The sequence below is a fragment of the Bidens hawaiensis genome, unplaced genomic scaffold, assembly GCF_021521415.1.
Source record: "Bidens hawaiensis isolate Kalapana, Puna unplaced genomic scaffold, B.hawaiensis_p1.1 tig00009828_1, whole genome shotgun sequence".
Classification (NCBI taxonomy): domain Eukaryota; kingdom Viridiplantae; phylum Streptophyta; class Magnoliopsida; order Asterales; family Asteraceae; genus Bidens; species Bidens hawaiensis.
In genome coordinates this window covers 820,060-892,148 of record NW_027491736.1, presented here as the reverse complement: position 1 = coordinate 892,148, position 72,089 = coordinate 820,060, and the positions used below count along the sequence as shown (strand labels likewise).

Sequence of the window (72,089 nt, the reverse complement as noted above, 5' to 3'; positions counted from 1 at the left end):
CAGGAGAGCGCGCCATCGGCGTAGTGTTGTTGGTGGATCGCAAGGGAATCCAAACACCAATCTATTATGTGAGTCGGGTGCTGACAGATCCTGAGACGCGCTACTCCATCATGGAAAAGTTAGTTTTGTCACTAACACACGCGTCGCGCAAGCTTCATAGATATTTCAATGGTCATCCTATTGAAGTTCTGACTGGTTACAACATCCAGCAAGTCTTGCGGCGTCCCGCGCTCTCAGGAAGGCTGACAAAATGGGCGCTGGAATTAGGAGAGCACACGATCGCCTATAAGCCCCGTCCGGCAATAAAGAGACAAGTCTTAGCTGATTTCATCGCAGAAATCCCTGAAGGAAAAATTGAAGAGGCTCAGCGCGAGGTAGACCCTCCGCGAGCCAATAATGAAGAAAATGTTTGGAGATTATTCACTGATGGAGCTTCAAACAATGAAGGGTCTGGCGCAGGCCTCAAGCTGGTGGATCCAGAAAGTCATGAGTATACTTACGCAATCAGGTTGGATTTCATGAGCACCAACAATGAAGCTGAGTATGAAGCCCTGCTGGCTGGTCTGCGCATCGCGCACAAGTTCGGGGTTAAAAAGCTAGAGGCCCATGTTGATTCATACTTGGTAGCAGCACAGGTCAATGGCCTTTATGATGCCAAGGAGAACACCATGCCTCTGTATTTAGAGCAGGCGAAAAAGCTCATCGAGCAATTTGACTTCTTCAGAATCATACATATTCCGCGCAGTGAAAACAAGTCTGCTGACGCGCTGAGTAAGATGGCATCAACAAGTTTCGATCACTTTGGCAAAGATGTCAGGGTAGAAGTAATGAGCAACCCGTCGGTGGGAGCGAAGTCTGTCCTTGTAATTCATACAACCCCTTCATCATGGATAACTCCAATAATGGAATTCTTGAAGGAGGGAAATGTACCGGACGATCGCACACAGGCGAGGAAGATAAGACAGAAGTCGCAAAACTATGAACTGCTTGATGGTACATTATATCGACGCTCTTATCTTGGACCGCTCATGAAATGCTTAGATGCTGAGGAAGCAAGCTATGTGATCAGAGAGATACACGAAGGAATCTGTGGAATACATGCTGGCCCGCGCATGGTGGTTGCCAAGGCAATGAGCACAGGTTACTATTGGCCAGGCATGTAGTTGGACGCGTTAAAAGAGATCCAAAAATGCAAAGCGTGTCAGAGCTATGCGCCAAACACCATGAAGCCAAAGAACAACTTGATTCCGGTGACCTCCGCATGGCCTTTCCACAAATGGGTAATCGATATTGTGGGTCCCCTACCGCAAGCGCAAGGGCGAGTAAAATTTTTGGTAGTGGCAGTAGACTATTTCACAAAATGGGTTGAAGCCAAGTCACTAGCAAAAATCACAGCCGAGGCGATGAAGCAATTTATTTGGAGCCACATCATATGCCGTTTTGGCCTGCCCATGGAAATTGTGAGCGACAACGGCAAACAATTCACTGACAGGAAGATATCCAGCTGGCTCAAGGAATTGCGCATCAACCAAATCTTCACTTCAGTATACCACCCTCAGGGGAATGGCCAAGTGGAGCGCGCGAACCAAAGCTTGCTAAATGGGCTGAAGAAAAGGTTGGAGGGAGAATCCTATTCATGGGTCGAGGAGCTACCTAATGTCCTGTGGGCGCACAGGACATTAAGCAAAACCAGCAATGGCGAATCCCCGTTCAGCCTAACCTATGGAACGGAGGCTATGATTCCAGCAGAAATTGGATGCCCATCCCATAGAGTGCTCATGATGAGTAAGATTGATAACGAGCGCGAAAGAAGGTTGGATCTCAACTTACTTGAAGGGCGCAGAGAAGCGGCTATCATCAGTGAAGCCAAATACAAGAAAAAACTAGAAAAGTATTACAATCAGCGCGTGAAAGAATGCCACTTCAAAAAGAATGATTTTGTCCTTCGAAACAATGAAGCTAGCCGCGCGATACCCCCGGGAAAGATGTCCCCCAATTGGGAGGGACCTTATCAAGTCTCGGAAGAATTGGGAAAAGGCGCATACGCTTTAAAAGATTTGAATGGAAAGAAGATCCCGCGCGCATGGAACGCAGCACAGCTTAGAAAATGTTTCATGTAAAAATTGTCAAGTTTGTAATCAAGGCTTTTTAAGCCATTATGAATAATGATACGCGCTATCTTCTCTTAATGTGTGTTCTATTACCTTTTGCATACATGTTTCACACTTACCTTTATTAATTTTGAGCAATATGACAACATGGTATTGACATCAAAACAAAAATAAAACGAAGTAAAACATACATGCGCGAGCTTCAAGCTCAAACGCGTTAACGAGTTTTAACTCTAAAACGTCAGGGCCTTAGCCCAATAATATGAGCCTTAGCTCAGGGCCTTAGCCCAATAATACGAGCCTTAGCTCAAATCACTCACAAGATCCATCCTACATGCTGCGCAGCTAGACCATAAAATTACCTAAGCACAACTAAGGCAAAGCACATGCCAAAACATAGTTGTTAAGGTCTCAGGTCGAGGTCGCGCATGGAATTGTAATGGATATCAGAGTAACACAGACTGACACGTAAAGGCTAAAAAACTCATAATTCCCTATAATAAATGCGCGATAACGTCGCGCAAAAGAGGAATAATGAAACGCCAAGGCACGTGTCAACATAGTCAGGATATTGCAAATCACTTAAAATATGACAAGGATTAAGTAAAATAATTTCCTTACAACCTTGTTCTTATTTCAACGTGCAAGCATATCTTATATTCAACAAGCAAACATGCAATATAAAGAGATGAATAGGGAATGCGCTGTGGCATCTGCCCAATCCGACCCGACCCAGGTACCCGTTTTCGAATCCGATTCTTTTTATGATTTAAAACTTGATTATTAACCTTTGTAAATTTAACATTAAATAAATTATATATATATATATTTTTTTATATTACTTACTAATAATAATAATTCCTTTCCGCCGTCCCGCCTATTTCTCTTTCTTGTCGCCGTCCCGCCTCTTTCTCTTTCTTGTCGCCGTCCCGCCTCTTTTTCTCTCTTGTCGTCATCTCGCTCTTTCTCTTTCTTGTCGCCGTCCCGCCTCTTTTTCTCTCTTGTCGTCATCTCGCCCTTTCTCTTTCTTGTCGCCGTCCCGCCCCTCTGCTTAACCCTTACGCCTTGAACCCCTTTTTCTCTTAACTCTTTGCTTGTCCTTTGGTTCTTCCCGCCTAAGGATGTCTGCGCAGCCCCACGCGCCAGACTCCTTACAAGGAAGCCTGCGCGAAGACCAGCTGTTCCTGCGATACGCGAGGCGAACTCTTCCCGCAGCGCGCTAAGAATGGTAGTTCTTCCCGCGGCGCGCTAAGAATTGTAGTTCTTCCCGCGACGCGCTAAGGATTGTAGTTCTTCCCGCGGCGAGCTAAGGATTGTAGTTCTTCCCGCGGCGCGCTAAGGATTGTTCTCTGTCTGCCTTCGCCCTCGCGCGCACCCGAGTCTTCTCGCGCTAGACCTTAAGTCTTTTCTTCAGTTTATGTCAGCCTGTATGCTTTTGAAATATCTTATCTTTGGTATGAGCACTGTAGGTCAGTTCCGACATCTGTCCGAAAAGCCACTTTCGGCGCAGCATGCGCACCAATCCTATTGGTTGACAGAAAAAGTGACTGACATAATCTTTTGAAATCTTCTTTTGCATGTCTTGAACAGTGTTTTATCTGACACCTCCCATGCTTTGACCTGTAACCTGTCAGCTTTTCCCCATCCCCTGCAGCTGCCGGCATATCTTTTGATATCTTTTGCTTTTGTTTTCTTGTGCTTTTTAATATCTTTTGCTTGATTTGATAAGATCTTTTCCCCCTTTCAAGGGATTGTGTTCCCTTGGGTTTTCCTATAAATTAAGCTAATTTCTTAACACTACACACACTACACTTAAACACTCCCTAAAATCTCTCTCCCTTTGCTCTCTGCCCTAGTTTCTCTGCAGCGCCACCACTCTCTTGCCTCCGTCTTCTCTTCTGTTCTGCCCAGATCTCGGTAAATATAAATATATATATTTTGTTTTAATTTGTTTAACTAACAAAAATCGATACTTACTGCATATATTTAAGACATAAAAACCAATCGTTAAACCAATAACCTCTTATTTATAGGTTAACTTTCGCTTGTTTAAAAGTTGGTTCTTGCATTATCTTTCAACGCACCGTTTACAAGTGAGTAATCTCGTACCTAATCCCCTTTTATTTTTAACGTTTTGGGATGTTCATGTGTTCGTACAACTTGAGTCTTAAACTTGTTTATGAAATTATGTGCGCAAAACCCCATGTGTTATGGACGTTTACTTGGCTGTTTATTTGTATGTGTGAATCATTAACCGCTTTGTTCGGCCTATTCCGAAGTTTTCATGGATCCATTAGATGAACACGGGAGACCTATCGTTTACGGTTTTCTTGTTTTGTTTACACATGCACGTATTTATTCGTTTTTGTGCTCGATTGGGAGCACAGATTGAACTATGAGCTATGATCTATTTAGGCTTGATCACAATCTGATTACACCCTATGTTAAACCCCAGTTATGCATATGTTGCGCGCAGTGTTTATTATTATGTATTTATATCTATTAAACTTGAGTTCTCACCGACACGCAAGTGTTGACGTTTTATTTTAACACATGTTCAGGTTTGCTGTAGCTGCTTTTGGGAATCTCAAGGACACGTAGGATGTTTTCTTTTTCTTTGGACCTAGATTAAAATGTAACAAGACAAATTATGTTATTTGAATATTTTAAGTTATGATATGATTTATGTTACTTTACGATTTGTGTTCTGCGCGTGCGCAATGAAAATGTATTTATTAAATATTGACACCCAAATAGTGTCACGAGTAATGAAACAATACGTGGCGCCCCGATGTATAATCCGCCATCGGTCGGGGTGTTACAGATTGGTATCAGAGCTCCGTGACTTTAGGATAGGTGGTTAGACGTAACGACCTAGAATACCTAAGAGTCCCTTCTCGCGCATGAGAAATATCTCATGTTTGCGAGCTAAATGTTATTTACTCGATAATTATAAAATATGCTTGCGCATACGCAGCACATGATTTCGTGTTTCATCCGCGATCTTTCGATTTTCATTGTTAAATTTCAATTTATTTCTTTACTTACATATTCGTTTGTTGTGGGGATTGAAAATCCGAGAAGTCATGGTGGTACATGAATAGTTGATTTTCAATTACCATTAACTTTATGTTCAAAAATTGGAGATTTGAAAAGTCATGGTGATACATGAATTGTCAACCTCCAATGTTCATTTACTCGTATATTTTAAAATTGGAGATCTGAAAAGTCATGGTGATACATGAATTGTCAACCTTCAATATTCATTTACTCGATATTTTAAATTGAGAATTCGGAAAGTCATGGTGATGCATGAATTGTCGATTTTCAATTTGAATTCATTACCTGTATTAAGTTTGCATTTAAATTCATACTTTACTTCAAAATTTGATAGCATTTAACTCCGCGAAACAAGCTTTACGACGATATACTTTGCGCTAAAACGATTTTCCATACCAAGATATTAACAAAAACTAAAATTTTTATAGAATGCCTCCGCTATCAGCTCGTTATCAGAGGAGAGAGGCCGCGCGCAGACGTAGGCAGCAACGTTCCCAGGAAATGGCCACCGCAATAGCCCAAGCCTTAAACCAAAATAATACCAACCCCTCCGGATACAATATTAAATCCTTTAATGCGGGTAACCCTCCGAAATTCACAGGGCTTGAGGGAGCCACCGTAATGCTCCAATGGCTCGAGAAAATTGAGAACACCTTCCTCCATACCCAATGCCCTCCAGACCGACGAACCTTATACGCCTCAAGTGTCTTAGAATCAAGGGCGCTTACATGGTGGAACGGAGTAGCTCATGCGCGTGGCGCAGAGGCTTCTTCTAGCATGCTCTGGGAGGAATTCAAGGAACTTTTGACTAGAGAATTCTGCCCTCCCAACGAAATAAAGCGCCTTGAGGAGGAATTTTGGAACTTGAAGCAGTACAGTGGTGAAGCGCGCGAGTACGCTACGCGCTTCCACGAACTAAGTTTGCTTGTCCCGCACCTAGTTACCCCTTCCCGCCGAGCCATCGAGAAGTTTCTTGGGGGTCTCCCCATGGAAATTCAAGATTCTGTATGGGCCAGGAACCCAGCAACCCTCTCTGACGCCATCGAGTTGGCCGCTGTGCTCAGCGACAACCATGTCAAGGCAGGAACACTGTTCCTGCGGGGAGCCGAGAAGACCAAACTCACCAAGACTGTCCCAGAACCAACAGAAACCAAGCCAGAACCCTCAAACCGTAACAACCTCAAGCGTAGGCGCAGACCCAATCATCAAACCTACGCGCTTACCAACCCGCTCGTTGTCCAGCAACCCGCCTACCAACCTTCAGTATACGCTCCTAACCCACTGTCAACCTACCCCACACCCCCTGTATTCCATAACTATGCCTTAACCAATCCCGCACTCCCTGCCCCGTCAACTAAGAAACCTTACACAGGAAACCAACCCTTTTGCCCAACCTGTAGACTTCACCATCCAACTCAAGTCCCGTGTCGACAATGTAACCGATGTGGCCGTACTGGTCACACTGCTGAGAACTGTAGAATCCTTCCCGCCAACCCAATCGCGCAAACACCACCAACTTACACGCTAAACCCACAATCATCCTACCATAATCCACGACCCAGGTCGTGCTATAACTGCGGTGACCCCAGTCATTTCCGAAACGCGTGCCCGAGACTTCAAGTACAAATTACGCAAGCTAATCCGGTTAACCAAATTTCAAACCAAGTGACGCGCGGACGAGCTTTTAATATAACCGCGCACCAAGCGCAAGCGAATAATGACGTGGTTAATGGTACATTTTTACTTAACGGACAATATGCATCTATACTTTTTGATACTGGCGCCGATAGGAGTTTTATTTCTCGCGCATTTGAACAAAAACTTTCGCGACCGCGAGTAAACTTAAACGAAAACTTTTCAGTTGAATTGGCTAATGGTGAAACTATTTTAATAAACTCCGTGATCAAAGATTGCACGCTTAACCTTAATTAACACGATTTTCTAATCGACCTCATTCCCATGCCTCTTGGAAGTTTTGATGTGATTATTGGAATGGACTGGCTCTCGCAAAATCGCGCCGAAGTAATCTGCGCCAAGAAGTTGATTCGCATTCCTCGGAAAAATGGTCAAGATCTTCATATCTACGGCGAGAAACCATCTAACGGTCTTAAACTTATGTCATGCTCTGAAGCCCGAAGACTTTTGCGGAAGAAATGTGTCGCGTTCTTAGCTCATGTGGTCAAACCCGACGAAGGAAAGAAGAAACTTTCTGAAATCCCCATCGTGCGTGACTTTCCTGAAGTCTTTCCCGATGATCTTTCTGGTTTACCTCCCGCTCGGGAAGTCGAGTTTCGTGTTGATCTTGTCCCTGGTGCTTCCCCCGTAGCCAAATCTCCTTATCGACTTGCACCCGCTGAAATGCAAGAATTAGCAAGTCAACTTCAAGAGTTGACCGATAAAGGATTCATTCGCCCTAGCTCTTCGCCATGGGGTGCTCCGGTGTTGTTCGTTAAAAAGAAAGACGGTTCGTTTCGCATGTGTATCGATTACCGCGAGCTGAACAAGCTCACTATTAAGAACCGGTATCCCTTACCGCGTATTGACGACCTCTTTGATCAACTCCAAGGTGCCTCTTGTTTCTCCAAAATCGATCTCCGTTCGGGCTATCATCAGTTGCGTATCCGCGAAGAGGATATTCCCAAGACTGCCTTTCGAACCCGCTACGGTCATTTTGAATTCTTGGTCATGCCCTTCGGTTTAACCAACGCCCCCGCTGTTTTCATGGATCTAATGAACCGGGTGTGTAGGCCTTTCTTGGACCAATTCGTGATCGTGTTTATCGATGATGTTCTGGTATATTCCAAAACCAAGACCAAGCATGAACAACATCTTCTGATGGTGTTGCAAACGCTTCGAACCGAACAACTTTATGCCAAACTCTCCAAGTGTGAGTTTTGGTCGGACGAAGTACAGTTTCTTGGTCATGTTGTAAACAAGATGGGTATTCATGTCGACCCATCCAAAATTGAAGCAATCAAGAACTGGATTACACCGACCACTCCTACCGAAATCCGTTCCTTTTTGGGCTTAGCTGGTTACTACCGGCGATTCATTTCGAACTTCTCAAAAATCGCCTTGCCTTTAACAGCATTAACGCACAAAGGCAAACCGTATATTTGGGGCTCGAAGCAAGAAGAAGCCTTTCAAACGCTCAAGCGAATGTTGTGCGAAGCTCCTGTTCTAACGTTACCTGAGGGTACTGACGACTTTGTCGTTTATTGTGATGCCTCTAACCAAGGTCTCGGTTGTGTACTTATGCAACGAGGCAAGGTTATCGCTTACGCGTCTAGGCAACTCAAAATTCATGAAAAGAATTATACGACTCACGACCTCGAACTTGGTGCAGTTGTATTTGCCTTAAAAATCTGGAGACACTACCTTTATGGTACTAAGTGCATCATTTACACCGACCATAAAAGCCTTCAGCACATTTTTGATCAAAAGGAACTTAACATGAGACAACGCCGATGGAACGAACTCATCATCGATTACGATTGTGAGATCCGATATCACCCTGGAAAGGCTAATGTGGTAGCCGATGCGCTCAGCCGCAAACCCAGACAACTCAATTGTATCTTGCCGCGCACGCAGCTTCATTTCGCGCCGATCCAAAGCAATTTGGAATCGCGCATTCGCGACGCGCAGCGCGCATCGATCAGCAAAGGCAACCTACGCGCCGAGTTAGCGTGTGGTGCGGAAGCACATCTAGTCCCTAACCTGAATGGAATTCTCTGTTATCTCAATCGCATCTGGATCCCCAATGATGAGAATCTTCGCTCTGTCATACTGTGTGAAGCACACAAAACTCGATATTCCGTTCATCCTGGTGCTGACAAAATGTGCAAAGATTTGCGCCTTTCTTATTGGTGGCCTGGTATGAAAAAGGATATTGCTGTGTTCGTAGCTAAAAGCCTAACTTGTTCTAAGGTAAAAGCTGAACATCAACGCCCATCTGGTTTGCTCGAACAACCTGAAATTCCTACGTGGAAATGGGAAAGTATAGCAATGGACTTTATCACCAAGTTACCATTGACCGCAAGCAAACATGATAGCATTTGGGTAATAGTGGATCGATTGACCAAGTCTGCCCACTTTCTGCCCATTCGTGAAACCTACCGTGTTGAACAACTTGCGCATCTTTATGTCAAAGAAATTGTTTGCCGTCATGGTACTCCCTTGAGCATCATATCCGATCGCGATGGCCGTTTTATATTTCGCTTTTGGAAATCTCTCCAATCTGCGTTAGGAACTCGTTTGGACATGAGTACTGCATATCATCCTCAGACTGACGGACAGTCTGAGCGAACCATCCAAACCCTTGAGGATATGCTTCGATCTTGTGTTCTTGATTTTGGAGGTAATTGGGATTCACACCTACCTCTGATCGAGTTCTCTTATAATAACAGCTATCATTACAGCATCGGTATGGCCCCATTTGAAGCACTTTACGGTCGAAAGTGCCGCTCACCGATTTGTTGGAGCGAAGTGGGTGAAGTTCAAATCACAGGACCCGAACTAGTTCAAGAGACAACCGATAAAATCGCCAAGATCCGTGATCATCTGCTGACTGCCAGAAGCCGACAAAAGAGTTACGCAGATCGCAGGCGGAAGCCTCTCGAATTTCTAGTTGGTGATCTTGTTCTCCTCAAAGTGTCGCCCTGGAAGGGTGTTGTCCGCTTTGGGAAGAAAGGTAAGCTTGCACCTCGTTATGTTGGTCCGTTCAAGATTCTTGCGAGGGTGGGAAAAGTTGCCTACAAACTGGACCTGCCGCCCGCGCTCAGCAATGTGCATCCAACTTTCCATGTATCCAATCTCAAGAAATGTTTAGCTGACGAGAACCTCCACATACCACTTGATGAAGTTCAAGTTGATGAGTCTATGCATTTCGTTGAGAAACCTGTTGAGATTATGGATCGCGAGGTAAAGCAAACCAAGCGCAGTCGCATCCCTATTGTCAAAGTTCGTTGGCAGTCCAAGCGCGGAGCCGAGTTCACTTGGGAAAGGGAAGATCATATGAAGATCAAGAACCCGCACCTTTTCTCTGCGCAACCTACTTCGAGATAAATTTCGGGACGAAATTTCTTAAAGTAGGGGAGACTGTGGCATCTGCCCAATCCGACCCGACCCAGGTACCCGTTTTCGAATCCGATTCTTTTTATGATTTAAAACTTGATTATTAACCTTTGTAAATTTAACATTAAATAAATTATATATATATATATTTTTATATTACTTACTAATAATAATAATTCCTTTCCGCCGTCCCGCCTCTTTCTCTTTCTTGTCGCCGTCCCGCCTCTTTCTCTTTCTTGTCGCCGTCCCGCCTCTTTTTCTCTCTTGTCGTCATCTCGCTCTTTCTCTTTCTTGTCGCCGTCCCGCCTCTTTTTCTCTCTTGTCGTCATCTCGCCCATTCTCTTTCTTGTCGCCGTCCAGCCCCTCTGCTTAACCCTTACGCCTTGAACCCCTTTTTCTCTTAACTCTTTGCTTGTCCTTTGGTTCTTCCCGCCTAAGGATGTCTGCGCAGCCCCACGCGCCAGACTCCTTACAAGGAAGCCTGCGCGAAGACCAGCTGTTCCTGCGATACGCGAGGCGAACTCTTCCCGCAGCGCGCTAAGAATGGTAGTTCTTCCCGCGGCGCGCTAAGAATGGTAGTTCTTCCCGCGGCGCGCTAAGAATTGTAGTTCTTCCCGCGACGCGCTAAGGATTGTAGTTCTTCCCGCGGCGAGCTAAGGATTGTAGTTCTTCCCGCGGCGCGCTAAGGATTGTTCTCTGTCTGCCTTCGCCCTCGCGTGCACCCGAGTCTTCTCGCGCTAGACCTTAAGTCTTTTCTTCAGTTTATGTCAGCCTGTATGCTTTTGAAATATCTTATCTTTGGTATGAGCACTGTAGGTCAGTTCCGACATCTGTCCGAAAAGCCACTTTCGGCGCAGCATGCGCACCAATCCTATTGGTTGACAGAAAAAGTGACTGACATAATCTTTTGAAATCTTCTTTTGCATGTCTTGAACAGTGTTTTATCTGACACCTCCCATGCTTTGACCTGTAACCTGTCAGCTTTTCCCCATCCCTTGCAGCTGCCGGCATATCTTTTGATATCTTTTGCTTTTGTTTTCTTGTGCTTTTTAATATCTTTTGCTTGATTTGATAAGATCTTTTCCCCCTTTCAAGGGATTGAGTTCCCTTGGGTTTTCCTATAAATTAAGCTAATTTCTTAACACTACACACACTACACTTAAACACTCCCTAAAATCTCTCTCCCTTTGCTCTCTGCCCTAGTTTCTCTGCAGCGCCACCACTCTCTTGCCTCCGTCTTCTCTTCTGTTCTGCCCAGATCTCGGTAAATATAAATATATATATTTTGTTTTAATTTGTTTAACTAACAAAAATCGATACTTACTGCATATATTTAAGACATAAAAACCAATCGTTAAACCAATAACCTCTTATTTATAGGTTAACTTTCGCTTGTTTAAAAGTTGGTTCTTGCATTATCTTTCAACGCACCGTTTACAAGTGAGTAATCTCGTACCTAATCCCCTTTTATTTTTAACGTTTTGGGATGTTCATGTGTTCGTACAACTTGAGTCTTAAACTTGTTTATGAAATTATGTGCGCAAAACCCCATGTGTTATGGACGTTTACTTGGCTGTTTATTTGTATGTGTGAATCATTAACCGCTTTGTTCGGCCTATTCCGAAGTTTTCATGGATCCATTAGATGAACACGGGAGACCTATCGTTTACGGTTTTTTTGTTTTGTTTACACATGCACGTATTTATTCGTTTTTGTGCTCGATTGGGAGCACGGATTGAACTATGAGCTATGATCTATTTAGGCTTGATCACAATCTGATTACACCCTATGTTAAACCCCAGTTATGCACATGTTGCGCGCAGTGTTTATTATTATGTATTTATATCTATTAAACTTGATTTCTCACCGACACGCAAGTGTTGACGTTTTATTTTAACACATGTTCAGGTTTGCTGTAGCTGCTTTTGGGAATCTCAAGGACACGTAGGATGTTTTCTTTTTCTTTGGACCTAGATTAAAATGTAACAAGACAAATTATGTTATTTGAATATTTTAAGTTATGATATGATTTATGTTACTTTACGATTTGTGTTCTGCGCGTGCGCAATGAAAATGTATTTATTAAATATTGACACCCAAATAGTGTCACGAGTAATGAAACAATAAGTGGCGCCCCGATGTATAATCCGCCATCGGTCGGGGTGTTACATGCGCATGATGCGAATAAGGGAAAAACAAAATTTCATTCCAAAACATAGAAGGTTACAAATTTACAAAATGATGAGATACAAACTGCAAATAAAAAAAACATGAAGGGCTTCTCAAGTCTCTATGTCGACGTCAGCCTCTTCATCGCCCTCATCATTACCTCCCTCAGCATCTGGCGCAGCCCGCTCCTCGTCATCTCCAAACTTGCCATAGTCAAGCTGTTCATCTTGAATGGAGTCTTCTATCACAATAGTGTCAGGAGCGGGTCCTTTGGCCACGCTAGAGCCGCTAGCAGAGGCAGCATTGCCCACGCCATCATCGCCGCCACCAGCCCCTTCACACTCGTCAAGTAATTTCTTCAGAGCACCGAGATCGGGCTGATCAGCAAGCAAGGCTATCTGCAAAGCATAAGGAAAAGTGTGAGTACAAAAGGACTAGAAAAATAAGTCAAGGTAAACTCATTAAGGTTAAAATACCTGCTCAAGGATGGGAGTGGGAGTATTCAAATACTTCTCCCCCACCTCGGCCATGTCCGCGCAGACAACGTCGAGCTGATAAGGGTAGTCGGATGGGTTCTTCTTCAGCATGCTATATTCACAGCCATCCTTAAACCCTTCAGCTCGACCCACCAAGCGCGAGGCAGCGTTGCAATCCATCACAAGGGTCTGAAACTCGTCTGAGTATTTCATCGCATAAGCGCAACGAGTCATACCCTGTGAGACTAGCCATTGGCGATCCTGCGCGAGGGAAGAAACAGACGTCTCAAGAGCAGGAATCTGAGAGTTTAACAACTCAACAGTTTCCTTGGTCTGTTTCAGCTCCTCTCTGTCGGACGCTGCTGCCGCCAAGGCCTCTTTCCTTTCTGCTCGCGCAGCATCGAGCGCTTCTTGGCTAGACGCTGCCGTCGCCAGGGCTTCATCCTTCTTTGCCCGCGCGGCCTCAAGCTCCTTCTTCAGGCTCGCAACCTCACTCTCTAATGAAGATTTGTCAGTGATAGACTGCACAAGTGATTGGTCACGCGCCTCTGCATCCAGCTCCAAGTCGCGCACTCGCCGCGCATACTTGGCCGCGTCCGCCTCTGCTGCCTGCAGCTTCTCCCGCGCAGCCTGCAGCTCATGCCCGCGCTTCACGAAGGCAGCGTTGGCACTTGCTCGGTTCTCGCTGAGTTCTGCTTGGAGTTTCTCAGCTCTCTCTCGAGCGTCAGAAAGATTCCAAGCAGATACCTTAGCCTCTTGCTTGGCCTCCGCAAGAGCATCACGCACCTTTACATAATCATAGCGAAGCTCTTGGGAGGCAGCAAAGAACGCTGACCCAGCGAAAAGATGGTCGTTGAGCAAGTCCACGCGGGCGCACTCCTCCTGAAACCTCCTTTCAGCTGGAGGCACGGAGTGAGCCCAGAAGTCTTCACACACCCCCATGGACTGAAATGAGCTATCCTCAGTAATATTCCATCTCGGGCGGTATATGTGATCGGCTTCCTGCAAACACAAAGCAACATTCTAGTCATCTAAACACTAATACGGAAGTCCACGCAGCGGCGCAAAATGAACTTATACCTGCGGGGAGCAAGCAGAAAAGTCAGCGCCAACCCCATGAGAAGAATGCGCCACGAAATCTCATGGCGCTACAGGGCTTGCGCGGCCGCCATCGGAGTCTTCAAAATGGACCTCCTCATCTTCCTCTGTAACAGGCCTTTTCTCCTGCGACCTGGAAAAATCAAAACCAGTCTCGCGAGGAGGGCTGCGCGCAGGAGGAGGTGAGGGAGGTCTCGACGCCGCGAGATCAGCGCGTAAAACAGCCTCCTGCTCCTTAGTAATCCCAATGAGGGGAGATTCAGTGCTTGCAGGAGCAGGAGCAGAGCCAACGGCGCTGCCGGCGCCAGCAGTGCCGCCAGCAGCTTGTGTGCCAGCTATAATGCTTATGAAAAAACCAACAAAGAGAAATGATTCAAGACTTGATCTAAAAAGAAAAAAGTCAGAAAATAAAAGCGCAATATATACCTTGGCGCACCGCCGTCCGCGAGTTAAACATCGCCATGAAGTCCATTTTCCCCCTTTTTGAGGGCAAAACAGGGGACTTCAAAGCAACTTTCGGCGCAGCCTCGGTACCTTGTTGCGCCTGAGGTTGATCCACCAAGGTCGCCGGCTCTACAAACATTTAAGTGAGCAAAGATTCATTAATAACTCTATCGGAATCACGCTCATAAAACCATAAAGTATAAACAAAGTATACCTGTTGAAGAGGAAACAGCAGGCGCAACGCCGCTTCCCTTTTCCGCCGCGCGAAGAGAGGAGGTGGCGGCACCATACCTCGTGTGGACAGGAGGACTGCCCACACCTTGAGGCAAAGAAGACAAGGAAACCTTGGAGGTAAACCCCTTGGTTTTCTTAAGTCCCTTCGCCTGAGTAGGAGGATCCTGAGCAACAGGGGCATCATTTTTCTTCTGTTTTTTACTGGCCCCAGCGCCAGTTTTCCCTTTAGCTTTACGCTTGAGTTGTGGCACCTCAGCTTCCTCCTCCACCTCTTCTTTCGCGAGCTCCAGCTCATAGTTCTCAAGCGCACCTACAATACGTTCAACAGAAATGTTAACCAAATTTGGTATTCTAAAGGCATAAGCATAAGTACAAAGGCCTACCAGGCGCATCGCTGTCAAAGCAAAATCCCAAATCAACAGGGATGAACATATCAGCGAAGCGATCGGGGAAGCCAACTTCCCCAGCGCCCAGCGCGACAGAGCCACCCTCCATATGCTCATCATAGGCGGCGTGCACGTACTCCTTGCTTACTGCATAAAACAAGACATGATATCAGCAAAACGAATTATATTCACGCAGAAATAATGCAATGAGCTAATAACTCACATAATCCATCAACTTGGATAACAGGCTCAGTCGCGCTGTCGGCCCACCTCCTGCTCATGCCAACCCCCACCAGCGTTTCCTCGCAAATATTCTTGGCGGGGGATGGTTCAGCAGTCAACTTATTAACCCATGCGCCAGTTGGGTTCTTAAAAACATTCACATCCGCGGGCGCAGAAGTGATCGCGCGCATGGTCATGCGGATGGGAATCACACCAGCCTTAATATAGAAAAATTTCTCAGACCAGTCATGAAGGCTCTTGAAAGAAACAGTGCAGCACTTGACCTTCTGACTGCGAGGAACGAATGAGAACCAAGAATCTTGGATTTTTGGCTTATAAAAAAATTGAAAGCGCCGAGGGGTTGGCTCCTCGCCTGAGCTTTGCACATGAACTCAAAATGAGTCATGCGCACAAGTCCAAAAGGATGGACTTGGGATATGTGAATCCCATAAAATTGAAGCAGCGCACCCATAAACCTTGTCATCGGGAGACGAAGGTTGCAGTGAGTGAAAAAATGGCAATATAAGGAGATATAGCCGGTGGGCGGATCTGCCGCCGTTTGCCCGGCCGCCGGAAGCATACAGCCATACTCAGGGAGAAAACCCTGAGAGGCGATGAGACTGTCAAAATCAGACTGTCTCAATTTACAGGGAATCTCATCCCACCTCTTTACTGTCTTGCCCTTCCCCACCTCCTCCGACGAGGCCTCAGCAGCCCGTTTTCCCTTGCCGGTCTTCTTCAAAGTTGACATGACTAATGATTTTACACGGCGTCTGCTTGGGGAGATTGTGGTGTCTGGGTTATCAGACATACAACTGTAAAATCAAACAGAGGTTACTTCAAGAACGGAAATCGGAATAAAAATGGAAAGGAAAGCTCTGAAATAACAATGAAGATGAAGAATAACAACTCAAAAGGCTTGCTTTTATAGGCCCAGGAGAGAGAGAAACAGGTACTGGTCAGAGTTCACGCGCCCCCACTCGCAGGTGCAGGCCAACGCGAGTGCGACACGTGTTCCTGACACTGTGTGAGGGGACATAAAGGGAACGAAACAAGTACTGATCAGAGTTCACGCGCCCCCACTCGCAGGTGCAGGCCAACGCGAGCGCGACACGTGTTCCTGACACTGTGTGAGGGGACATGAAAGGCAACTGTAGCACCTCGAGCACACGAAAAGTCTGACACGTCTCCATCTCTGACGCATGTCAGCACCAACCAACCACGTACATGGACGATTCATTTCAACCACAAGGATAGAATTTCACGCAACGATGAGAAATAAAAAGGAAAAGACAAAACCCTATTAAAAGAGAACTATTACGTCTAATATCTATCTTACCTCGCTCGCGCGAGACAAGACACATTAGACTGAGGGGGCTTGAAGAGGTATGTACCCGCCTTAACATCGAGCGGGGCGGGTCAACCCACAAGATATAGACAAGAGGCTTGAAATCAAGATATCATGAAGGCACAAAGCCAAAACCTATGCGCACGGCGCATATCATATATGCTCACGCATCACATATGCTCACGCGTATCACATGCTCGCGCACCATATATGCTCACGCATATCACATCTGCGCGTGGTGCATATCGCATGCTCACGCATATCACATCTGCGCGTGGCGCATATTACATATGCTTGCGCATATCACATCTGCGCATGAAACATCTGCGCGTGAGAATAAAGAGAAGACTTTGCGCATCCTCAGGATAGGCGCATATCACACGTGCACATAATCAACCTCGTCCTTATCCAAATCAGGATAAGGACAACCTTGATTGTGCTCGTCAGCAAACCTTCCAGAAGGTATCCTTTAAGGAATAAGAATATGCTGATGTTGACAGCTGCCAATGAAAGGTGGACAACTCAGCAAAACCCATGTGCTACCACGTGATTGCACATGGGTCAGGTAAAATGCCTGGGTCAGAGAATAATCAATGAAAAAGCACCAGGTGTCCTAAGGACACGTGGCGCAAAGCAATAGGAGGAGGCCAAAAAGGCCCTAATGGGATCTGAGCCCAATCATTGGAAACCCTAACACTATAAATACCACACCACCTCCACAAGGGGAGGTAAGCAAGAAAATACATTCCAATTCCTTACTCTCAGATTATTATTATCTTCTCCTACAATCTCTTATTCTCACACCGGAGGGTTACCCCAAAGAGGACCCCTCTGTCCCTTTCTGAGGGGTAAGTTCACGGTGCTGCTCGTTTTGTAGGTGGAAGAACTCATACTCCGGAGAACCATCGGTGAAATAGCATACTCATACCCGATGAAAGTTGATCGTCTACCAGTGAGCCGATCCACGTTTCTTCACCGCCCATTCCTACGTTAAGGGTTTTTCTTTTTTCTTTACTTTTTTTTTTCTAATTCCACGGGTTATTAATATTTGATGTGTAATGAAACTAATTAATGAAAAAAAAATAATATTACAAACATTCCTCAATTCCAGCAAAACCTTTTTCACATTTAGGGTTCATCATCGCTCTGGATTCATATTCAATGGAGAGTTTTTAATGAACAATCGACTCCGTATCGGTTCAATTCATCTAAGGATTCACAATATGGAATGTATGTTATTTAATTTGCAATTTTATGTTTCCTAATTCACCAATTAGCTAGCCCTGATTGAAAAGGTTTGGGTTTTGTTATTAGTATTATTTTAATGAATTGGGCTATAATTGTGTGTATGTCTGGAGTAATTGGTTTGTGGGTTTAATTCAATTTGATGTTTACAGTTTTGACTTTATATTATTGACATTATTAATACACTTTGCACATGTTAAGTTTTGGTTACATTGAGTTTTAAAAGGCAAGTTGGAAACCACAGAATTACATATTGATTGGCTGATTGTAGATCCAACATTAGCTAAATTTGTCTTTTGATTGCACATATTAATTCTAGAGTAGTAGTGAAGAAACACCAGTCGAACCCCGACCGATTACTGGTAACCTAGGGGTTGGAGAGCTGTTTCCCACGAGGGGTTAGACCCTTGGAAGATGGTTCTTCTGATAACCTGCAAAACAGACACCGTGAGCTCGTCACTGAGAAGGGGGGGGTTCCTCCTTGTGACCACCCTCCGGCGTGAGAATCAGACTAGATTGCTCTTTAAATATAAAAGTATATTAAGAGATTGCTAGAGCAGATATCAGGTATATATGATGATAATATGATAAGATGAGATGGTCATACCATTTGGGGTATTTATAGCCGAAGGTAGGTTTCCAAGGGGTTTAGCCGGCCCAACACGCTACCAACTGTAACCTATGCACGTGCCCTGCCTGTGAGTGGTGGATAGGTAGCGGCTGACACAGAGCAGGCGTGTCGTGCACTCTTCCTCTTCTGCCAACAACAGGCTAGGAACGTGGTATGGCAGGAGTTGGTGGGTAGGCGGCGGCTATTGGTCACAGTGCTGTGGCGTGCTGTCTGCCATGCTGCTGTCAGTGAGCTGTCGCATTCTTGGTCAGATCTTTTGTCTGTACCTCGTCAGGTATCACACAAAAGATCCTCCATCATACGGACTGGCTCATTTAGGCGGGAGTTTTCCCCCTCCCGCCTTTGCTCATTCCTTCAGGTGACACTGGGGAGAGTTAAGTGCCTAGTGCGTGTAGCCATGCTGCGCGGGTGGCCTTCACTCATGGCTTGTATCCGAGGCTGCGGGAACAGGCGGAGTCCTTCACCATGGGAGGCATTTCCTGCGGGACCAGCTTGCATACTGCGCGTAAGGACGTCACTTCTCTGAGCATGGTTGGTCCTGCGGATCCAGTTGGTCTCTGCGCAGACGTCCCTGTTTAAGGTGAGTCTTGCGGGTCCAACTGGGCTCTGCTGGGACCTACCTCTTCAAGTCCCCCCAGTCCAATGTTCTTCTCATGCGTGTTTAATAAAGTGAGGTGAACTTTTGGACTTAAAAGGGGTTTTGAAAAGGGTTTTGTAAGGTTTTCCATGGGAAGTCCTTGTCACTTGCAGAAATGCCCGAGTTTCCTGCTTGGTCTTTGGGTATGATGCGGGTAGGTCTGTAACCTCCTCGCAAGTCAGGAGCATTGAGTCCCAGTTGTGTGGATTCTCCATGAGGTTTTGGTAGTTTTGAACATAGTGATCAATTATGTTAAAACCACCAATTCCATCCTGGAGCTTTAAACAACGTAGTTCTCGACGTTCCCGCTATGCGGGGATGTTATTTCCTTTTCCGCAAGCATTGCCCAGAAGATCCTTCTTGGTTTCAATTCCCCGCGGAGCGCTAGGTATGTGAAGGGTTTTGCCTTAACACTGTACCTGCGCTCGTCTTACGGTTACTTTACTTCCAAGGTATTCCTGGCGTCAATTCCCTGCGGGTGCTAGGTATGTGAAGGGTTTTGCTTTTACACTGTACCCGCACCTGTCTTATAGTTACTTGGTTGCCGAGGTACTTGGCTTCAATTCCCTGCGGGTGCTAGGTATGTGAAGGGTTTTGCCTTAACACTGTACCCGCATCCGTCTTATGGTTACTTGTTCGCCAAGGTTTTCTTGGCTTCAATTCCCTGCGGGTGCTAGGTATGTGAAGGGTTTTGCCTTTACACTGTACCCGCATCCGTCTTATGGTTACTTGTTCGCCAAGGTTTTCTTGGCTTCAATTCCCTGCGGGTGCTAGGTATGTGAAGGGTTTTGCCTTAACACTGTACCCGCATCCGTCTTATGGTTACTTGTTTGCCAAGGTAAGGGGGTATTTTCCCGCTTCTTTTTAAATTTTGAATTTTGAAATTCGAAAGGTTGGTGGAAAGATAGGAACAGTCCAAACCTCTGAAACGTCGCGCGACGGTTTCTTCTGACTGTCAGGACGTGCAGGAAGTTATGGTGACGTGACATTATATGGTCGTTCCAGACGCTTTTTCAGGCGCGTGGGCGCGATTTTTCGGGCGCGTGGCCGCGAAATTACTGGCACACGTCCTGTCAACAGCTGTTGCCAGTCTGCTTTTTGCCACGTGTCATAGTTTCATTGCACCTTCGATTTCTCTCTCCTTCGCATTAAATTCACCGCATTAATTGCGATTAGTATATAAAGGGGGAGAGGGTTATTTGCAATTCACACTTTTCACTTTCATCTCTTCTTCTCAAGTAATTTCCGGTGAATTTTTCTGTTCAGTAAAGCATTACCCTGAAATCTCTTTTCATCTTTCTTCCACTATGCCTTCTCATGATGCTGATGACCAGAAGACTGCTGGCGAATGCCAGTGCTCTCTTCCTGTCGATCTGTACCAGTATATCGTCAGGAAGTTCATGCTCGAGTCTCTCGAGCCTGAGTTTCCTGAACCCCACCATACTGTGTACGATGCCCCTAGTGGCAAGATCGGGGTTTATGCTGCATTCTTTGTCTACGGAAACCTTAGGTTTCCGTTGACAAAGTTTGTGTACCGTGTTCTGGAGAGGCACGGTGTGCACCTGACAGAGGTGCACCCCATGGCCATTGCCAAGGTCCGGCACTTTGAGTGGGTGTGCCGGATACTGGGCCTTGAGCCCCTCGTTGACCGTCTGATGACCTTCTACACTTGGAGGTGCATCCAGGGGTGGTACACTCTTACAACCCGTATCAAGGGTTTAAAGATTTGTACCACCGAGCGGAGTCTTCGCTCGTGGAGAAGAGAGTTCTTCTTCATATCCGCTCGCGCCATCCCCATCGCCATGAAGTTCAAGAATGGCCAGGCGCTTCCGAACCTTCCCGCCCTCAACTACGAGGAGGCGGAATGGTTCTCGAAGATATCCCGGGTCCATTCCCCGGTTTTCCGTTTTCCGGAGTCGGCGATGGTGATGCTGGGGATGAGCCGGGTGTGGAAGGCGGCGAATGCGGATAAGGTTCCGATCGTCCTTGAATATGGTTCGAACTCTGTCCCTTATGGTACGTCTTGTTTCATTTTGCTGACTTCGATTTTTTCTAACTTTCTTGTTGATTTCAGAGGGGAACGATCTTCAGTCGCTCCTGAACCCGCGGGAGGAAGATGGTCCCGCGCGGATGGGTACTCGTGCTCTGGACGAGAACGAGTTGCCCATCTTAGAGCAGACCGCGGGTCGGTTCGTGGAGGTTTACCCGCCAGGCCAAGAGATCCTGAGCCACCGACGGCCAGGTAAGCCTATCTTCTACCCTGAACCTCTCAATGCTGTGCCTGCTGCTGGAGTTGACATTTCTTCTTCTGAGGAATCCGCAGAAGGTCCTCCACTGGTGCGGAAGAAAAAGGCTGCCGTCGGGAAAGGCAAGGAGAAGGTGGCATCTACGGCCGACCCGGTAGTCCTATCTGACTCGGAGTCAGATAGTGCAGAGGTGGCGGGGGAGCCCGGTGGTGAGGAGACCACCGCTCCGGAGGCTGTAGCGACGACGACGGTTACTGGTGTCAAGAGGCCGGCTCCATCGGGTTCGCCCCCGCTCGTCCGTACGTTCAAGCTCAAGAAACCCCGTAAGTGCCCCCATAATTCTTGTCTAGATTTGTTGTTTCAAATAAATTTAACACTTTTGCTTGTGCAGGTGTGGATGTTGACGCATTCCAGGGTGGAGTTGGAGCAAGTATTCCTCCGCCAATGAGGGAAGGCTCGGTCAGCCTTCCCGAGGCGTCGACCCAGGCGTCTGCGCCTGCTTCCGTTGGTTCCAGCCTTCCCAAGGCTGTTCCAGCTGAGAAGGTGTCTCCGCCGGCCGTGAGTGCAATTTTTACAGCATCTTTCACGGAGCCGGCGGTTACTGTTGCTGAGGAGGCGACGCCAACAATGGCTACCACAGCGGCTGCCACTATACCTGCGCCACCGGCACCGACGGCCGGACCATCAGGTACGCGCCGGGCTTCCCGCCGATCTATGCCACCTTCCCGTCTGCCTGACCTGTTGGATGGATTTCCTTTAGGTTCAGGTGATGGGTTTTGCGGCTATCGGCCTGTTATTGACCCTACAGGTACGTAGGGTTCTTTTTCCTTTGTATATTTTTGTCATCTTTTCCTAACTGCCTTTGTTTCTTTTGCAGTGTCGGATTCCAATGAAGTGTATGTTCCAAGATGGAACATACGCCGAGGAACAACCCTTCGCACCCCTGTGGAGTGCGTGGATTGGGCTCGCCACGCTGCTCCTCATGGTGCGTTGGGGGAAGCCATGGCTAGCTACCAGGAGGGTAGGCTAACCAATGAGCTTCGGGTTCTCCAGGCCCGGACGCAGCCCCGCGTCGAGCTGCTTTGTCGTGAAAACGACAAGTTAAAAGCAGCTCGCGCCAAAGATGTATCTGAAGCGCGGGCTCTTCGGGAGGAGAACCGGCAGTTGGCCGCTGCCGCAGCCGAGAAGGAGAAGGCATTCAAGGCCCTCGAGGTTGAAGTCCAGGCGCGACTCGAGGCCCGCTCCAAGGCTGCCCAAGCTGTGAATGAACAGCTTCGGCTGGCCAAGGAGACTGCGCGAAACTCAACTGAGAGGGCTGCCAAGGCTGAAGCTGTTGCTGAGCCGCTTCGCGAAGAGAATGAGCAGCTTAAATGCAAATTAAAGGCTCTTCAGCATGCTCATGACGCCTTGGCAATGGAAGATGCCAAGAAGCTGCAGGAGATCCTTGACCAGAGGGGGGTGCTTGACCGCACTGAAAGGAAACTCAAAAGCGTCGAAGAGGCTGCCGCCAAGGAAGTTCAACTTGCCAACCTTGATAAGAGCGGAGCCGAACGTGCTTACAAAGAAAGTCAAGCTACCCTCCAATGGCTGCTTCGAGAAGCGTTGCCTCAGGTATCTTTAACTTTTTCTTTACGCTTTCTGCTCGTAATTAGAAAATGTTCTAACTTGTATTCTCTTGTAGGTTGTGCGTCGGGTCCTTTCGGAGACCTCTTATGACGATGCGATGAGCACAGCCCTCAACGCTTCTCATGAGGATGGGGAGAAGACTGGCTTCCTGCTTGGTCTAGGGTTTGCTGAGAGAGGCTTTCCGCCCTCCAACTTCCCTTTATTCAATGTTAATACTGAAGCTGCTTATGACCAAGCTGTGAACCAGTACGCTGCCTTCCCGCATCCAGTGGTGGAGAAGGTGAACGAAGCTGCTGCTGCTGATGATGGGCTAAACATCCTTAAGGCTTTCCTTGGGCAGCCGCGCTCTGACGGTGCTGGTCCAAGCGGAGGTGGCCCTGAAGCCTGATCCTGAAGATCCCTTCCCACTGCTAGGATAAACTTAGCTTTGTATAGATTTCTTTTAGGCGGGTAGTTACCCGGCCACTGTTGTAATATATCATTGAAATATACGATTGTTATTCCTTTCATTGGATTCTTTGCTTTATAAACTTATGACTTGCATACTTAGTTTAAAATAGCAATTTTCCAAGTGTTTAGAATAAGAACCTTCGAACGTGGTTGATAGTGGGTTAAAGTTTCGCTTCCTCCTTCGTGATTGTGCGGGTAGAACCGTCACTTGCACTTGGTAGGATGGCTAAACTTTAACTTTTATCTAACCTGCGTGTAGGTTTTTCTTACTTTTTGAGGATAAGTTAACCTTTGAACGTGGTTGATAATAGGTGTGAAGTTTTGCTTCCTCTTTCGTGATAGCGCGGGTAGAACCGTCACTTGCACTTGGTAGGATGGCAAAACTTTTACCCATACCTGACCTGCGTGTAGGTTTTTCTTACCTTTTTAAGAATTTTGTTTTGAACCGTTCGACGCGCGGCTGTCGATAGGTTAGTGTTCATCTTCCTTTCATGATTCGTGCGGATAGACCGGCACTTTCATTTAATGGAATAATTGAACTCCTTCAACTGACCTGCGTGAAGGTTTGCCACGTTATTGGGTTCGTGCGGGTAAGACCGCCCTCCCATGCAACGACTTCACGTAATGTGAATGCCGTCACCAGTGTTGGATAGTTTTAACCGTTCGACGCGCGGTTGTTGATAGGTTAGTGTTCATCTTCCTTTCATGATTCGTGCGGATAGACCGGCACTTTCATTTAATGGAATAATTGAACTCCTTCAACTGACCTGCGTGAAGGTTTGCCTGTTGAGGATAAGTTAACCTTTGAACGTGGCTGATAATAGGTGTGAAGTTTTGCTTCCTCTTTCGTGATTGTGCGGGTAGACCCGTCACTTGCACTTAGTAGGATGGCATAACTTTACCCATATCTGACCTGCGTATAGGTTTACCTTTTCCTCTAAAGAACTTTGAACTGTCCCACGCGCGGTTGTTGATAGGTTGGTGCAGTTCCCTCGAATGATTCATGCGGATAGGCCAGCACTTTCATACGGTAACTTTTTTCTCCTTCAACTGACCTGCGTGAAGGTTTATCATGCTTTTTGGGTTCGTGCGGGTAGGACCGCCTTCCCATGCAATGACGTTTTTTGTAATTATGCGGTGAAAACCGGCATATTAGTGTGTACAAAAGTATAAATGTAAATCATCAGCTTCGACGTTTGAAAGAGAATCATTTCCATTAGAAGTGGCTCTTGGCCTTTTCTGTACAAATTGGAATTGATTACATGCAAACTGTGTAATTGAACTCCCTTCCATGTTGGGACAGGAGTGCCATCGAGCCGACACGCACCTGTTTCGGGATCTCGTTCTTTATGCAGCATGTAGTCTCCATATTGAAGCTGATTTTTTATTCATGTTTACCCCAGCCATGGTTCCACACGCACCTGCCTGCTTAGCTTTTATTTCGCCACGAGGTGTGCGAGCGTCCCATCTCTGACGAATGTTTCGACCATGTCTTTTACGTCTATGCATTCTTCAGTGTTGTGGCCTTTTGTTCTGTGATAGTCACAGTACTTGCTCCGATCAGCATCGTGACGATGTCGGATTACTGGAGGCTTTGGCCATGGGAGCTCTTCAGTAGCAAATATGTCAGTGACGCTTTTGGTAAGTGGCGTCCATCTGGAGTTCCGGTGCAGCTTTACATTATCCCTTTCACCCAATCGATGCTGTAAGCCGGATGAGGTGTCAAAGTTTACCCTTGACTGCCAAATGCCTTGCTTCCGTTTTTTGTTCAATCGGGCGGTGAGGATGTTGTCCTCTCTCGTCCTCTGGGTGTACAGGTTTGTGCTCTGCGGAAGGTCTCTACCCAGTTGCTTCTCCGTTTCCGCATAGCGTTTAGCTGCTGTCATGATGCCATCCCATGTGGATGGCATTCCATCTTTACCCGTTAGGGTGCGGATAAGCTCTGGGTCCTGCGCGCCCTGGATGAAGGCTGCGCGAACAAGATCCTCGCTGATATTGCCCAAACTTAACTTCTTTGAGTTGAAGCGAGTGATGAAGTTTGGTAGAGATTCATCTTCTTCCCGTATGCATTTGAGGATTGTCCATTGCTCCTCGGTATACTTTCGCTGCTGGCTGAAGTGTTGGCTAAACTTCTGCTGGAAGTCTGCCCAGTCGTAAATGTGGTTAACCGGTAAACGATCAAACCAAACCCTAGCAGCCCCCACCAGCGTCATTTGAAACATGTAACACCACGTGGGTTCCGTCCAGTTGCTGACGGTTGCCCCTGCTATGAACCTGTTCAAATGGTCGTCTGGGTCGGACATACCATCATAAGTGCCTATGTTGGGCATTTGTTTGGCACTTTTTGGGGCAATTGCTTCCGCAATGTCCCTTGCAAATTTGGACGTTCCCGCATTTGCAACGTTCGGTCTGTACGTTTTGGAGAAGTCTCGTGGACTTCCACCTGTGCTTTTTGGTTTGAAGGCTTGTCCAAAATGCCTTCTCGGTTGGGAATCCGTTTCCTTACGCTTCCCTTTTGCCCTATGGCGAGGGTTCGCGTCGGAGTCGGATTCCTCCGAGTCATTGTCCAAGTATTCTTCGAATTCGTCGGCCTGTTGGACGGAACGCAAGCGTTCGTCCAACTCAGCTTGGAATTCCTTTTGTCGTGCCTCCGCCCATGCCTTAACTTCCTCGAGAGTTTGGCGGGGGAGTCTTGTTCGTTTTTTAAACTGGGTATCGGTGAATCCCAGTGGGCGATTATTTACTGCACTTGCCCCAGCTTGGGTAACTGGGGTAGTGTTCGTAAAATTTACTTCACTTGCCCCGGCTTGGGTAACCGGGGTAGTGTTTGTAAAAACTGTGTTGCCGGTATTCCCTCCAGTAGCTGGGGTTGTGGTTACCGGAGTCTCTTTAACCATCTTTCTAGAAGTTTGAAAAAACTGGAGAAAAATGAAGTTCTAGCTTTATGCACGGATGGCGCCAATGAAGAAACACCAGTCGAACCCCGACCGATTACTGGTAACCTAGGGGTTGGAGAGCTGTTTCCCACGAGGGGTTAGACCCTTGGAAGATGGTTCTTCTGATAACCTGCAAAACAGACACCGTGAGCTCGTCACTGAGAAGGGGGGGGTTCCTCCTTGTGACCACCCTCCGGCGTGAGAATCAGACTAGATTGCTCTTTAAATATAAAAGTATATTAAGAGATTGCTAGAGCAGATATCAGGTATATATGATGATAATATGATAAGATGAGATGGTCATACCATTTGGGGTATTTATAGCCGAAGGTAGGTTTCCAAGGGGTTTAGCCGGCCCAACACGCTACCAACTGTAACCTATGCACGTGCCCTGCCTGTGAGTGGTGGATAGGTAGCGGCTGACACAGAGCAGGCGTGTCGTGCACTCTTCCTCTTCTGCCAACAACAGGCTAGGCACGTGGTATGGCAGGAGTTGGTGGGTAGGCGGCGGCTATTGGTCACAGTGCTGTGGCGTGCTGTCTGCCATGCTGCTGTCAGTGAGCTGTCGCATTCTTGGTCAGATCTTTTGTCTGTACCTCGTCAGGTATCACACAAAAGATCCTCCATCATACGGACTGGCTCATTTAGGCGGGAGTTTTCCCCCTCCCGCCTTTGCTCATTCCTTCAGGTGACACTGGGGAGAGTTAAGTGCCTAGTGCGTGTAGCCATGCTGCGCGGGTGGCCTTCACTCATGGCTTGTATCCGAGGCTGCGGGAACAGGCGGAGTCCTTCACCATGGGAGGCATTTCCTGCGGGACCAGCTTGCATACTGCGCGTAAGGACGTCACTTCTCTGAGCATGGTTGGTCCTGCGGATCCAGTTGGTCTCTGCGCAGACGTCCCTGTTTAAGGTGAGTCTTGCGGGTCCAACTGGGCTCTGCTGGGACCTACCTCTTCAAGTAGTAATTACATATGTTTCTTTATATGCTGGCAAACATATAGTTAGTATTGTAAGCTTTTGTGATTAACCTGTTGACAAAACAAAATATAAATAAACAAAAATGAATGACAATAAATGGACGTTCATGAACATAAATGAACAAACCAAGTGTGTATTCATGCTCTTTCGTTTAGTTTATAAACGAATTTCCCGCCTATTGATTGGGGACGTTTGCTTCGTTTACAACCTTATTGATCGGGGACTCGGTTTGTAAGGTTTTACTTGATCCAACATCTTCTCAGCCGGTACTCATAAGTCATATTTGTCTCTATGGTTATACCATTTTTATATTTTTTTAGAGTTATATAATATATCATTAGTATTTAATGAACGGGGCATGGAAATTAGAACAGACACATATGTCGATCAATAAGGTATTTATTCAAGTTACTGTTTTTTTAACTTAATTTTTAGCAATACTTGGCTTTAAACTTATGTCGCCAATTTTGACTTGTACATTGAACTGAATTCTCATGACAGAATTAAGACATGCATTGTTTGAAACATTCAGTGTCATTATATATTGAATGATTTCACCATTTGCAGATTTAAAAAAAATCTGCATTAACAATTTTAATAAAGATGACCAAACTTTTAACGAAAAGTATCTGCTTTGACTTATAGTCACCAGATTTTAGATTTTGATCTTCGACATCTTAAATCACATTGATTTTATTCCAAAAATACCCTTATGCGGGAAATTAAAATGAATATGCAAGTTTGACTAATTGATAGTCAGACTATTGAATCCTAATTTGGACTTTGGTACCCTTATTTTTTAATATTTGTAACATCCAAACCAATTCAATAGCCTTCAGATGAACTTAATGCTAAGTTAGTTTAGTAACTCTTTTCTTTATATTTATATCAGCAAATGCTTTTGAATTAGGCACAAGCAGTTAATGAACAACGAGTTCATTCAAACAAACATGATACCGAAAAACACATGACCAAAATTTGTTGACCTTGGCCCATTTAAAAGTAGGACATTTTTCATAATATTTTAATTTCTGGATACAAGTACAATATTATTGTGTAATTTTGTGTTTGTAAGTTAATGTTTCAGATTCATTTAAGATATGTTGCTAACAAAATTTATATGTTTTATCTTTTTTAATCTTACAATTATGCTTGTTGTGATTGGATGGTGTGAGTTGACGTAACATGAAGAAATATCCATTGAGGATCCTTGTGTTTTAAATGGTCTACAATTCAACGTATGCTAATTGTTGCAAAGGTACACTAAAAAAAACCATTAGTTCATTAGATTAGTTGTTTTAAAGCCCTGACCCAATTTGGTCATTCAAATGCAAGTGATGCTTTAATATGACTTTTAGACAAAAATGATCCATTTTGACCTATTACCCAATCGAGCCATTTTACGCCTTTGCAAAAGCCTGAAAATAGGGAGGAGATGGAGACATCATGCAGTTATCATTTTGTATTTTTGATGATTTAGTCTTTTTGTTACTTTCTTCTTTAAATTGACATGTTATAACCCGAACCAAGATGACCTTTAATTGGCCCATTCTGACCCGGTATGGCCTGTTAGCCGATCCAACTGTTTAAGTTACTTTCTTTGCTTATCTTCATTTGTATTTACCTAGCCACCATTGCTATGCAATTCATTATTATATCTTTTATATTTGAGTATTCACTTTCTGATCTTTTAGCACATTTGGTTAAGATTAAATACTTTTCTATTAGGGTTAACATCAACAACATTCTCATCACTTGATATCTTGATAAGACGTTTGAGCATGATTTTCAGGTAATGCAGGATCCTCAGGTGTTTAGGTCTTTTGTGAGTTTGGGTACCAAATACTAAATAGTAAGCATCATAGTTCAAGAGATAACTCACTGAATGCTAATTTTTTGAAAGTTGAGTTGTAAAATACTGTGACATTAGAGATGATTTGGTTCGCTCATTGTTAATCAGGTAACTTTTACATGGTTGTTCAACTGTAAGCTTTCTTGTGATTGTTTTATGTGTTATATATGCCACTATTTTTCAAAGTGGAAGTGATGATCTAAGCGTATCTTATTAGTCTTATATCATTTTTTAACTATATATCTGTACCAAATAGGACCTTTATCTTTTTTTATTTCATATAATTTAACCCGTTTAATAATTTTACCTGTTTAATAGATGAGTATCTAAGTTGTTGAACATCTTTTTTTACTTTTTGTACGTGGTATGATTTATCCAACCCGTGTACCACACGGGTATCTAACCTAATGCTTTTATAAGGTAAACGATACCGACACCGAGTTCGGGAAGTGAAAATAAATAATCGATGACCGAAAGGATTAATGAATTATTGATTTTATTAAATAACATTAGTCCGGATAATAATAAAAGTTTTAAATGGGCTGGGTTTTCGGGTCCGAAATTTAATGAATGTTATAGCGATCACTTTATTATAATCGTTTGAATGCAAATAAAAAAGGTTTAATAACCAAAAATAAATTATATATTATTGAAGATAAAGCTGTAACAATAACATGGTATGTTTGGGTGTTGTATGCAATATAACTTGTACAAAATCCTCTCAAATGCCCCATTGACACGTCAATTAAAGATTTGGATAAAAAGTGGAGTCAAAAGAAAAAATAACTATAACAAATTAGCATAAAAGTTATACTTAAATCTTTTGTTTGACACATGCATCTTAATCTCGTTATTGCATGCATCTCAAGTCTTAAGCCTCAAATGAAACTATAAAAGTAAAACAAACAAAAGGCAGATATATAAACTACATAGTAATTACTTGAACGAATAATTGTTTCTACTTTCTAGTAGTTATTGACTCATTTGGACATCAACAAAAAGTCATTTTTTATTTTTGATTTTGTGAAACTAATATATATTTTTTCTAGTCTAAAATATCTATATATTTATGCATATAAAGTTTAATATCTAGTTTAGAGAGTTTCATTGTTTCAATACGCTACTTTTTCCTATATTATTATGTGTCTCAATTTTATTCTTAAATGGTTTTATTTATACTTTTTGAAGGGAAAAGTTAAAATATAAAGGGAGACAAAAATGATAAAGGTGAGAAGGATTTGTTGCCCACACATAAAAACCCTAAAAAAAATTCCAAAAAATTAATTAAAAAATCATAACTCAAAATATAAATAAAAAATTAAAAAAACAAAAATAATCCGTTGTCATTCTCGTTCCAAAAAAAATGAAAAGACACAATGCATAGACAAAAGACACAATAACGAAAATAAACAAAAGACACAATTATAACTAAAAAAAAGACACAATAAATCGCAAAATATAGCACAATACCGAACAAAATATAACACAATGTTGACTAATATAACACAATATCAAGAAAAAAAGACACAACGTCAAGGAAAAAAGACACAATCAATGACGAAAATAAACACAAAACACAATGATAAACAAAAATATACAATGGTCTTTTTCACTCAGCGTTGTGTCTTTTTCGAGTTTTTTATAAGAACGAGAAAGACGGTGGAAACATTTTTGTGTTTTACTTTTTTTTTTATTAAATTTTGAATTATGATTTTTTATTTATTTTTAATTTTTTTTGAAGGGTTTTTTTTGTGTGGCTATAAATCCTTCTCATTCTTCTCATTTTTGTCTCCCTTCGTAGAATAACTTGACATTTTTTTGAAAACGTTAATAAATTGAAACAATTAATAAAAGTAAAAAAATGTTTTTGTAATGAAGTATAATATATAGGTTGATTGAGAAAAAAAATTATAAAGACGTATAGGGAGTTGACTTAAATAAAAAAGTAAATATAATGAGTTGATTATATATAGATTATATATATATAGAGAGAGAGGATCAAGAGAAAACTCAACTTTAGAGAGAAAACTAAAAACTCCTAAAGAATTATTTTTAATTAAAAATAAAAAAATATTTTCAAAATTCTGTTTTTAGCCATTATTCTTATATTTTCTTATATTTCACTCGAAAAATATAAAAAAAATAAAAAAAGCCGCTGTAATGCACATACGTATTACTGTGCGATACCGTTGTATTACACATGTGTATTACTATGTATTTTTGAGTTTAATAGTGTTTTATTGCATGTATTCAATATTTGTGTATTGTATATGTGTAGTAGTGTTGTATTATATGGAAAAAAAATAATAATAAAATAAAAGTCGATGTGGTGCACATGTGCGTTAATGTTGTATTACACATTACGTACTAATGTGTATTCGATGTGTGTATTAGTCTTATATTACATATATACAATAGTGTGTATCAAATATGTGCAATAGTGTTGTATTCTATGCAATACAAACACTTTTGCATATATGCAAAGCACACTATTACACATGCGGACTATACCGACGAGGTTACCGACAAGTTTTTTTTTGAACTAATAACAACATATAAGAATAATGGAAAAAAAAGAAACTTCAAAAAAAAAATTTAAAAGTTAAAAATAGTTTTTTAGAAGTTTTTAAGTTTTCTCTTTAAGAGAAGTTTTCACTAGAACCCACCCCTATATGTATATGGGTGAGTTAAAATAGAAAGAGATGGCTTTCTAGGAATACTAGAAATAAATCATAGCCATTAGATTATGTTAATCAATGGTTGAAATTTAAAATTACCAAAAACCAACATATAGTTTCCTAAAATTACTCTTTCACCATTATAACCGACATAGTTTCCTATAATTATTCTTTTACCATAGATTTTAATGTCAAATGTCAAAAATTTATTGGTTCTTACCATTCTTAGGAAACTTTTTTATTCTTATTTGAACCCTTTTCTATATATATATAGGGGAGGGATATTTTGAGAATTTTGTTGAGTTTTAAGAACTTAAGAACTCAATTCTTGACCACACATTTAATTAAATGGATTAGATTATATGGCCGAGATTAAATCTGATTAAAAACTTAAAGTATAAGAGAATAAAGATGTAAGCGATTACACTAATTTTTACGTCCGTTACACATATGTAAAACGTCGACTCGGTGCGTAAAAAATTTTGTAATTTTTTTACGTATATGTAACCTACATATATTACACATGTGTAAAATAAATTTAAAAAAATTGTTACATTGAGTTCTTTCGAGTTCTTAAAACTCAAAGTGTTTCTTAAAATCTCCCTTATATATATACATATATATAGGGTAAGGATCCTAAGAGAACCATTGGCAAATTGAGAACTTTGAGAACCATTTTGGACCACTAAAAAAACTCTCTAAAAAAGTATTAAAAAAAATTATAAAACAAACAAAACCGAAAATTTTAAAAAAGTAAAAAAACCAAAATTCTTATATTTCATTCCGGTTTCATTAAAAAAAACCGAAATTTTTTTTTCTTTTTAATTCGTATTATACCTATACACATATGTATGCTTTCATTTAATCTCTAGTTACGTATTATACACGTATGTACATTATCATTTACCTTAAATTATACATATATGTATAGGAAAAAACATGTGTGTACATATTATATATATATGTATAATAAAAAAAACTGATTTTTTTTCTTTTTAATTCGTATTATACCTATACACATGTGTATACTTTCATTTAATCTCTAGTTATGTAACGTACACATATGTACATTATCATTTACCTTAAATTATACATATGTGTATAGGAAAAAAACATGTGTGTACATATTATACATATATGTATATGTATAATTTAGCTAAACCGATAATTTTTTTTTACGTTTTTTTAGAAACCGGGATGATAAATAAGAACTTTGGTTTTTTTACTTTTTTTATTTTTGTGTTTTTTTTTGTTTTATGATTTTTTTTTATTTTTGGGTATTTTTGTGGTCCAAAATGGTTCTCATAGTTCTCAATTCCCAAAAAGTTCTCACATGATTCTGATCATATATATATATATATGATTAGGATCATGCGAGAACTTTTGGGGAATTGAGAACTATGAAAATCATTTTAGATCATAAAAAACCCAAAAATAAAAAAAAAACACAAAAATAAGAAAAGTAAAAAAACCAAAATTCTTATTTATCATCCCGGTTTTTTACAAAAAAACCAAAAAAGAATTTCTCGGTTTAGCTAAATTATACATATATGTACACATGTGTTTTTTTATACACATATGTATAATTTAAGGTTAATGGTAATGTACATATGTGTACATTACGTAAAATAGAGATTAAATGAAAAGTATAGGTATAATACGAATAAAAAAAATTGTTTTTTTAAGAAACCGGAATGAAATATAAGAAATTTTGGTTTTTTTTTAAGCCTTTTGTGTTTTTTTTTGTTTTATAATTTTTTAAATATTTTTAGAGATTTTTTAGTGGTCCAAAATGGTTCTCAAAGTTCTCAATTTGCCAAGGGTTCTCTTAGGATCTTTATCATATATATATATGGGAGATTTCAAATGAGAACCCCTTTGAGTTTTAAGAACTCGAAAGAACTCAGTGTAACGATTTTTCTTCGAATTTTTTTACACATACGTAATATATGTAGGTTACATACACGTAAAAAAATTACATAATTTTTTACGCACCGAGTCGACTTTTTACACATGTGTAACGAACATAAAAGTTAGTGTAATCACTTACATCTTTATTCTCTCTCCTACTTTGACTTTTTTGTCAGATTTAATCTTAACCATATATTTCAATCCATTTAATTAAATGTGTGGCCATAATGAAGTTTTTAAGTTCTTAAAACTCAACATGGTTCTCAAAAGATCTATCCCAAATATATATATACTAGATTTTATCCCCCGTATTACGGGGGTTGTTTTACATTATTCGTTTTTAATATTTATATATGTATATTTGGATTTTAATTTTATTTATTGTAAGAAGGTTAATAATTAATATACTTAAGGTTTGATGACAAAATTGTTTCACAAATAAATGATATGTTATAATCCGGTTTAAAAGCTATCTGGGTTTGGTGATACTCATTACCCGTTTATTTTCTTCATTGTAAAATTGTTTCATAATTATAAATAATAACTTTTTAAATAAAATAGGATATTAATTTTTATTATATCCCTATTTTGTAGGATTTTCATATCAAATATTTTATGAGATTAATTTTTAATATAATGAAATGTTATAACCCGTTTAAAAGCTATCTGGGTTTGGTGAGACCTTTATCTGTGAATTCGGGTCAAATGCGTGAGAACCTTTATCTACAAATAAAACAATCTGATGGCTTGAGAGAATGGTTGTTTTATATTTTTCGTTTTTTAATATTTATTTTTTGGATTTTAGTTTTCTTTATTGTAAGAAATTTAATAATATACTTAAGGTTTGATAATGAAAGGGTTTCATAAAAAAATGATATGTTATAACCCGTTTAAAAGCTATCTGGATTTGGTGACCCATGACCCGCTTATGTTTTTTACTATAGAATTGTTTATTAATTATAAATAATATCCTTTTCTTTGATTGGATATTAAATTTTAGTATAACTTTATTTTATAGGATTTTCATATTAAATAATTGGTAAGATTAATTTTTAATTTAATGAGATGTTATAACCCGTTTAAGAGCTATCTGGTTTTGGTAAGACCCGTACCCATAAATTTGGGTTAAATCAATGAGAGACATCCATTTAAAAATCAAGCAATCTGGTGGCTTCCATAAAAAGGGGGAGCGACCACATCACTACAAATAGGATTTTAGGGGTTTCGTTTTTATATATATATATATATATATAGAGAGAGAGAGAGAGAGAAAAAAAAAAATGGTTAAGACAAAAATACATAGTTTTGTAGGAAGTGTAGGAAGGACATAAAATTTAGAGTTAGGAAACTATGTGAGTAGTGATGGCAATGGATCGGGTTTAGGTATTCCCAAACCCATACCCGGTTATAAAAGTCCATCCCAAACCCGTCGGGTTTTAATCGGGTAATTATCTGTCGGGTTTCGGGTTTCCAATTGGGTTTTGACAAAATACTCGTCGGGTATACCCGGCTCAAAACCCGTTGGGTTTCTGCCGGGGTTTTGACAAAATATAACTAATTGATTACAAATATGGTTACCATAAAGATAAAATATCTCAAATAATTGACATAAACAAGTTTCGACAAATAATATATTTTGAATATAGTATATGTATAATATAATAAGCTATATCGGGTACATCGGGTATATAATCAGGTAAATGGGTCTATGTTATCGGGTAATCGGGTCGGGTAATCGGGTATATTAGAAATCCCAAACCCGCAAAAAATTTCAAACTATTCCCAAACCCCTCCCAAACCCTAACGGGTCAGGTATTACCCGTTCCATTTATGTCGGATTTCGGGTTTTCCCATCGGGTTCGGGTTTCATTGTCATCCCTATATGTGAGCCTATTTAGGGAATTATGTAGCCTACTTAGATTCTAAAAAACTATTTGGTATTTTAGAAACTACTAATCTCAACCACTATATCCTAAATCCAAGGGCCTATATCTATTCTTACTCTTCCTATAAAACTATCTCTTTTTACTATAACTCACCCCTATATGTACACACACACACATATAGGGTAAGGTTAAAATAAAAACCTATTTGAGTTGTGAAAACTATAGAAACCCATTCTCAACCACATATTTTTAATTAAAGTTTAAATCTTGTGGTCCATAATTAAAGTGAATAAAAAATATATATATAATTTTTTCTCTCTCCTGAAAACATATATAAAAATTAGTAAAAAAATGTTAAAAAATAGCAACACATTTTTTTTTAGTTTTCGATGTTTTGTATTAAATATTACAACATATATTACGTGTGTAAAAAAACGAAAAAAAAAACGATGTTACATAGGGTTTTCACAACTCACGTGGGTTTTCATTCTATACTTCCCCTATATATATATATACAGAGGATGGATCATGAGAGAAGTGAATTACAACGAGAAGTGTGAGAAATGAATCTAGACCATTGATTGTGTTTAATCAATGGTCAACAACAGAAATGGCATTATCGTAAATAAAGACACATTTATGACATATTTTTAACTAAAAAGGACATACATGTCTTTTGTGGTGTTGTCCTAATAAAACAGGCATTAACGTATTCGGCGATTATTTTTTCTAGCATAATCAATGCTCATAAGATGATTAAACTAGTTTAATGCATATACATGATACACAGAAATATACACCAACTTGTCTCAAGTGATTACACGACATTAGTTTTACCTACACTACATTATATATTTCTACACTACACTAGTTATGACAACACAACATTTGAAAGTATCCCTACACTACGTTAAATATGTCCAAAATACATTAATTATGACTACATAACATTTGAAAGTGTGCCTACACTACACTACATTAGTTTGCCCACACAACACTACATATATCTACACCACATTAGTTATGACTATACGACACTTGAAAGTGTGCCTACACTACATTAGTTTTGCATACACTACATTTGAAAGCGAGCCTACATTATATCAGTTTTGCCTACACTACATATGATATGTCTACACCACATTAGTTATGACTATATAACACTTGAAAGTGTGCCTAACTTATATTAGTTTTGCCTACAATAAATTTTATATATCTACACAACATTAGTTATGACTACACAACATTTGAAAGTAAGCCTACATTACATTAGTTTTTCCAAGACTATATATGATATGTCTACACTACATTAGTTATGACTATACAAAATTTGAAAGTGTGCATACACTAGATTATGCAACTTCACTACATTACATAAGATAAGCCTACATTACATTAGTTGATAAAAAAAAAACAAAAAAAAAAACTTCACATTAGATATCAAATAAAAAAATTAATTAGCTATGTGTTAGAATAAAATGATTTTAGATCAAATGGATTTTAATTGTTCAAATTTTAGATGAAAATAATAATAATAACATATCATTTGTTAGTAACTTAATATTAATTAAATCATTAATGAGTATGAGTTACAAAATAAAACATTTAATATTTTACTAACATACCATTTTATTTAAATAATAAGAAATTAAAAAAGAAATCATCTGATTGGTTATAATCTTTTCTCTTACTTCTCGTACTAAGAAACACTTCTGAAATGAATCAAATCCTACACACACACACACACACACACACACACATAGGGGTAGGTTAGAATAAAAACCCACTTGAGTTGTGAAAACTCTAGAAACTCATTCTCAACCACATGTTTTTAATTAAAGATTAAATCTTGTGGTACACAATTAAAGTTAATAAAAAATGTTAAAGTTAATTTACATTTTCTCTCTCATGAAAACATAAATAAAAATTAGTAAAAAAATAGCAAAACATTTTTTTTATGTTTTCGATGTTTTGTATTAAATGTAACAACATATATTACATGTAACAAAAAAAAAACGATGTTACATAGGGTTTTCACGGATTTTTACAACTCAAGTGGGTTTTCATTTTATACTTTGCCTACACATATATAGCTGCTTATTTAGAAAGATAAATAAAGCCAAACCAATTTAATTATAATGAGTATCGACTAACCACATGTAGGTGTAATCATATATGCAATTTATTAAAACACAAAAACCACCCCCGTATAGTTAGTTTTAAAACATAAGTTAAAAAACAAATATCTAGATTGAAGAGTAATGGGACCAACTAATCAAGCAAGTTTTTAATTAATATAATAATAACAATAAACACATGAATTTATAGAGTATAGGGTTTTAGTTAAATAAATTTATAAAGTACAGGTAATAATAATAAAAGTTAAATAAATTTATAAAGTTTATGTTTAAAAATAAAAAATCAAACATAATCATAATGGTTATTTTGCATTTTTATTTATACTTTAAGTAAAGAAAACTAATAAAGTATATTATACCATTAAGAGTTGTACATATAGCATAGGAAGATATTCCATAGTAATGGACAAAATAAATTAAAACAATTAGAAAGATGAATGAATGGTTCCACCACATACATTTAAACTTTTTTTTCAAAATAGTTCCACCAAATTTACTAATTTTGAGTTTTATGAAAATTTAGATCGTAAATTCGTTCTCTATAGTTTTCATTAAACTAAAAAAATAAAATTCAATTGACATAACAAGCTCGGTTATATATACTATTTAAATTAAATTTGAAAACCTAATTTAAATTTAAATAATTAGTAAAGAAATAAATTTCTTGTTGACATAGTCATTGAGTTGATTTATTTATTAAGTAATTTATTCTTTATAAACCAAATTACAGAATCAACTTGATAAACAAGAGACCAACCCATCATATACTTGATGGTTGGTCCAAACAAAAATACGGGTCAATATAATGATATGTTGTTTATCTAAAGTGATGTATGCTTTTAGATAAAAACTTTTATGTGGAAAATATTTGTTGTTATGAAAAGAACTATTTAAATTGAAATAAATATTTCACATTTCACAACGGCCCACTTTTACATGGATGTCAATGTTGTACTACTTGGTATCAATGCATTATCGGGTTTATCTACAACCACTGCCATTTTATCTTCGTAAAGTTCACGCACGTCATAACTCGTAACAAACCCATCAAAATATTCTACCAACTTTTTTTTTTCCAATATCTTTCAAATAATTGGGAAAATTATGAAAATTAGCATTTATGAAAACAAATTTCAAGTTTTATGTGTTATTTGCATGAAATTCTAGAAATAGATATTATAAACTAGTAGTTTATGAAACCAATTAAAACTTGTCACATGCCTTTAAATCTAACCGTAACTAGCATGTTCCCTAATCAGTTACTCGTCACGTCTAAATAAGTTTCATGCATCGTAATCAATGCCCGCAAGTAACTCATAAGTCCTTTAGTCGCGACGACTAGTTTATCCGGTTTACATTCCTTACACGAGTAGTTTATCAGTAGTTAACTCGTCGCGACTAGTTTAGCCTTACAATCTACTCGTCGCGACTAAAGTACTTATTAATTACTTGTGGGCGTTGATTACGAGACATTGACCTTATTTAGTCGTGACGAGTAAATGATTAGTGAACGTGCTCATTACGGTTAGTTTAAGAGCATATGGCAAGCTCTAATTGGTTCTACAACTACTCGTCACGACTAATTTATGATACATATTTCTGAAATTTCTTGTAAATGGTACCAAAAACTTGAAATTTGTTTTCATAAATGTTTATTTTGGGAATTTTCCCATTTTTTAATATCTTAAACTAATTTTATAGCAAACATAAATAACACTTAGTGCCGGTTATGTTCCAAAATATCTATCATTTTTAATAAACTGAAAATTAGTGATTACATCGAAATAGAATTCAAAACATGTAGGTCAAAATGTTCATGGTTGGTTTTGGGTCAAGTCGATGCTTCTTGATTTTTATTTATGTTTCCTAAAACTTTAAGGGTGAGAGAGGTGGTTTACTCAGGCCATCCGAGTAGTCTATTGGGTAGTCCGAGTGCACCACCCCAAAAGTACTCGAACAGACTTTTAAACCCAAATTAATCAATATCTTCGGCCTCACAAACTCAAATTTCAACCTGATTATCAAACTCAAGCTGGTTGCGGCGTTGTTCCCGTATAAACCTGATGGCTTACTCATCATGATCATTTTTTTGTTGTGTTACGTCTTAGTTTTAGCAAACGAGAGAAGTATGCATCTTAGAATAACATTTATCCCTTATGTTTGTGCTTTTACCTTTCATCAAAATATATATTTTGAAATGGTCCATGTGTACCAACAAATCCCTTTTTGGAACCATGTTATTGCATTTTTTAAAGAACGATCATAATTCACCATGCTTGCATTGGTATAAGAAGACAAGAATGACTTGCAAGCAAAAGGAGAAAAACCATGCTCGCCATTTGGATGGGAACTTCGTTAGGATGGCATTCCGATGCACATGGCATTAGTCCTCGGAATCTCGTAAATACACGACAAGATGCGTTTTTCTCACCTCAAATGTCTTAATATTTCTTGTCATAGAAACTAAAGACATTCTTTACATTTTCATACCATTAGACTAAAAACTCTTTCAATATGTAACTATGAATTATTATCCTTTAACCGATCTATCATGTTTTTAAACTTATAAATTAACAATTAACTCATGACTATTAAAATATTTATTTTAGAATTTAAATTATAGTTTACCCGTAGGACATAGGAATAAACAATCTAGTATATGATGAATAATATAAAATAAAGATATATTTAAATAAATAAACATTACCACTTGCAAGTGGACACATATATCAAAACCAACGGCGTATAAATATTAAATAATATTCCTAATATTTAGGCACCTTTTGCTAAATACAAGCACGAGTGGGCTATTCAACACGAGATATATGTTCCTGTTTATCATCTCTTTTTATTAACCAACTATCGTCTCATTTCTCGGTCATGGTCACAAGAATAACACAAGTTTACTACTAATAGGTGGGCCCCACCGCTATCATACATCCCACACCGTCCGATCATCCCAACTTGATGACTCAATGGGCCCCTCCCCAAATAAAGGGCCACAATCTTGTGGTGTAGAAGTAGTTAAAGGGTGAAAATGAGCCAAACTACTCAAGATCGGATTTATAAAAGTCTTAAATGAGTCGAGTCTTTTTAAGTAAGTCGAACCTGAACCTTAAGTAAAGCATATTTGATTATCGAGCTCGAGCCTTTTATTAGAAGATCGTTTAGGATCATCGAGTTTTAACCTTTTAAATTGTTTGGATTTTTCATATATTAGATTCACATTACATACCCGACCTGAGCTGAGCTTATGGCTCGTCTAAGGCACTACACATAAGCTAGAGCTGAATTTAGGCTTTGGGGGCAAATAAGAAAACGGCATGTGGCATGGAAGGAGTTTGCAGCACCAACCATGCCTTTTAGTTCTATGTATAATTAATGAGCCAAGCCCGAGCCAAACTCAAGCATGAAAAAATACTCACGGGCCAAACTCGAGCATTAGAAAAAGAGCTCGAAATGCCAAGCTTGAGCTCATGTACTGATGTAAGTCAAAACAAGCCAAGCTTAAACTCAACCAGGCTCATTAATCGTTAAAATACTATAAACAGTCGGTTATCACACAAGGAAAGTCCTTGGCCTCCATTCTCATTAATGCGTACAATATATAATTACTAGGAAATATCTAATTTCGAAGATATCTCACTAAGTAAATACAAGATATTACTAAATCACAGTTCTACCGATAATTGTCGACTTTCTTGTTTTTAAACTACTGCACTTTCAAATTTGGAGTGTTCGTTGCCTCCCTTTAGCCAGCCATATTGTCTTAACCGGCCCACACTAGGAAACCATATCGCCAGCTACCATTTGACAGTCGTGTCGCCAGTCACAAAAACAGAACTCTATGGCGTAATACACGATTGGATGAAAACCTACTCTATTTATTATTATTATTATTTTTATTATTATTATTATTATTATTAATTTCCATGCTAAGCCGAAGTACACTGTCGGTTGGAGATTCCAAGCCGATGAGCCAACATAAAGTTAGCCGGCTTGTGTGGGATCGACTAAAAGCTGTACTTATCATAGTCAAAATAACTTATCAATCTGAAATGCCCAGTATGAGATGATAAGTAGCGCCACTTATCACCTCCTCCATCTATAAAATAAACCATTTCTGCAACATTGTAGAGAGAGAAACTGAGAAGAGAGAGAACAGAGATACATATACATACATACACATATATATATATTTATATATATGCTAAGTTAAAGGTAAAATTCTCTCTGTTTTGTTTCTTGATCTTGTTAAGGTGAGTATTCTTTAAAGCTTTGTTCTTGAAGATTTTTTTTTTCTTCAAAGATCTTTAGTTGTTTAAAACTCCTATATTTTTATCTTGATCCACCCCACAAGTTTAAATTTTACTTTGTTTTTGTAATTATTAAAAAGATTAGAGCTTTTCTTTTTTATTGTTATTAAAACAGTTTTTGGGAAAAAAAAGGTTTAATTTTTGGTTAATTTGAACTTTAAAGAATAGGGTTTCCAAGGATCTGGTTTTTGGTTTGTGGGTTTTGGGAAATTTTCCTTTTTTAATTTTTTATTTTTTATACTTTATGTAAAGTCTTTGAATTTTGTGTCTAACCAAGAAATAATCAGTTAACTAACATGGGTATTATAAATATTATTATAATATAAAAATTATTGACACCATTATTTCAAAATTGTTTAGATGAAATTAGTGCTAGCTACTTTAACCTTTTAATTCACATTTTATTTGATTATTTACATGGGAATTGTTTAAAAATACATACTTTATGGGTATTTACATAGGCTTGAACAAGAATCAGGGTTTTTCTTTAACATGAAGTATTTTGAGGATGAGGTGCATAATGGGAATTGGGATGAGGTTGAGAAGTATCTTTCCGGTTTCACTAAAGTGGACGATAATTGGTATTCGATGAAGATATTTTTTGAAATTAGGAAGCAAAAGTATCTTGAAGCATTGGATAAGTAAGCCCTTTAAATTTTCAAATTAATAATTTAAATATATATTATTTGATTATTGAAATTTGTTTGATAGGCATGATAGGTCTAAAGCTGTTGAGATTCTTGTTAAAGATCTTAAAGTGTTTGCATCATTTAATGAAGACTTGTTCAAGGAGATAACTCAGTTATTAACTTTGGAGAATTTTAGGTACAATGCAAATGTTCATATTTTGTAACAATATGTAATTTGTTGTTAAACGATTCGTTTATAACGTTAATACTTTATGCCATTTTGTTTACATTTAGGGAGAATGAGTTCATTCTCCAAATATGGAGATACTAAATCGGCTCGAGCAATAATGTTGGTTGAACTCAAGAAGCTAATCGAAGCGAATCCCTTGTTTCGTGACAAGTTGCAGTTTCCAAATCTTAAGAATTCAAGATTAAGGACACTCATAAACCAAAGGTAAACGTTAAACCGTTAGCATTTGATCTGCATTTTGTTTTATACATCTTACAATGGTAGTTTATTTGTATGATTGTATAACGCAGCTTGAATTGGCAACACCAACTTTGTAAAAATCCTAGGCCAAATCCGGATATCAAAACATTATTTGTTGACCATTCGTGCGGTCAACAGAATGGGGCACATGCTCCATCGCCTGCAAACAGTCCGCTGCTTGGATCTTTACCAAAAGCTGGAGGCTTTCCTCCTTTGGGTGCACACGGGGTCTGTAATCTGTATTTTCGCATTATATTTCACCATGTTTTATTATTTTTATAAATATATTTAACTCTTGTTATTCATATATTCAGCCGTTTCAACCGACACCGGTTCCAGTGCCAGCTCCACTTGCTGGATGGATGTCTAACCCGCCAGCTGTATCGCATTCAACGGTTTCTGGTAGTGCAATTGGTCTTGGTAGTCCCTCTATTTCAGGTAATGCAAATGATTATTTAAAGTATTTTCTCATTGACCCGTTTAACACCTTTTGTTGACCAGTTGACCCGTTTGCAGCTGCTTTGAAGCATCCAAGAACTCCAACAAATCCCTCTTTGGATTATCCGTCTGCAGCAGATTCTGATCATATGAGCAAAAGAACACGGCCCGTGGGCATAACTGATGAGGTTTGCTTGATTTGACTCGATTTGATACAATTTGTTACAATATCATTTTTCTATATTAAAGTTGACTTTCTTGATGAAAACAGGTCAACCTGCCAGTTAACGTGCTACCTGTGTCATTCCCAGGGCATTCCAGTCATACTCAAGCTTTTAATCCACCTGATGATTTGCCAAAAATCGTGGCACGAACGTTAAACCAGGGCTCGTCTCCTATGAGCATGGACTTTCATCCTATTCAACAAACTTTACTCTTAGGTAAGAAATCATATGTGTGGTCTTTTTGTAACATTTTTCAAAGTTTGGATATTGACTTTTTTTTCTTTTTTTTGGTATAAATCAGTTGGAACAAATGTGGGAGATGTGGGATTATGGGAAGTTGGTTCACGTGAAAAATTGGTTCTAAAAAATTTCAAAGTTTGGAATCTTAGTGCATGTTCAATGCCTCTTCAGGTATATTAAGATATTCAATTAGATTTATGTGACACATTGACACTTATTAAAAGTTTGAATCTTTTTACATGAATGCAGGCTGCTCTAGTAAAAGATCCTGGCGTCTCGGTGAACCCGAGTAATCTGGAGTCCAGATGGCACACTGTTTGGTAAGCCAAGATAACATAACATATGATAAATAATCAAATCTTTAAATTTGTTATAATATGAACAGGAGTTGCATATTCAAGACACATTGTGCAAATATATTCATATCATGGAGCTGATGATGTGAGACAAAGTGTAGAGGTACACCTAGTGTCTTTCTAGTGAATGCTAAAATTCATATACATGTATAAAATACTAAAATGTGCAAAATGACACCTGTTTTTATTTTGTTTTGTTTGTTTGAAGATTGATGCGCATGTTGGTGGAGTAAATGATAGCATTCTCTCATCCAAACAAGCAACTTTGTGTGATAACTTGTGGAGATGACAAAACAATCAAGGTTTGTTGCTTTAAAACATCTTTTTGATCAATTTATAACCGATATTTAATTGTGATAATCAAGATTTTCTTGATTCTGATGATAGGTTTGGGATGCAACGACTGGAGTAAAAAAGTACACTTTTGAAGGCCATGAAGCACCTGTTTATTCTGTATGCCCTCACTATAAAGAGAATATTCAGGTAACTTAATCATCAATAGTTTAATCATGTAATTCAGATTTGTCTACCATAGGTTCTAAAATTTAAACTTTTTTTTTTTCAGTTTATATTTTCAACGGCTCTTGATGGAAAGATAAAAGCTTGGTTATACGATAACATGGGATCACGTGTCGATTATGAGGCACCCGGTCGTTGGTGCACAACAATGGCATACAGTGCTGATGGAACAAGGTTTGACTTTTAAAGATTTGACCTTTTTACTTTGTTTTTTGAGTTTTTGGGATTATTTCAGGCTTTTCTCATGCGGTACAAGCAAAGATGGGGAGTCACACATTGTAGAATGGAATGAAAGTGAAGGGGCGGTAAAAAGAACGTATATTGGTTTCCGTAAACGTTCTTTAGGCGTTGTACAATTTGACACAACAAAAAACCGATATTTAGCAGCTGGTGATGATTTTTGTATTAAATATTGGGATATGGATAATGTTCAGCTTTTGACAAGTGTTGATGCTGATGGAGGTCTTCCGGTAACACCTTCGTTTCATACCAAAACATATACAAACCGGTTTGATTAACACACTAATGACCAAATCTAATATTATTCTTAATTAGGCAAGCCCGCGAATCCGGTTTAACAAAGACAGTGCTCTTTTGGCTGTTTCTGCTAATGATAATGGTATCAAGATTCTTGCAAATTCTGATGGGCTTCGGTTACTTAGAACTTTTGAGAATCTTTCATTTGATGGTTCAGCTTCAAGAACTCCTGAAGCGGCAAAGGTAGTTGCTTTTAATATTATTTAGTGCAAGCTCATATTTTTCTCGATGTTTGTTATATAAATACATATCTTATCTTGTTAAATTAAATTGCAGCCTACGATAAACGTGTTAACTGCTGCAGCTGCCGGTAGTGCTGCATTAACAGAACGGGTTGCATCTGTTGGGTCCATCTCTGCAACGGTTTGACTTTGACTAGATATTCATGCTTCTTAGTGTGACTGTTGAGTGTAAATTTAGTAATTAAAGTAATGTGAATGTAGAATGGAGATGCTAGAAGCATGCCAGATGTGAAACCTAGGATTGTGGAAGAATCTAATGACAAATCAAAGATTTGGAAATTATCTGAGATTAATGAAGCTTCTCAATGTCGGTCATTGAGGCTACCTGAGAACATGAGAGTAACAAAGGTATATTTAATTTTTAATACGATTTTTTTATAGAGTGAAAATTAATGGGAGATTTGTGGAACATACAGATATCAAGATTGATATATACAAATTCAGGAAGTGCTATTTTAGCATTAGCATCGAATGCTATTCATTTTCTGTGGAAATGGCAGCGTAATGAGCGGAATGCAAGTGGAAAGGTGAATACTATTTAATGATTTGAAGGTTTTTAAGCCAAGATTTTAGTGAAGTAAATTTCAGAATGTGAGATATATACTACAGGCAACAGCTGGTGTTTCACCACAATTATGGCAGCCTTCAAGTGGGATTTTGATGACTAATGATGTGGCGGAAACTAACCCTGAAGAATCGGTTGCATGCTTTGCTTTGTCTAAAAACGATTCGTATGTTATGTCTGCATCAGGAGGAAAGATTTCTTTGTTTAATATGATGACATTCAAGGTGATATTTTCTTCTAATCTTATCATTTGACTTTTCAAGTCAAACAGACCATATGTTTTTTGTTGAGTAGACTTCTGAGGTCAAACCTCTTTGACTAACTGAGTGAAGTTACGGACAACTGCAGACAATGACAACATTCATGCCACCGCCACCTGCAGCAACATTTCTTGCTTTCCATCCTCAAGATAACAATATTATAGCAATTGGCATGGATGACTCAACGATCCAGATTTATAACGTTCGGGTCGATGAGGTATATTCTAACTTTATAAAGAAAATAAATAACCTTTATTTTAGCATGTTTTATGTTGAATTTTCGTCTCAACTATTCGATTTATATTACAAACACCATCTTGTTGTGAAGGTTAAAAGCAAGCTTAAAGGCCACTCCAAAAGAATAACCGGTCTCGCCTTTTCTCATGTGCTAAATGTTCTAGTCTCATCTGGTGCTGATGCTCAGGTTAGTAAAAATCACTAAAAATCGTTCTTTTTGAATCTTTATAAAACCCCACTTGGAATTTTTCTTTAAAGATTCTTCAAATTTACTTAAAGTAATGGAATTTATGTTAATAACTTATATCTGTGTATGAAGTTCTAAATTTCTGATAATGGGCAGTAAAGATCATGAAAATTTTGTTCTTTTTTAATCTTTATAGAGTCCCACTTGGAATTTTTCTTTAAAGATTCTTCAAATTCATGTAAAGTAATGGTTTTTTATGTCAAATACTTAGATTTGTGTATGAAGTTCTAAACTTCTGATGGATGGTTAGTAACGATCAAGAAAGATTCATTCTTTTTGAATCTTTATAGAACCAAACTTAGAATTTTTCTTTAAAGATTCTTCAAATTCATTTAGAGTAATGATTTTTATGTTAAAAACTTAGATTTGTGTATGAACTATTAAGTTTTAAACTTCCGATGAATGGCTAGTAACGATCAAGAAAGATTCATTCTTTTTGAATCTTTATAGAACCCAACTTAGAATTTTTCTTTAAAGTTTCTTCAAATTCATGTAAAGTAATGGTTTTTATATTAAAAACTTAGATTTGTATATGAAGTTCTAAACTTTGGATGGATGGTTATTAAAGATGATGAAAGATTCTTTCTTTTTTAATCTTTATAGAATCCCACTTACAATTTTCATTAAAGATTCTTCAAACTTATGTAAATTTATGATCTTTATGTTTTTATTACCTAGATTTGTGTATGGAGTTCTGATGGATGGGAAAAACAAAAGGCCCGCTATGTTCAACTCCCACCAGGGAGAACACCATCACCACAATCCGACACTCGTGTCCAGTTTCATCAAGATCAGATCCATTTTCTTCTTGTTCACGAGACTCAACTCGCCATCTATGAAACAACGAAACTCGAATGTGTTAAGCAGGTAATATTTTTATTCATGTTCTTTACAACATATGATAAAAGTGTTGATACCGTATTTGTTAATTAATCTTTATTTTTCAGTGGATTCAACGTGAAAACTCCGCCCCGATATCACATGCAACCTTTTCATGCAATAGTCAGCTCATATATGCAAGTTTCTTAGATGCAACCATCGGTGTGTTCACTGCTTCTCACCTCCGCCTTCGATGCAGGATTAACCCCTCTGCATATCTCACAAGGTAAAATAACCAAGACATAACTTTCGGTTAAAGAATTCTTGTTTTCTGATCTTTAACAAAAACTCATGTCGTGTCAGTAACCTTAACGTGCACCCGATGGTGATTGCTGCTCATCCACAAGAACCGAATCAATTTGCTGTAGGGCTTTCTGATGGAATTGTTCATGTTTTGGAGCCACTTGAATCTGATAGCAAATGGGGCGTGCCACCACCGGCTGACAATGGGTCCACAAGCACAGTACCGGCTACACTGCCACCTGCTGGTTCAGGGCCAGAACAACCCGCCCAGAAGTGATCCGGTTGGTTCCATTTGACTAAATGTGCAGTTCCAAATTAGTAGCTATGTTCCTGCTTCTAGTGCTACTTTTATTATTGCAGTTTTTTTTTTATTAAGACGATGACTTTATCTAACTTGTTATGTAAGACGACGTGAAGGGTAAAATCGTAAATGCCAATAGTCTGAAGTTATTTCTAATTCTAAGTTTTATAAAATGAAACCAAAAACTTGTTCTATTAATGATTCTGAAGTTGTGACTGCATAACAATATTCATTAAATATAGAACTAATTCGAAGTACAAGATTCATTTATCATACTCTATGCATAACACGTTCGGCACTATGCGTTCAGCAGAACCAGGATCCGCCACTGAACTTGCTCCTAAACCACCTCTGATGAACACCGACGGATTCCGATCATCATACAAAACTTGACATAATCCATCTAACCTCCCACCTTCCTGTTTCTTAAAATCAAGACTCGATGACGAAATTAAAAACCAAAAAGTAAAAGAATTTGTATATCCATTACCTTACAGAAGGAGTGGTTTTCAGAGTGAAGAGAGAAGTGAGCGAGTTTCAGTTGTCGATAAACCTCATTTAACATCGTCATCCGTTCCGCTCTTTCTTTAAACATTTCTTGTTTCATCAAGTTTGTTTCTTCTTCAAGATGTTTTAATCTTTTCTTAAGCTGCAAAACTTCATGAAACTGTTTTTTGCATTCAAGCTTCAACTTTACTTCATTTGCACACATCATTCCTGAATTCACTTCAAAATCTTAAACTGTCTTCCAAGTATTTAAAGTTTAACCGAGTCCATTGAAGTGGCGGTTGGTAAACCGCAATGATTATGGTTTCAGAAAATTGCAGAAGGTTCACATGAGTTGGCAAGGGGAATTTTTCTTTGATTCGCATGCGAGTGGCTGTCGAAACCGGCAGCCATCTAGAACGATTTTACAAAGTTTTCAGGCAAACTTTGGCTGCATTAAGAGGGACCAAAGTTTAAATTTGGAGCATAAAGACAGAAACATAGGGATGTGTATACATCAAATTCAGTTCAAAAACAAACAACATAACCAAATTGTTTCTTAGGTAAGGTGTGTTGTGTGCATGCAACCGAAAAAAAACCGAAATGGAACGGTTTTAAAAATTCATAAACTGGAGTTTCGGTTTCTGGCTCGGTTTTAGCCCACAACCGACTCAAACGGAACCGTGCACACCTCTATTCTTAGGTACGAGAAAATCGACAAACTTCTTTGAAATACAGCAGCTCATTTGATAAGATCTATTGCACTTACTTGGATTGATAAAGGTGTGAAACTTACGTTTGGACATGTTTGCTTTAGTATTAAAAGCTGACATGCAAATCACAATGGCTCCATCTTAGTTCTTAAGCTATCTCTGTCAGGCATATCATTAAACATCTTACAGGCGTCCGAAAATATTAAAACCTTGAAGCTTTACTCTCTCATTTTGATTGATAAACACTTTGTTATTGCAACGAGAAAACTGACTCAAAAAGCCTGTATTTATAGTTAGCTCTAAACAAACTTACCAACCTGACCAACTCATCAACTAGATCTTTCCATATTCACCGACTTGTGAATACAATCCAGAATTACAATCATTATGTTTGTTCACATATTTATTAAATTTGTTTTAGTTACTAGTGATACTAGCATCTACCATCAAGCTATCAAATTTTATAACCAAGAATTGACTCATGAATGCATAAAAACGCATTCATCTTCTTTGCTGATGTTCATTCATTTACGTTCGTTTGGAATATTAACAAACGGGCATAAATGACCACAAAAAATGCTCCTATCCTTAAGAAACGAACAAGAACAAGAAAACCCGCTCGTTTAGGGCATCGTATTTGTTCATTTGTCCAGTTTATGTTAAATAAATTACAAACAGGACTTGTTCATGTTCGTTTGGTTCTATCACCAGATTTGGTAAACTTGTCCTGTCTAATAAGAGCTAAATACATTGAAATAAATCAATAATCATACATGATTTATTCATCCTATGTTTTACATAATAACTAGGTAAAAGCCAAATATTATTGTAAAGGCAAAAACCTCTGGCTTATGATTTCATTATTAGCCAAATACAAAACCTCTTGCATAAGAGGAACTATGACAAATTGACATCAACAACCTCAGCCTCAGCCATCAGCCTCTGGCATTATGTCACCAAAAAAACACTCAAACTTAACCTTAATCAATCTTAATCTTAAGCACGTACACTTAAAAACCAATCCTCTTCAACGTACCGAAGCCGACACCACAGATTGTTGTTGATTATGGTTATATAACCCGCTCACCCCGCTCGCAAACCGTTGCTTATTTCGTCTTCTTTTTGTCACCATCACAAACCCTTCACCGTCTCCGTTTTTATTGTTTTCGGGCTCGTTTCTTTCTTGTTGTCTTCGTTTCCGTACAGAATCTTTACAATCGCACTGTCGTTTGCAACTGCTTCGGTTGGCACGTCAACATACTCGGCCCTTTTCTCGTTGCCCGAACCCGTATCGGGCTTGGGCCGGGTCTCAGAGTTATCATGGACCGACTTCACAATAAAACTGAGTAAAATCTGTCTCGCGAGTTCCGCCTTCTCGGCATCTGAGCTCGTTTTTCTTAACCCATCATCTTCAGTTTTCCCACTTGTTGCACCTTCCGAACCTTGCCAAGCCCGTTTCGGCACGAACTCGGGTGCGTGTGGGTTCATGATTCTCGGGCTGTTACCGAACCCACTACCGGGTATTTGATACTTCAAGAACCCGTTTTTCATCCGAAACGATTGGGTCATCCGGTAGTATAAAGGTGATCTGGGCCCGCATGGGACACGGGCTGCAATTGGCGGAAACCCGACTGGCTCAGCTAACATGCCCTGACTCGCTATAACATCATACACGTTTGTGGCCAAAGGTTGACTCGGGCTAAACGGTTGAGCTGAAGCTGAAAGTTTGCTTTCAGATTTGTTAATTCTAGATTCTGAATCTTCAACTTCTTGTGATGTTACTGATTTTGATGCACTCTCGTGAACTATATCGACTTCTTTTATAACTTCATCCTCGGGTATTTTGTCATCTGCATCAACTTCTTCAATCTTGACTTCCTCTAATTCAACATTAGAACCATTGACTTCATTTTTAACCTTATTTTCCTCTTCAGCTTCCTCTACCTTTTCAAGTAACGGTTTTAATATTGTGCCCGGTGGGGCCAATGCAACTGCTTTATATGACACAGATTTTGAAGCCATGGAATTAAGAGTTGCAGAAGTTGGGGAAACCCTGGGAGAGATTCTAGAAACTGAAGTCTTCATGTGAACCTTAGTCAACTCATCACCACCGGTCAAACTTGACTTCGAATGCTTTGACGGAGTCAACTCAGTCGAATTCGGTCTTGATGTTGTTACTTTCTGGCCTTTATTAGTTTTTTCAGAACCGTTAATGTGTAGTCGGGCCAGCTCGGGTCGCCTTCGGTTAAACTTTTTGGGACCACCGGTTCCTGACCGTACCTTTGGGTTAGCTTCCTGCCATCCCTCATCCGATATTGTTTCTTGAATTTCTTCTGTGACTATTTTTTCGTGTTTAGTGGTGTTATGACTATTATACCCCTTCACCACCTTTTGGACAACCACTTCTTGTACATCCTCCTGAATGGGAGATTCTGATTTTGTTGTGGTGGTTTCAACGGTATCATGAATCGTTATGTCATCGTTCTGTGGATTGTTTGGTAGTTCATGAGACTTTTCACCAACTGGTGATGCCTAGAAGGTCAAATTAAACTTAAGCGCTTAAAATGTATCAGTTTATTTATTACTCATTACGATATTATATTGAACTACCTTTGCACGGCGTTTCCTCTGTGAATCTCCTCCCTTGGAGTCCTGATCTGGACTTATGAAATCAAGAAGATCTGATACGCTGCAAGAATGAAGTTTAAATATGTTGGTCTATAATTTTATATAATTTGACAGCTGATGTAGAGTAAATTAGATATATCATATAGACGTATATTCATATACCATATTAATACCTAAGGTGACCCTTGCTGGCAATAGATGCATCTGGTTTTGGAGTTCCATTTCTTGTCGCCTCTTGTTGTTCTAAAGCTTTTGATTCAAAATATTCAAGCCATGCAGCAGCATCCTGTGTTTAACGGGAATATAAGTCTTGATCGTGTATATATTAAAGTAAAATACATAACTAATGTCGGGTATTTCATCGTATTTTCCTCACCTGAGTACGAAGGTCCTCTAATCCTAATTTTGCTTGAAGAATTTGTAATGTAGTTTGCTCATGTTGCACACTCAGTGAATAAGCTTCCATCAGTGATAAAGCTATAGCTATTGCATGGTAACTAGCAGCAGTCTGTAATATTATAAGTCAATGTATTTAGTCAAACGCATTGCTGGTTGGTGTGTGTGTGTGTGTGAGAGAGAGAGAGAGAGGGGGGGGGGGGAGAGACCTGTATATGATCGGCTCCTAGTAATCTTTGGTTACATTTTAAGGCTTCGTGAAGGTATCTGAGGGCAACATGGACATTTCCCATCCCCTCTTCCATCATAGCCACGTTAATATATGTTGCAGCCGTGTTAGGGTGAGAGAGTCCACATGTGAAATACAAAAGGTACAGAGCACGGTTCACATATCTGTTAAGTAATAAAATAAAACAAAATATAAGTGGAAAGTTAAAACCTTTTTAATCGAGAAAATATGACTTCTACAGTTTTACTTGAGTGCCAGTTCAATGTGCTGGAGACGATAGTAGAAAACCGAAAGATCCCCATAACTTTTCATTGTGTCGGGATGGTCAAGCCCGAGTTCTCTCTCGTTTATATCCAAAGCCCGTTGTTGATAAATGGTTGCCTGTTTAAAAGGTATATATTGAACAAAATCATTAAAAATTACATAGATTTTATAATCTCTTAATTTCATGAGCGCCATCAAAGAACAAATGTGTCACCTGATTAAAGTCACCAGTGTGGTAAAGAACTACGGCAAGAAGACTATACGCACTAGCAGTGGTTCGGTGATAAGGACCGCATACAGCTATCATCTTTGCAAGTGCCTTTAATATAATACGCACATGTGTTAACAAATTCTGTTTTTTCTTAATAAATGAAACTTTTTAATTTCTTTTCATGAGACAAATGTTACCTTGGTTCCATAGTTAACTGCATCTTCTAATTTTCCCTTATCCAGAGCAATCTTGGATGACTCCAGTAGTGTCCTCCCATCAGCAGATGAACACATTACATGCTGTTACATATATATAAACATTAGTACAATACTAAGGTTTTTTTTGTGTGTGTGTGTGTGTGCGTGTGAGAGAGAGAGAGAGAGAGAGAGATCTACCTTGCATACTGGAACCATGCTGATAATATCAGAAATCCTAAACGGATTTGGACTATCCATATCAAAGTCTCTTGCAACCAATTCTAATCCAATCTGGATGATGAGGCGGAAGTTATGAGCATTTAAATTTTAACGAAGGCGAAAACAAATAGAAATGATGTAAAAAACGGTACCTTGTGACACAATCCTCTGAGAATAGATAACTTCCTTAAGTGTAGGTATTCATCTTTTATCTTCCAGTCATATCTTTTAGCTAAAAAAGATTGTATCCATTGTAACTTAAGACTTTGATCTTCAACAAATTCTTGAGTTTTATTGTCTGTTGTCCAGGCCCCAAACAAGAAATTTAAGGTTGAGACGATTGTTGCCGACAGCTCAGCAAAGTTTTCAACAGAAGCAATAACAGCTTCAAGTATATGTTTAAAGGCACGTGTGACCATTTCATGAATACATAAAGATCGTATATGTGGAAGTTTCTCAGCAAGCTCAACCTAATTAGTCAAAATACATAAAAGGTCATATAGTTATTATTTAAAAATCAACAATGAAACACTATCTTAAAAACTAAAAAGTAAAGCCTACTCACCACACGTCCCAATGAGCGCATTTGCAAGCCTCTTAAATGCATGAAATCAGTGAGTGTGCGTCCATCAACAGGAGAAAGTTCAAGTGAGGCAAAGTCTGTTACCTAAAAAAAGACCAAATTTCTTAGTATGTCGAAATTACGGTAATGCCCTTATGACTAAAACTCATTCTTTACACGAATAGTACCAGTTTAGGCAATGCAACTTCATCATAATAACTGTGTGCCATCTCAATAAGCTCGTCTTTTGACTGTTACAGAAAAGAATAATTAGCCTTTCTAATCATTGTAAACAAGTAAACTACATGTTTGTTAACTTTTTATAGAAGAGATTAATCAACCTTCAAGTGAAGATCAGTTCCACTTTCTTTTAACCGTAAGAAGGCTTCTTCTGAAATCAGTTTCTTCAACTCGGAGTCATCGCTTGACTCTTGGCTGTCTGGTTCGCCCGCGGTGTTTTCTTGACCTAAATTGCTTTCTTCTGTATCATCTGAGCAGGCAACAACACTTTGCTTCTTCTCTCGCTTTTTCAGCATTTTAAATTGTTTACCTAACCCTTTAACCACCGTTTCAGCTTTACTTTCATTTGGTTTTTCTGTGTTATCTTCTTGCTTTTGCAAATGCTGAACCCAACAAGAGCCCAATTCCCATCTAACAGGCTTCGCAGAATCTGTTGACTTTTCCAGGTTGGTCAAACTTTCTTTTATTACTCGTCTAACCAGACTCCTTAAAGATTCAAAATTGCCCTGATCAGATTCTGATAATTCCACGTCTCTCACGTTTGGAAGTAGAGCTCTCAAGCTGTAACCGTTACAAAATATAACGAATTTAGAAAAACAGAATAAAAGTTTTGAATATGATGAACTTATTTATTACAGGTGCATACCTATTAATGTTAAGGGCATTGGCTCCACCTTCAGGTTGATCATCAATCACAATATCTTGCGACATGAACTTTGACTTTTTGATGTCACCAACAATCTTTACGGTTGCTGTATATCCACAATGTCTTACAAATACTGTACTCATTGAGCTAGTGTCCTGCAAAGTTGACTGCATTTATTTAGATTTTTCTTTTAATCTTCTTACAGCAAAAGTCAATTGAATCAGATGGACCAATGCATACTTACATGGACAACTGCACTCTCATCCGCTGTTACTCCTTTAAGCAAATTCCTTAAAGCAATTTCCTCAGAAGACATGCTAGGCGATCCAATCCCAATAACCTTAACTTCTGATTTTGAGCTTGCATCAGCTGCATCTCGCCTCACAGTAACAAGCAAGTCCCCCACGCGTTCCTCACACACGATCAATCCAGGATGACTGCTGGAAGTTGCAACAGAATCTTTGACTTTGCGTATGGTTGCAACAGCTTTAAAGATTGAGACATCAACAAACAAACTATGAAGCAAGAACGCCTTTCTGTCACGAACAACCCTTTCTTCCTCAGTTTTGCAAGGAAGGCTGGCCAATATTGCAAACTCTGTGGCCCATGCTCTACGGTCATGTTGACCATTTCGCCCTTGGCCTCCACCATTCCCGCCCCAGTTCTCATCTTCTGTTGGAAGTGGCTGGAAGTTTGATCCCGAGTCTAAAATGGTTGGTGGAACTAGCCAAGTGTTTGCCCGAAAACCGTATGGAAGATTACCAAACTGATATATCATAATGCAAGTTTCTCACTAGTCATTACACTATTATGGCATCAACAAGTATTCCAGTATAATGTTTATCAAGCATATAAGTTACCTTATTATGTTCTACATAGGCTTTCATCAATGACGCATACGCCTGCATAAATACGACTTTACAGTTAATATTTATTCTTCTTCTGCTGATTTCATTAACAAGTACTTTTTGAAAGGAATCAGATAAGGAAATAATATACTGACATTTGCAAAAGCTTGGCTAAGCTGTTGAAGAAGATCCACTAGGGAATGGCTTTGCAAAAACTGCTTTCCCAAGGTGTAAAAGCCCTTTGTGGATGCAACTACTTGAAACACCTTCCCATTGCATATTTTAATCTGCAAATTCAGAAGATATCATCATCTGTCAAACTACTTTGAATATTAATATGAAAAACTAAACCTAATGCTTGAGTCATGATCGCAAGTTATCTGCTACCTGTAAATGAACCGAACGAACACGAACAAGGGCACGATCGTGTTCGTTCATTTAAGTTCAAACGAACACGAAAACGAACAATTAATCAAGCAAATATTTGTGTTCAGGCTCGTTCGTTTAAAAAACGAACATGTTCGCGTTCGTTTTTAGCTTTCAATGAACACGAACAGTTAATCGAACAAATATTAGTGTCCATGTCCGCTCGCTTAAAAACGAACATGTTCGTGTTCGCTTTATAACTTTCAACAAACACGAACAGTTAATCGAACAAATATTAGTGTCCATATCCGTTCACTTAAAAATGAACGTGTTCGTGCTTGTTTTTTTAACTTTCGACACAGTTAATCAAACAAACATTAGTGTTCATGAGCGCTCGTCTAAAAAACAAGCATGTTTGTGTTCGCTTTTTAACTTTCAACAAACACAAACAGTTGATCGAACAAATATTAGTGTCCATGCCCGTTCACTTAAAAACGAACATGTTCGTGCTTGTTTTTAAACTTTCGACGAGCACGAACAGTTAATCGAACAAGCATTAGTGTTCATGTCCGTTCGCCTAGAAAACGAACATGTTTGTGTTCGTTTTTTAACTTTCAACGAACACGAACAGTTAATCGAACAAATATTACCTTCATGTTCGCTCGTTTAAAAAATGAACATGTTCATGTTCGTTCGTTAAAAATCTAAATCTAAACTAACAGTTCACAAACATAAACGAACATATTATGAACAAACGTAAACAAACACAAACGAACAAATATAAAAGTACATATTATAATAAATAATATACAAATAGCATTTAATTAATTTCTATTAATAATTAAACGAACCGTAAATAAACGAACATAAATGAACTATCATAAACAAATAGTTCACAAACATAAACAAAAACCAAAAACATAAACAAACACAAACAAACAAATATAAAGTACATATATTAATATTATAATATATAAACGGACATAAATAATTTCTATTAATATTTAAACGGACATAAATAAACAAACATAAATGAAGTATCATAATTAAACGAACTTCTAGCCGAACTAACCTGCATTTCGAAGTAATCACCTTCCTGCGCATCCTGCCGATCAACTCGTTTCAACTCTAATAACCGAAACACAACAACTCAAATCAATTAAACATTTATATTTATTATAACCTAAACATTTATTTATATACGGCTTACGTAATATAGGCGGAGATAAATTCGAACACGAGAAGAACTCGTGAAAATCGGATAGTTTCGGAACCGGTTGAATAGCTGCCATATCGAGATTCTCCGGTTCAGCCGGAGTCGTTATCTCCGGTTCAGACGAACCGCCGTTTTCAACGGTTTCTGGACCGTCAGATGGAGGACTGACCGGTCTAGCATTTTGAGATCGTGATTTTTTGGACCGTGATTCTCCGGCGGGTTTAGGCTTTGTGAACCGGGTTGTGCTGGCTATAACGTCTAACAGCCTCCGCACGTGCGACACCACGTGTGATTCATCGGTGTAGTCCTCTGCGAAAAAGTAAAGTCAGTGGCAGTTTTGTAAACAATGAAAAACTTAAATCTTTAAAAAATTAAACTGGAATAAAAACTAACGATTTGATTTTGTGTTTTGTAACTGATGGACTTGCGGTTTCGGTTTGGTTTTGGTTGTGATAAAAGCCGTAAAAACCTAGAATTGAACAGAGGTTATAGATTTTCATTTATTATTTATTATTTTTTACTTTTAAGTAGTTTCTAAAATTTAATAAATATCTCTAATGTTTTAGCTTAAATGTATGTTAATCAATTATTATATATATATATATAGGGGTGGGTTATAATAAAAATAGATAGTTTTCTAGGAAAAGTAAGAATAGATTTAAGCCTTTACATCTAGAATCTAGTGGTTGAGATTAATAGTTTCCAAAATAACAAATAGTTTCCTATGATCTAGGATTTAGGCTACGTAGTTCTCTTAATATGCTAACATGGTTTCTTAACTTTAAATTTCATATCATTCCTACTCTTTCTATAAAACTATGTATTTTTATTTTAACCATTTTCTATATATATATATATATATACATTAATTATGGATTGGCAGTTTACTGTTAGTGTGCTAGCCCCACAACTCTTACTGTATTCTGTCAACCATCTAATGCGTGCGTTTTCTCCCATGTAGTCACTCCCCTCTTAAGTTATTAATTAACAAAACGTTTTAGGCCTAAATTCATTATTTTAAGTCAAAGTTTTTTTCCTAAAGTTTTCAAACTCAAATAACAAAATTTAAAAAAAAAAAACGAATCCATACCAAAATCGAGCAGTTTTCAAAATTTAAGAATCTAAAGTATTGATTTTTAGTTTAGTTTTAGCTTAAAAAAACATATTCATACTTATGTTGAAATTTCACTTCTTAAATCACTTTCTATAAATAGAAGTTAAACAAGTGAAATAAAATATGCATGTAAAATACAGCGCCCCTACTCAATAATTTTCATGTACAGTAAAGATAATAAATGGTAACATGTTTGCCAGTTTTTGTATGTTCCTATTGATTAATAATTCATAAATATAAAATACATTTAATAATCAATTAACTTATTTTAAATTCATAAAAAAAAATGTTCTAAAATGAATATTGTGGAGGTATAATTTGGGCCACAGAAGGATATTGCAAAAAGATGCTACTCATCCACCTACACAAAAGGACAAGTATACTTTTATGGAAATCATGATTAAAAATAAATTGAATTTTAGTACTCTTTTTACTTTAAAAACATTAGCTACTTATTAACCACGTTTTCTTTTTTTAATTTCAAGTCTTCATTAGACTACAATTCAATAATTTTTTAAAATATATTTTAATCCAAGTATGCAACTTGCATGATTTCAAGCTATAACTTACCAATATTTTCCAAGTATTATATTGTTTTTACAGCCATGTGTTTTGAAAAACTCAAAAATATATCAGATTTACTATTTTAGTACATAATCTTATTTTTTTATTCATCCCAGCTGCCAACATTTTTATCAAGGTTTTAAGTAAATAATTAATTTAATTGATTAATAATTTAAAGTTATATATTTCATTGAAAAAGATGCCATAGAGTACGGCATTGGCATACATGATAATATTGCCATCTTGACATCTTGCACTTGGGAACTTCGTTAAGAGTAGAACACAACAAATGATAATAGTTAAAAATAAATAAATAGCATTAAGTACATAATTGTGTTTAACGTTTTCTGTTTTAATAATTTAAAAATTGTTTAAAAATGAATCCTCAATTTCTTCGGTTAAATAAACTTTTATAACATGTTTAAAAAAATGTTTTAAACAAAAAAAGAATAAATAATAATGATATTGTAACGATTATTAGTACGCAAATACGATAGCAACAGTTTTCACCCGAGTATTTATACACAAACACGATTTAAATGTTATTGGATAAATTATAGTTTGTAGTTTTGTGAAATATTGGTGGAAAAAACAGCCTACCTTCAACCATCTTCATCAAAATTGGCTTCAAAGTAACCAAATCCAATTTGTCATTCAATTTTGCTCCTTTAACCTATTCAATTCCAACCATTTTCAATAATAGTTTCACAACACTATATTCCTTGTTTCCTAATTAACTATAGAAGAAATAATATTGCAAATTGATAATCAAACCTCATGGGAGAGTGAGTAGTTTGTAAGATGGCAAGTATCGACATGAACAGCTAATAATTTCTTAACGTCGAGTATTTTATCGGTCGAAACGCCCTGCATTTTCGTTGCAAACTAAGTTAAATTCAAACTGTTCGCTTACTTGACTCTCTGTCGTAATCGGATCATTTTGTGAAATTATCGGAATATCAAACTATGATTCATAAATCATTAATAAACATTAATAAACTAATACCTTGAGTATAACTTGACTTTCATAAGGAGTAATAATTGTTATGTCAAGTACACTAGGAACAACTGCAAAGATATAAAGAACAAAACATGTTATGTCTTTTTTTTTTTTTTTTTTTGACAAGTATACGGTTTCGGAGAAGATAAGGAAAGTAGGAAACTAAGGAAAACCATGAAACGATACCTTTTTCTTCTTTCTTCTTCTTGTCAGATTTGGTTTTGTTGCCTTTGCCTTTGCTAGACCTTGGAGCCATGGATTAATTATTGTGGGATATTATTAATGGAGGATAGAAGAAGGCATTTGAGGAAGAAGTAAGTGAAGAATAGGTTGAAGTGTGAGGGAGGATATATAAGGAGAAGATAGGAGGAGGATAAGAGTGTGATGGGAGCTTAGCCTATTTGTGATTTTTGTGGATTTTTGAAAATTTCCAGGCCTCTCCTTTGCTACTCTCTCTCCATCTCTCCAAGATACATGTGATGATGGATGGCCTTTTATACGAGCCTAATAATTATTTAATATTTTCATAACCCGAACCGGTTAGCTTAACGGGAATGATCGTTTTACCGGTTTACTGGTCAAACTGATTTAACTTATTTTGAAATTCGTTTAACTTATATATAACTATATTAAAAGCATAGTATAGAAATACTTAATTTGGAAATTTAATATTGACTTGCAATATTGAAAATACTGTGAAATTCTGAAATAATTAAAAAGTGGAGTCTTGAGAAGGGGTGAGTGATAACCGATGAAATCGAACCGCAATTAACCGAAAGACGAATTAATTAGAAACCAGCCATCGGTTAATTGAAACTAACCAAATTGAACCATTCATACTTTCATATATTTCTAACTTTTATACCTTTACTTAATGTATTTATGCATCTATTTAATGTATTTCTAGGTAAAAATTTTAGCCTATATACGATTTTGGTTATTAATTGAAATTAACCAAACCGAAAACCAAAAAATTAACCAGATAAGTCGAACCGTTTAATGGAAAACTGATTGGTTAATTTGATTGAGACTAATTACCAAACCGAACTGAATCAAACCATGCATGCCCCTATCTTAAGTATTAAATGAGATTCTGGATAAGAACTAAAAGTATATAATAATATGAAGTTGGGTCTTTTTTTCTAACGGGCAACACACGGGTGACCCAATGGCAAAAGGCCACCTTCAACTGGTCCAACCCGGTTGTACATAGCCCTTAAGCGTCTCCAAGTTATCATTAGTTTTGGGAAAACCCACTCGTTCGAAGGCCCACTAGTGGTAAAATCTGGGCGCCCTTATGATCGAACTAGAGATCACAATGATCCTGGTCTTCCTACATTGAGCCACCTATACCCTCCCAAAATGTTATCTATGGAGATCAAACATGCTCTCTATTAAAAAATCCATGTTTCTTACCACTACATCACACCGGACAGAAGTTAGAAGTTTGGTCTAACCAGTTTGATTGGTAACTGGCCCCAACCGGACCAGTATTGAACTTCAAATTTGATAAACCATTTATTGTTAACTTGCTTTCATATTTAATTGTTTGTCGATTGATGTAATTTACAAAAGTCCATAATGCAACATACTTTCATAATTGCACAATTAATACATCATAATTTTGTTGTTTCGGCATGCTATGGTAAGTAGGAAAAACAAAAGTAGCTTACACAAGGTGTAGAAAAAAATAAAATAGCATTAAAACTTGACGTCATGTATTCATTAATAGAAACAAAATAATTTTAATTATTAAGGGAAATAATATTTGCATATTCGTGGCGAGTCTTTCTAGGGTTTTTTTTATTGTATTACCTTTAATAGAAAACTTAATATGGAAGGCCATCAAATTTTATCTCTCTCTTTTTTTTAACTGTTTGGCACAATCCCAAATACTTGAGTGAGTCTTTTTAAAGCGTGATGTAAGTCGCTCATACTGATTTTGACTCTGACGCTTCATGTCTATTTCATTCAGGAACACCATCAAAGAGAAAACCCGTAACTATGGAAAAACCCTCATTGAATCAGATTTCGAACCTGAGACCATAAGATCCCAAATATTAACCATCACTCTCATGTCATTAAATTAGAAGGCCAATTGTTTTTTTTTAACGCATATTAAAGTTAAAATAAGTTTTGTTAAAACGGTAACACACAGTCTTTAGTTTTACACCACCTAAAATACATATTATATATCTATTAATTAGGAAGTTGGGGGTATACTCGCATTTGAGTACTGTACTACTGCTATTGTCATTCTTGCATAAGTTACAAGTCTTATAATGCATAAAAATGTTCACACGTGTCATATGATCTTTTTCTATAGTATTTATCTCTAACCTCTCTTTGTTCCCTTCTCTTACTAGCACGTCTCTGTCTTCACTCCTTTTCCGGCAAGTCTACCTCTGCCGTGGATATGTGATATATGTAGCGAGAGAAACAGATATTGTCGTTAGCCTGTCGTTGCCGGCGGTTTCAGCCGACCTTGGCGGCGGCGGCTTTGAATCTGTGTGAGAACGTGATCGTTGGCCTGTCGTTACCGGCGGCTCCGGTCGTCTGTGGCAGCGTGGTCTTTGAGTTGGTTGATTTCCTTCTATGGCGGATGAATCGGCTAATCCGGCCATTGCATGTTGAGCGGCCTCTTTTGTGTTTGTGATTTTGACTTTCAAATGTTCGGTTTGACTCGATGATTCAACGTCGATCGTTACTGGTTAGGCTTTGTTGCATTCATCTTTTTTCGATCGATCCTTTCACGTTCACCGAACCCTAATCGACGAAATCCAAACCTATAATCGGCGAGAAAGGACGATTAAAAGTTTTTGTTGTGGGTAGATGATTCAGAATGAACCTTGATATGCGAAATCCAACTATAATAATCGTCAGGAAAGGCCGGTTTAATGTCGTGGGTGGGCGATTTCAGGCTATTTGACTAACAATCGAGTTTAAACTTGGCTTGGCATATATATACCTAGGATGGCAATTGCCAATTGGTACTCCATTTGCAACCTATCTATGTTTGTATACCCGTTTTTCTATGATGGTCTTAAAATGGATCTGAGCCTTAAACGTAATTTTAGCATCTGTTAAATAACAACATTATTGCATTCCAAAAGTCGTAAAAGTTTAATTTTTTTAGTTTTTTTTCTCCTTTTTAGGTTTTTAATTTATTTTCGATATTTACATTTCTTAATCTGTCTTCCGTCCTTTGATGGTTGTTTGATGAGAGTTTTATGATAATAAATGTTTGTTGATAGCAAAGTTTGTAGACTTTGAAATTAGTTAAATATGCATCAATATAAACCATATGAAACCTCTAATAAAATTTGGTAACTAATTTCAATCAGCTACAGCCTACAGAAAAAGCTTCTTTTTTTTTTGTATGTGTGTCATAGAGAGCTACTTTTATTGGATCTGAAAACTTGCTCAAATAAGAGTATCAACTAAAGATGAGTAGTTATTGCATAAATGGTCTAACAAATAGTGGCGTTATCGAAAAATACATTATGGGCTGGGGTGTGGTATTTTGGGATATGCAATGAGCTGATAACACGTACCAATAACGTAATTGCATGGCGTGTAACACGTACCAGTAATCATAATTGCATGCCCGCGCCGCGAAGCGCGGGTAAACCAGCTAGTAAATATTTGAAATGAGATTTAAACACTCTCATCACTTGGCTAAAAGGATCACTAATACCATTAGATAACTCCTCATCAAATTGATCTATACTCTCACTCTTTGTTTTCACTTACGACCACTCAAAGGGAAAATGAACACTTATCTTTTTTAAACTATAAATTTGCTCTCTAACATGTAAATAATTTGTCACTTGGTTATTAAAAGTACAGCTAATATATTCAAACAAAAAAAACCTTCAAGCATTTATGCAATATCTTTAAAGAAAACCTTATAGTTTGGATTGGTCTTTACCACCATCAACCGTAGGTCGTGCCAACAACCAATGATTCTCATCACTATAGATTGAATTATACCTTTCTCAACCAGCAACTAGATGAGTGTTTTCTATCTCTATGTCTGTTTCGGCAATGTTGAATATGTACGCATTAGAAGTAAGGTCACGTCTTTTTATGATGGTGGTGAGGGTGGTTATCGCGATGAAAATGGTGGAAAGGGTTAATGCCACGACATATCTATATTCCAAAATTTTATTTCATCATTTTTTAAAATATAATGTTTCAATAGTATGTGTCGATCTTATTTGTAAGCATGTGGAAAAAGATATGGAGATACTAACATGGTTGCAAACCCTAAAGTGTGATTTCATGTCTCATGGTTACAAAAGCGATAATAAGTTGTGTAATTACTTGAAATATCAAATTCAAAAGATAACCCGCTTAATATATTACACCAACAACGGGTTCATCTGATGCATATATCAGTCGATCCATACATTATAACTGAGGCTTGTTTTGATCTTTAAACCTCACGTTGTGATGAATTTCTCAAAAAACACCATTGATTAAAACATTGTTAGCTAACACCAGTACGTACGTAGTGTATTTAAACGCAATTCAAACGAGATTTAAAACCCAACCCAAAGTGGAGTGATTCTTTGTAAATGTTACTCTACATAAGTAACACGTGTCACTTTGATGATAACTTGCAATTTATCTAGGCTGAGTGGCTTTAAGTCCTCCACCCACCCCTTCTCCTCCGACGAATAAGCGACTTCTCTTTCCTCCCAAATGGATAACAGGACTTTCTTCTGACATGACCCCTCATATTCGTTCCTTTCGAATCATACAAACCGTCTTCCACGATCAACAGTCCGTGCACATCAAAAATTATATATTCAATAGATGATGATGATTCTTTTAAACTCCTCATCTTCTCCTAGTCCTATATAAAAAAGTTAATTGAATTAGATGTTTAAACTTGTCTTAATCTTTGTTATGTTATAGAGCCCCCCTTACTTGTTCACATCACTATGCCAACTTGTTTTAAGAAATCAAACAAGGCCAAGGGGAGTCAAAAGCTATTTTATTTACTACATATTTGTTAATATGGTATACAACATGTATAATATTATAAAAGAATCATGTTCGATTAGAATCTATTTTAACCTTGACGGCCATTTCATTAGAATCTACAATTTGTCTTTTCCTATAAACTAGTTTTCTATCGGTAAAACTCATACGATGGTAAAACCCAAGCGTTGAGCCGGTAAGTCGACGCGCATTCAGTCGGTTTTGGAGACGTGCGTTATTGTACCAGAATTAAAACATAAAAATATATAAAAATTTAGGTGGACCAATGTGGTGGCGTTGGTCGGTAAAATAGAGTGCTGGTAAAGCCCGACTATTGTCAATCCCAGGGAGTTGAGGCGGTGAGTCTATGGGAATTCGGTCGGTTTCCATCATGTTTGTTATGATACCAGAACTAAAAAAAATTGGTGTTCGGTCATTTTCTGTTACATTCGTTACGGTGACTAAACTAAAATAACAAAAACAAAATTATTGGACCGGTTTGGTGCCGCCTAGCGGCCCGATAGGGCACTTCGACACTAAACTTCTTATTTGTTATATAGTAATAATTAGTCAAATTAACATATAAAAAGACAAACATATGAACAAATAAAATATCAGAAAGGGCATTTATTCGATCAGTTAAACTCGGGTTGTTGTTAAAAACCGAACGTTGTAGGTCTCGGGCTTTGTGGCGGTGAGTCGGCGCGAATTTGGACAATTTCGTTTGTGTTCCTTATGGTACAATATTAGCGATATTGGTAAAATCCAAGCGTGAAAACTTAGAAAGTAAATTCGTCAAATTAACATATAAAAAATAAATTTAAAACGACGTTTTTCGATAGGTAAAGCCCAGGCGTTGGTAAAACCAAGCGGGTTGTCATTCCTAGGCGTGGCAGCGTGAGTCGGCAATCCTAGGCGTTCGTAAAACTCAAGCGTTGTCAGTCACGGGCGTCACGGCGGCGAGTCAACACGAATTCGATTTGTTTTGGTTATGTTCACTATGGTGCCGAAAGCAAAACAAAAGGGTCGGTAAAATCCGAACGTTGTCGATCCCGGGCGTCGAATCGGTAAAACCTGAGCGTTGGTAAAACTCGAGCGTTGTCGTTCCGGGCATTGTGGCAATAAGTCGACGCGAATTTGGCCGGTCTTGGTTACGCGCTTGACAGTACCGGAACTAAAACATTAGGGTTAATAAACCCAAGCATTGCAGATCCTGGGCATTGCGGTGGTGAGTCGACGCAAATTCGGTCGAAGGTTACTTTCTGTCACACCCCGCCAAGACGGAAACGTGGGTGCATGACGTCATGTATTCGTAAGCATATGATTATCGCAAACATAATTAAATTAGGATACCATAGATTTTTAAAGTGGTTTTACAAACCAGGTTTTTACAAAAGACATTATACACAAGGATAGGGCTTTTCCCAAAACAGATCCTACACAACACTTCGGTTAATACAACGAAAATCATTTTCAAAAGTGGTATCCTAATGATGCATGTGGTCCCCAAGATTGATGATACCTAATCTTCAGTTAATTCCCTGAAAGAAACATACATTTTAAAAGTCAACACTAGGTTGGTGAGTTCACAGGTTTAAGACTTAATAAATAAATCAATCCGTTATAAACCTTGTTTTTATAAATGTATAAACATATATGATAACAGTTGAAACAAATACGTTAATCCTCCGTAAGTTTACAAGAAATACGAATTAATATAGGATCCATGAGCCTATAACCAAACCACGACTTATATCCTTTTGCCCTGTTCAAATCTCACAGATGGAATATACGCACCCTGTTTCGATGCAATATCGGAGGTTAGAACGACTAACTTAAAATGGGGGGAAATGTCAACGTCAATAGTACTATTCGTATATTCCTGTGGCTAACCCCGTTAGCTAATTGTTATAGTATGCAAGCAAGGGACTTATAGCACTACATAGTTCAACTCATGTTCGCATAAGGATTGGTGTTTTGTTTCTAATTATCGTATATAAAAGCAGTTGTGTATGTTTTCCACCCCGGAGTTATAAAACAATAAAACGGTAAAACAGTAAAAGGGGTTAGTGAAACTCACCTCGTGAGCTCAGATTCGGTTGGCTGATAATTCGTTTAAGCCCGATTCCCGTAGTCTTTTCGCGTCCTAATCGCATAAGGTTAATTAGTTACAGTTATCGACTCGCAAGTCGGTTTATGCTAGTCGCTTTCACCCAACTAGCCGTTTCGTTTATTATAATTGTTCGGTTGTTTTCCCCAACCAAACGTTTCGTTCATTATATATGTGCTGGTTGCTTTCCCCAACCGAGCGTTTCATTTAATTTTAGACGACCGTTGGTAATAATTTTTTACATTTTTTTTAAAATAAATATTTATATAACTATATTAAAATAATAATTTACTATATTCGTTCACGTTTATTCTTGTCAGCTTTTAATTTAGCTGTCGCTTTGTCTAACGGTTTCGCTCGGTCATGCATTAAATAAATATACATTATATATATGTATATATTAGATACATTTAAGTTACGAATGATAAAAATATAATATGATTATATTTCTTTATATGATTTCAAGCCGACGTTGCTTACCGGTTCGATCGTTTATTCGAAATACTTATTATTTTCCCATTTATTCGTTTTTCGGTTGATAAATATAAAATATATTGTTTGTTGGTTTAAATATCAACTTTTATATGGTCTTCATTTTTAATCATATTTAAGCCTTATATCATAACATAAGTGTATATTTAACATAAATATAAAAAAACATTTTTTTTATCTAAAATCGTAAATACATTTAACTTCAAAACACGTTTATTTTCGTATTAGACCGATTCTTCCACTTTCAAAACATATCTTTTTGTTTATGGGTGTATAAAAATTATTTTCTTGTATTTTACTAAATTTCCCAATAAGTCCACTTTTCACTAAAATCACCAATTTTTGTATGCTTTCACTAAATCAAGTTCTTAAACATTTAAGCTCGTTTTTCACTTATATATTTTTATATGTCCAAATCTAGCCCTAACTTCGTAAATTTACTTTTTTTTATATCATTTTAACAAACATTTTTACATAGGGGTTTCTAGTATTTTTAAGAGTATGTTTGCTCATATCATACTTTCATAACACATATATCTCTATAAAGCCATATTTTTAGCACTTTCATGTACAACATAGTGTTTTAAGGGTAGAATATCATGTTTGAGCCAATATTTATTCACAAAGTTTATCTTTTAATTATTATTTTCTCCTTTGCATGTTTTTAATCCATATTTTATAATCCTTTCAAATCTTTAACCAAAACTCATATTCATTAAGTTTATGTATATATCTAGATTGTTGGATGTTAAAGCTAGTATAAACTCAACCTATGAAAATAAATAAAGACAGGTTTAGAGGAGTTAAGCTCACTTAGCGCTAGGACCGTGATTAGAGATTATTAGAATGATCTTTAGCTAGAACCCACTTCTTGAACACCTCCTAGTCCATTCTTGATCCTTGAATTGTAAGAGATAGAAGCTAGATATGAGTGGGTGTGGTGTTGTATTGTGAGCCGGAAGGGAAAGTGAGTTAAGTGAGTGAGTGTTTGAGTTGGTTGTGAATTGATATTATATAAGAGATAGTTATACATGGACTTGTACAATCTTTTTGTAATAATGTAAAGAGTATAAATATTGGGTTTTGTGTGAACAAGAGGAAATCTAACAATGTTGTTGACCGACAACAAGGAATAAAAAGAGCTAAGGGATATGGGTTTTGGTGATGGTGGTAAAGATATACAAAATCTTGACTTTTAAGAATTTACTTGTTCCTTAAAATGGCTCTAATTTATAAAAATCCAAAGTTGTAAGAATGAATGTTGAGTGTTCAAGTGAATATAATTCAATCACTGTAGTGTGGGTTATGAGGTGATCCATCGATTGTAATGAGGGAAGATATTTGGGTTGACCAACTAGTAGATTTTGTAAAGGTATGGTTATGGATTGCAATGATGAAGTTGGTAAAATCTTGGACTCATGTGCATGTATAATATTGTTAGGTGTATATATCTTTGGATATAATACAAGTTTGTGAAAAATGTGGGGTGGGGGTGGGGGGGGGGGGGGGGTTCTTTTGGCCGTGGGATTGGGTTTAGAAAATTAGAAAATAATTTAATTTGCTATTAATGGTATTTATGGTTAATTATATGCTAGTTATTAATTAATTACATGTTAGTTACAAAATCACATAGTTTAGATGTGTTTAGGAGTTTATTTGTATAGGTGTGGACAAACGAATTCACGTATTATCTAGTGTATAATTTTACCTACTCGTATATGTATGCGTGCATGTGTATAGTTCGTTACACATAGTTATTTACGTGACCCACTTTTGTTTGAGCGCAAATTATATTTACTATTCAAACGTAATAATACTTTAATCTCGCAAACAAATATATACATATGAGTTTGTGAATTATTGTCGCGTGTAATATTATTATTTGTATCACCAATGCTCGCATCCTTGGGTAAAATCCTAAAGTTGAGTAATTTCAAAAATTACCTAGGTGCAATGTATCCTACACGTGAGGGCTCGTGCTAGCCTCGTTACGATAAATCAAAATTTAATCTAAAGGGAATTGACGTTAAGAATTCAAGTTTAATATTTGTACGGATATGACCGATTTAGCGGAGTGTCAAACTTTCGTTACGGTATTGGAACTAAATAAAAACGACGGTAAAACCCGGGCGTTACGGTGCTGATTCGGTCAAACCTGAGAGTTATCAGTCTCGGGTGTTTTGACAGTGAGTCGACACGAAATCAATCGGTTTCAATTACGTTCGTTACGATAACGAAACTAAATTAAAAAAAGTAAAAAAAAACGTGGCCTAATAGCGGACCGCCACTTGGCCCAATAGGATGCTAGCGGCACTAAGTTTCTACTTTACACATATTAGATAATTAATATGGTGTTGGCCAATTTTAGTATATAAAAATAAAAAGGTTCAACATTTTAGCATATTTGTAGTGTTGTAGAGCTCCTAGGCGCTAGTTGGACGATGGGTAACTAACGGTTAATCGGGATTTATAGGGATTAATCTAATTGAAATTAATATGACATCAAATTTAATGTGTATTTTTTCAATTTTGATAGATTTTGACCAAATAACGATTAATCGGCGACTAGTCGGTGGAGGCGGCGACGGGGCGATTATTCGGTGTCTAGGCGCGATATCTACAACCATGAGCACAATGCATATTTGTAGTTCATAAAACTCAAGTTTAGTAACTAAATTAGTATGTAAAGTTACAATAGTATCAATCAATACCTAGTATTTTTCAAGTAACACTCAAACTATATAGGTGAATTATTAGAGAACTAAAGTAACTAATTCACTGAATAAAAAGTGAAGAAAACCATTAAACTCTAGGAACTTCACTATTTTGACATCAAATTCTATTATATTGTAGCTCCTGATCTTCTTATTTGATCAATTGCTTATATTTACCAAGTCACGTTTCTATGTCAATCAAATTCAAAAGTATTAAGCTGGTCACTTTTTTTGCCGTCTAAAGACCCACTACGATAACATTCGATTGAAATCGAATTCAAACTTAAGACTTACGGTCTCCATCCCAAATACTAATAGAGACTTATGAACTTGAGCTTAATCCCAATGTTAATAGGGGCACTAAAGCTCATTGGCATTAAGCTTGTCATTTAAAATGGTTAAATAAATATTGAAATCATAACAAATTAAATAATAAGAAAAGAAAACATACAGAGGAAACTTTAAACCTTGATAAACCTATAATTGACTTGTAACTTACCTAGAAATGTTAAATATAACCTATCAAATAACAATTAGCCTATAGATATTAGTTAACCTATAGTTGAAATATTTTCTATTTCGTTTTCAATCTCATTAATTTTAAATGGTCCCGTATAAATCGTGATTAAAAAAATTAGGCATGTTTTTAAATTATTGCACAGAAAGTTATTTTCTGACCGAACCTAGGGGTTGCATTAAATTTCATATAGTATCCTTGAAATTTTAATAAATATCATATTTTTTTTTAAATATCAAACAGTATCATGTATGACAATTTTACCCGTAGTTAATCATTTTTATTAACTTTTATCTTATTTAGGTTTTAATTTTAAGGATGAAACTTGTCAAGTATCTACTTCAATCAGTAACCTCATAATTCTAGATAATGGTGCAGTCAACAATCTTTTAAAGGCTGATAATTGTACAATGTACAATTTATTAATGCCCATGGGTTCGTATTAGCAAGTTTATCAATTAAATTTAAATACATTAAAAACCCTAGATTCATATACGTCAGGAGGATGAAGAAAAAGAAGAGAGACTTGGTATAACGGGCTCAAAATTCTAAGGCTGTTAATGAAGACAAAATAAGGATATATGAAAGTAAACAGTATATAATTAACCTTACAACAAATTAAGCATTAAAGCACTCTTCGGTTTGTTTGCGGGTAATTGGATTTGGAGTTGGTAGTGAACTATTCAAATGAATACAATTCATGTATATATTTGTGTAAAAGATATCAACCTAACTCACTAACCCTCACACATTTAAAATCATTTAATATGGACATAATAACATTTTTATATAGACAAGTGAATATGGTTG

General features: G+C 38.1%; 2 pseudogenes across 2 annotated transcripts; one reads left to right on the top strand and one right to left on the bottom strand.

The window, feature by feature from the left end:
* The first annotated feature begins 42,595 nt into the window (after positions 1-42,595).
* LOC143533706 (protein TOPLESS-like) lies at positions 42,596-48,534 on the top strand (annotated as a pseudogene). Its single transcript, XR_013135405.1, has 24 exons — positions 42,596-42,792; positions 42,863-43,000; positions 43,085-43,234; positions 43,321-43,498; positions 43,585-43,690; positions 43,772-43,896; positions 43,980-44,148; positions 44,234-44,343; positions 44,422-44,492; positions 44,558-44,631; positions 44,737-44,830; positions 44,916-45,011; positions 45,094-45,221; positions 45,283-45,517; positions 45,603-45,767; positions 45,861-45,947; positions 46,028-46,174; positions 46,243-46,353; positions 46,436-46,615; positions 46,740-46,868; positions 46,980-47,075; positions 47,814-48,002; positions 48,083-48,240; positions 48,318-48,534. The product of XR_013135405.1 is annotated as a protein TOPLESS-like (transcript).
* A 2,242-nt stretch (positions 48,535-50,776) lies between these two features.
* Positions 50,777-60,765, bottom strand: LOC143533683 (protein REDUCED CHLOROPLAST COVERAGE 3-like; annotated as a pseudogene). The gene is made up of 23 exons (XR_013135402.1): positions 60,644-60,765; positions 60,464-60,525; positions 60,232-60,324; positions 60,058-60,130; positions 57,774-58,088; positions 57,636-57,691; positions 56,353-56,484; positions 56,210-56,251; positions 55,594-56,115; positions 55,350-55,504; positions 54,805-55,264; positions 54,652-54,714; positions 54,467-54,568; positions 54,054-54,371; positions 53,881-53,973; positions 53,683-53,784; positions 53,489-53,593; positions 53,258-53,391; positions 52,991-53,174; positions 52,762-52,893; positions 52,559-52,671; positions 52,368-52,446; positions 50,777-52,289 (listed from the first exon to the last, which is right to left on the bottom strand). The product of XR_013135402.1 is annotated as a protein REDUCED CHLOROPLAST COVERAGE 3-like (transcript).
* Positions 60,766-72,089: the final 11,324 nt, after the last annotated feature.